This window comes from Balaenoptera ricei, chromosome 7 (genome assembly GCF_028023285.1).
Source record: "Balaenoptera ricei isolate mBalRic1 chromosome 7, mBalRic1.hap2, whole genome shotgun sequence".
Taxonomy (NCBI): Eukaryota; Metazoa; Chordata; class Mammalia; order Artiodactyla; family Balaenopteridae; genus Balaenoptera; species Balaenoptera ricei.
This window is the reverse complement of record NC_082645.1, coordinates 73,789,065-73,850,012: the sequence shown is the minus strand read 5'-3', so window position 1 is coordinate 73,850,012 and position 60,948 is coordinate 73,789,065. Positions and strand designations below refer to the sequence as shown.

At 37.2% G+C, this 60,948-nt stretch overlaps 1 protein-coding gene across 1 annotated transcript; it reads right to left on the bottom strand.

Moving 5' to 3' along the window:
- Positions 1-2,452: 2,452 nt before the first annotated feature.
- On the bottom strand, positions 2,453-23,825 carry ZC3H15 (zinc finger CCCH-type containing 15). Its single transcript, XM_059927294.1, has 10 exons — positions 23,617-23,825; positions 15,187-15,288; positions 10,803-10,914; positions 9,994-10,146; positions 9,126-9,217; positions 7,757-7,939; positions 6,237-6,383; positions 5,970-6,071; positions 5,086-5,209; positions 2,453-3,260 (listed from the first exon to the last, which is right to left on the bottom strand). Exons 1-10 carry the CDS (start codon positions 23,689-23,691, stop codon positions 3,070-3,072), a joined length of 1,281 nt encoding a protein of 426 aa, XP_059783277.1. The 5' UTR covers positions 23,692-23,825; the 3' UTR covers positions 2,453-3,069.
- Between the last annotated feature and the right edge of the window lie 37,123 nt (positions 23,826-60,948).

Genomic DNA, 60,948 nt, shown 5'->3' with positions numbered 1-60,948 from the left:
CTAATTCAAATATTAAAAATATATGGTACAACAATTACACAATTTGGTATCAGTCCATCCATGGTGGGCCTACAGTAATATGGAATCGTTTGTGCAAAAATAAATTAAAATTCATAATTTAATTATTTTGCATTAGAAATGTTTTGGCAAACAAGGGATCATTATAGGTTGTAACTGTTATTGAGTACAGGATAAAAGAGTGTAGGGGTGATGTAATCTCCTAGATGTTAACGAGAAAATAAAAAGTTCTTATGTTTTGGAAAATGATCTCATTTACAAATTATATGGAAATAGGTGCAAAGCCATAGTTCTCCTCCTGTAGAAGGCTTACATTATAAGTTTCTAAATTCCTAAATCACAAATCTTTAAAAATGAAGCTAAGTCATCACGTAATTAAAATTAGATTACAGAGACCTACTATGTTTACAATGGAAATTATATAAAAGAGCAATGTGTAAGAAAAAACTATTTAAAGTTATGTGTAAATGAGTTTGAAAAACAAGAGCCAATTTCAGATTTATTGTACTAAGACAGGGTAACTGCACTGTAAACAATATTAGGCATACCTCGGAGATATTGCAGGTTCAGCTCCAGACCACCACAGTAAAGTGCATATTGCAATAAAGTGAGTCGCACAAATTTTCTGGCTTCCCAGTACATATAAAAGTTAAGTTTATACTATAGTCTATTAAGTATGCAATAGTATTACATCTATAAAAACAAACATTAAAAAACAGCATTAATTTAAAAATAACACTGTTGGAAAAATGGCGCTGATATACTTGCTTGATGCAGGGATGCCACAGATCTTTGGTAAAAATGCGATATCCGTATTTTATTGTACTTCGCTGAGCAAGTCTATCGGTGCCATTTTCCAACAGCATTTGCTGACTTTGTGTTTCTGTGTCACACTTTGGTAATTCTTGCAACATTGCAAACTTTTCCATTATTATAATATTTGTTTTAGTGATATGTGATAGGTGATCTTTGATATTAATGCAATGACTTCCTGAAGGCTGAGATGATAGTTAGCATTTTTTAGCTATTGCTTTAAATTAAGGAATGTACATTGTTTTTTGGACATAATGCTATTGCACACTTAATAGACTTCAGTATAGTGTAAATATAACTTTTATATGTACCAGGAAATCAAAAAAATTCGTGTACTTGCTTTACGGCAATACTTCGCTGTACTCTGGTGGTCTGAATCAAACCCTCAATATCTCTGAGGTATGCCTGTATATGTTACTTTAGAAGCAAATTTAATTTTGCATTTTGATTTTTTCAGATTTAAATGCTTTTTTGCATTCTCTGAGCATATACTGTTTTTCTAATGAAAGACACTTATAGGCTAGATGAAGGCTGTCCAAAATTTAAAGAATTGTGGGTTTCAAAAATTACTTCCACAATGTAGCATTTTCCTTTTAACTCACTGATTAAAGAAAATTTGGTTTTCAAAATCACATGCTTACTGTAAGGTAGTAATACTTTAAACTGAAAATGTTGCATTATTAAATAAAGCATAAGTAACATTTAAAACTCTTTAATAAAAAGAATGAAACAAATCTTTCATAGAAAGTATGTAAGTATACTTCCACTGTAGATGGGAAACTTGGCTCATGATATTCTACATTTTAAAAATGTCAATTATGGTATAGTACTGAACAGCCAGGAACTCAATTTCTTTACCAACTTTGATGTTATCACTTGACAAGATTTAGTCATGTTTTCTTAGGTTTTACAATTCAGAAGCACTTTAACTCCTCCATGTAGATGAAGAAACTAAGGTTCAGAGACTTAAAAATCATATAATTTATCTGAGGCAGAAATTAATTAGGGCCCAGGTCACCTGACCTTTTAGTGCTATTATCTTAAAATCCATTTATATTTGCAAATAACAAAAGTACTGTATTAATATTTGAAAATATACTTACATAAAAATGATAAAAAGGTATAACTAGTATTAAATATGTGACTGGCAAATTATGTCCATTTTAAATGTATCACCCTAATTTTTCAGGGGATCTCAATGTCAAAGGCCCCCAGCCCAGTTTTCTTGTGAATTTGTTTACACTCTCTCAAACAGAGTAATCAAACTTTATCAGGTACTATTATAACACCATGGATCTCCACAATGATGCTTTAGTAGTATTTGGTTCAACTGTAGGTGATACCTAATTAGGTTGATGATCCTCAATTCAGTAATTACCCTTTCATATAACATCACCTATGGTCTTTTTCTGAGGCTAACTATTGGTGTTAACTAAGCTCATAGTAGGGCTATCCGCACTCTACACAGTCCTATAATCAGTATTAAGAGACCCCTTTAGGTGTCTGTGCCTTCTGTGATAGTTAACTCCAACAGATATTTAGTTAAAATTCTCAAGCTAGAAATGGTAAGAAAACTTTCACAGAAAAAACCTTAAAAAAAAAAAAAAGGCCCATACTTGGATTTTAATGTATCACGGTCTTTATTTACAACTTCATTGGCAAAAAAGAAAAGGAATAGTTTAAAACAGTCTAACACAGGGCACTGCAGCTGATCCTGGCAGATTAATGAAGTTTCATTTTAAATGTCCATCTAATTGTCCAAAGATATACAATACTGAATCTGCATATGCAGTTTCCTTTATGAAGTACAGGCTCATATCTCAGGCAGTCTTTTAAACATATAAATACAAAGGAAATAAAACCACTCATTAAAAACTGCATTAAATGAAGGGTAATTTAAATTTATGTTGTCCTTGTAATAACGCATGCCCAATGAAAATCAAAAGCTGGAAAAGCAGTTACACTTCCTACTTGAGTGGACAGTTACAACAATCAATCATTTTCTGCAATGACCATTATATTTTTAATTTATCATGAACTACTCTGAACTTACTATGAGATGTAGCCAAAGTCAGAAGACAAGATGTAGGGAGAATATTCCTTTTTTGGAGAGTAAGCCCTCCAGAATCAGCATGGGAAACAAACATCCTGTTGAAGAATTCTAGGTGGAAAAAAATTAATGTAGTCAATTTCAACTCATGCTGAGCTGGCTTAATTTTTTCATTGACTTCTTTGGTGTCATTCTTCTAAATCAAGTGTGTTTAATTCTTCTTCTAGTTCATCCAAATCTTCCCCAGTAAAAAGATTTTCATCAACAGGAACAGCATCGATGACTCCATTTTCCTGTCCCTCCCCTTCGTTGTCCTCTTCCAAATCACTTCTTTCACCATTTTCAGCCCTACCTCCGGAAGCTTCACTTAATTTGTTTTCTAAAAATAAAAACTGAAATCAGTAAGGCCTAGAAAAAGAAAACACTAGTCCATTAGCGACGGACAGTCACAGACTGATATACTTCTTTTCCTTTTTCCATGAAAGCCTTCCCTAAGATTACTCCAACAAGAACTGCTATTTTTCTGAGCTTACTTGTATCAATTATCTATACCTACTATAAAATATGTCTTTCACTGTAGACATCTGACTGCTTAACGGTTCATACATTTGAGGGCAAGATTTATCTTATACAACCTTGTGTTCTCTACATGACCCAACAATTAGGTTTTTAAACAGTCAACTTCCACATATTTTGTTTGAATAAATGATTATGGAATCAAAAAAAAAACATTTATGATATAAGCAGCTACTTCGCTTTTGGTTTTACAAATAGTAGTTAAGTCACACTAGTCGTAATGCTGTAAATGAGTGTGAATGCAGAAATATATCATCTTGTCATCAAACTGTGGGGAAAAAAAAAACCCTGGGGCTATGGAGCTACTTTTCCTTTCAGGCTATAATTATATGACTGAGAAAACAAAAATGCTGCCTTTTCTTGTTCAATGACATCAATATTGAACACATAGAATTTTTAATAGCCTAATTTAAAGTTATTTCAAACATCTCTGATGACAAGTTCTTGGGAATTATAACCTCTGAGGTACTTGCAATTGTGCCTATTGTCACCAAAGCCCTACTTCTCAAAGGAGCAAATCAGTCAGCAGATTGGCATTAAGACAATAGTCTGACAGCATTCTCAAATCTCAGGAGAACAGGCCAGTTTTTCAAGTTATAACTTTTATTCCTTCATTGTAAAAGCAAGGTTTAGCTTTTTTCCCCTCAACTTTTGCCTTGATCAGTAGTCTACCTTTTTCTCTCACAGCAACCATGCCAAACTTTTACTTTTTTCTTCAAATCCTCACTCAAGGTACAATTAGATATAAATTGTATCAGCAATCCTTATTTCCAAATACACCTAGCCAGCCTCTCCTCCATTCTCACTCTTAACTGAACTCATTATTTATACTTCCAGATCTTGCTTCTGTACCTAATATTGTTTCATTTTTAATTTTCATTCTTTCCCAGATCCTTTTTCTCTGGCCAACAGATATACTTAGATTTCCCATATCCTAAAAGGCCCTTCTCATGACCATGTCTCCCCCTCAAAGTTCTTAAGAGTGAGTTATCTGTAGTCATTTTTTTTCTCCTCATTCCTCATACCATTGCAGTCCCAATGAAAACTGTGTACCCTATTCCTACAACTCCTTCCCTAATCACAATTAAGGAATTATTTCTAATTCTCATCCTATTTAATCTTCCTGAAATTCTTCTTAATTTTTCTCTGTCCTTCTCAGTGTCTTTCCCAAGCTTTTTCTCTTTTGACTACTCTAAAACATTGATATTTTCTGCAGTCTGTTCTAGAATGTTTTCATCGTATGTATTGTGCCTGGGTGTGTTCATTCACTCTCAGCTACCAATGCAGATGACTTTCAAACCTTTTCCTCCTGGTAATGTCTACACAGTATCCTAGACAACGCCACTTTTGATAACCAAAATATCTCATACTCATGAGGTCCTGAACTGAACTCATTAGCTACATCTCCAAACTCATTTTGGCCCCTTCTAGTTTGTTAATGGCTTCAATATCCAACCAGCCACCCATTTCCACAGCCTCCACTGTTTACTACTTTTATATACGGCCAAATCACATGTTTATATGTTACCAGTCTGATACCTGCAAGCATCTAAGTTTGCCAAGCCTGGCCTAACCCCCTTTAGACAGTTTCTGAATTCTTAGAATTACACAAAAGTCAGCATACTTACCATCCTTTTCTGAAGTATATGTGCTGAATCTTTCAAGACTGGCTACAGTAATACCTGTCTCATCTACATCTCTTGGGATGTACAGGCTTAAATCTATGTCATTTACGCTCACTGAATCATCAACCTTTAAAAACACATAGAAAAGAAAGTGTTACTAATAAGAATAGTTTTCATAAATTACTTGCCCTTTACCTGACATTTATCTTAATGAAATAAAATTATTAATAATGCCAAATGAAAACAAATGACTATTGCCAAAATTCACTTCTTTTTCTAAACTTCTTGAAAAAAGAATAGCAATGCCATACTTGAAGCTTCTTCCTCTGACATCATATTTTTACATATAGAGTATATTTCCATCTTTCAACTCAAAGGCAGAAGTCAGAATTTTATGATAACCATATGAAAAATGAAAAGCTATTTGCTAATACTAAGTCTCTGTATCACCAAATAATTCTGCTGCTGTCTCCTGCTCCCTTCTCTGTACTTTTTAGTGTCTGTCTCATGATTCTTTTTTTTTAGTATAAAATATTAAACAAAAACCTTTTTTCTTTTAGAGGGAAAATAAAACATATTTTACAGCTAATACACAGAAGCATTTAACTATATATTAGGCACTGCCCTAAGTTCTATAAAGAACTGTAAATAAACATAAACTTATAAACTCATTTAATTCTCACAAGTACTCTGTGATGTAGGGATTATCATTATGTCCGTATTACAGATGGGGGTGGAGGCCTAGCATGTAACTAATTTCCCAGGTTAGAGTCAGGATTTGAACCAAGGCCCCAAAGTTGGTACTCTTAACTATACTGCTCTACTGTCACTCTCTACTGTTTCTCTCAATCAACATGAGAAGATGAGGTGACAAAGCTTCCTCTTACCTCATCACCACCCGTTCCCTGTGTATAACGGGTATCATCTGCTTCCTCATCATCATCATCAACCAGTTCAGGACGAAATTCAAACACCTCACGACCACTGATCTATTCAAATACACACATGTATCAACTCAGGACAAAATTCAAACATTTCTTGGTCACTGATTTTAGACATACACATAATTAAATAAGGATAAAATCTTGCATAATACAGAAATTATAAAATGAAAGAAAGAATAGAGAATCTATTTGGGTGAGTTTGGGACATACCACTAATGCTTTCCCTGCTTTGAAGTCTGCTTTCCTTCTTTCCATATCTTGCTCAAGTTTATCAATCTTTTCTTGTCTTTTTCTTTTCTTCCATGCAAGAAAAGATTCTAGAGTGATTTTGGTAACATTTGGACCTAGGGCAGAACGCTGCAAAGATAAAAAAGTTAATTTTCTCCCCCTAAAGTCATCTATGATACTATGATCTAATAGTTTTCTCTTACTTCAATTAAGCCCTTGCTTATGACTGTTATGAAGACATTAAATTTAGAATAAACTGATTTATTTTCACTTTACATGGCAAGGAGCAAAATGCATGTCCAGAGATACAAACATTTCTAAACATTATAAAATATATTATCCTGAGCTAGATGTCTTTTCAAAATTGAAGATGAGTAAAACTTGTCATGAGAAATAGTTTTAAAATAAGTCAATTGCTGAAAACAATAAATATGAAAAGCACCATGACAATATCCAAGTTTCATTTGTGATCCTCAAGAGATGAGAAAAAAAACTAAGCAAAAGGCACCATCTGCTTTCCTCAGGGCCAATAATCAAATAATAAATATACAGAAAAATAATACTTGCTGAACATCTGCCAGGTATTCAATGTTAAGTACTTCATACACATATGCTAACACATCCATCTCCACAAATAAGCAAACAGAGGGTGATGGAAAATTTACCAAAGGTTATTAGCTAATATGTGGCAGAACTAGGATACAAATAGTCATCTCAAATATATCTGACTCCAAAGTCTACATTTTCTATCACAGTATATTGCCTATGTGAGACACCAAACAGTATGTCCTTTTAAGAAATGTATATAATCTCAACATTAGACATGTACACAACACATTTAGATTACCCAAGACAAGGCAAAATGGATACAGTTTGAAGCATACAACCCTAAATCTAGTATTTCCAATAATCTCAACATGCTTCATGTCAAGGCCAGGAGCCTTATCTGCTAACTCAGTAACCCTATCTGCTGGCTCAAAGAATAAAACTCTTGTGCTGAGCCAGAGATGAGCAGCTGAAGAGTCTCTGAGTCCAGGAATGATGATAAAACATATAGTTGAAAAACTGTAGTGGAGTTGTCTGCTTCCACACGTGTTAAAAACTACTAAATAATTAGTAAAATGGCAAAAAAATAAAGACACCAAAGAAAATATCTAAAACGTCAAGTTCAATCACTCTGAATACCGACTAAGCATTTTCACAAACTGATATACCAGTATATCAATCTTATGGAAACAGTTTATTTGATAAGCCAGCAGCTAGTACTTAAAAAATTATTTCATAATTCTAAAATTAATGTCATGCTTGGCTAATGATCATGGCTAGGCTTACATTTTAGACGTATAAGAATAATCAAATAAAAAGTAAGGCAGCTTCGAGAAAAATTCATAATATTTCTTTCCCTTTCATAACAACATGCTATTGCCCCCAAGTGGTAAATATTAGAATTTCACAATAAATACTGCTTTAGTGTTTTATGGTAGGAAAAAGATACTAGTTACCTCTCTTTCAATTAGATCTTCTAATGAAATTTCATCTTCTTTCTCTTCTTTCTTTTTATCTTTTTTCAAGACGAACCCAGGAGGAAGTGCATGACGATACATGCAAATATCACCCCCTCCAGGGCATACCCAAAACCAGCCATATTTGTTGTTTTCAATAGCTTCAAGGAAATGCTTGCACACCTATAGAGACAATATTATTCACAAGCAGTGGCTCAGTGTGGTCCATTTCCAAGGTAAATGCTTAGGTATATGGAACAAGTACACTCAATTCACATCTTTTTTAGGCTAACCACTTACGTACAGAGCACCTTGCGTGCAGAAATGTAAATATAAATTAATTAAAATACTTAATACAATGGTAAATTCCCTTTAGAGAGGATCTGTATAAAATTTCTATTTTTGACATTGCTCTAAACTGAATTATACAAAAAGGATTTGCTGCCATTTAGGCTTTGTAAATGTAATCCAAAAGTCTGGTTTTCAAATATGAGAAAATAAAAATGGTTACAAAAAAATAAAACCAATAACTTTGTTTTGATTTGATCTTTCCTAAAAACTAATCACATGCAGTAAAGATACTAACACTATTTGAATTATCTGAAATTATAGGCAATTTCTTACATCTAAGAAAGGAGCAAGGCACAGAAGAAACACAAAGGATAGTGACCCTTTAAAACATGAATGGGTGCAAGATGCAACTGTACTGAAGCCTTAGGTAACACGCTTTACAAACAAGAAGGGAAAATTAACTAATAAGCATCATTTTTTTCCTGAAAAAATACAACAGAAGTAAGTAAAAACAATATTTAGAATTTTTCTAACACGGCAAGGTTTTTCATGGTAACTATACTACAGAATAAATATGTGGATATGAATGTAGGGTCTGAGAAATAATAAGGCACCAATTTTTAAAAGTACATTTCCTAGAATACTAGAACCATTATCTAACAAAAATTCATTTTGCAATTCATATGCAACAATATTTTCACCCTTGTGATTTATTAATGTCTCCCTACCATTAAAACAGAGTATGTTATGAATTAAGCGGGTTAATTTAATAGTTCTACCTCCATTCATTTTGCACAAAAAAATAAAGAAATCTACATGTTTCAGAAAGTAAAACCACCTCAGAAAACGGCATTTGAAGGACTTCAGCCACATGGTTTTCAAGTCACTTTTAAACAAGAAACAAATTTGTATAACTTACACCTGTAAATTCCAAAAACAAAGCTTGATTCACCTAATCTTTATGAAAAGAGGCAATAACTTAAAGAATAATCCAGTAGAAAACAGCAGCAAATACCTTGCCACTTAATTCTCCCTAATGATAAATACCACAGCAACTCAATTCAAGAAAAGGACATACTATTTGAGTTTTTGGTTTTTTCTTTTCCGCCTCACCGTGCTTCTTGTTCACTACTTCTTCCAGTTTTTTCTCATCCCAATTATCCATAGTATCTAAATAAAAAGAGATATGGAGACTAAATACTGTAATTTTTTTTTTTTTTTTTTTAAATTTATTATTTATTTATTATTTTTTTATTTTTGGCTGTGTTGGGTCTTCGCTTCTGTGCGAGGGCTTCCTCCAGTTGCGGCAAGTGGGGGCCACTCTTCATCGCGGCGCGCGGGCCTCTCACTATCGCGGCCTCTCCTGCCGCGGAGCACAGGCTCCAGACGCGCAGGCTCAGCAGTTGTGGCTCACGGGCCCAGTTGCTCCGCGGCACGTGGGATCCTCCCAGACCAGGGCTCGAACCCGTGTCCCCTGCATTGGCAGGCAGACTCTCAACCACTGCGCCACCAGGGAAGCCCTAAATACTGTAATTTTATCTACTGTCCCCAAAACACACTGCATGTATCCTTACACAGGAAAGCTCTATTTTAAGACTCACGACCAAACACATTTCCTTTAAAACACCAAAGGTAGGAATAACACTGTTGTGAGATTATCCACTAAAATCTAAGTACTTTAGGCAAATGAGAAAGTAGTACTGGAAGAAAGGGTAAGAGACAAATACAAAATAAGCCACTGGTTTTTAAACATCTTCATTTACTTAATCAAAGGGCATAATATGGTAAATTCAGATTTTATGAAAAACAACAACAAACAACTATTCTTTGGGACAAACACAGTCCTACTAAGACTGAAACAGTCTTCAAGCTATTAAATATCTTAGTGACAAAAAACCAAAAGTAATATACATTTACTTTTAAGAGAATATCTTTAAAAAAAATACCTTTTTCAAGCTCTTCATCTCTTGCATCAATGTAAACACTTCGCTTTTCACATTTTCTCTCCAGAGTCAAGTCATGAGAGAACTTACACTTATCTCCTTTAGTACACTGTCCTTGCTTGAAGAATGCACATACCACAGATTTGGGATCTGCACCTATGTCAAATAGCATATGGTATTTGTACCATAATCTGCCAGATCACAAAGTAGAGCTTCTATCTGAGATATAATTACTTTTGGTTAACTTGTTATTTTCTATTACTGGTGTCAGAGGAAATGCCATATATAAGTGAACAGTAAGACATTTTTTCTAAGTTCTTTCTAAAGCATTTTATATCTATTTTTGTTTCCTTTATTCTTACCAAAAAGAAAGAGAGCAGGAGTGGGAAACCAAGCAAACACATAGGTTATTCTATCGTCACTTGTCTAGTTGGAGTCAATGAGGCAGGAGGCAAAAGAGAAATATAAATGCAGGTATACTGCCAACAGTTTGGGATTTATAGTTTTTACAACCATAGGTTTGCTTTGCCCACTACCAAAGACTGGATATTATAAATCAACTAGTAGACTGCCCCAAATCCTTAATTTTCCCTTAAGTGAGGGGCTAATGGCTGGACTTAACAGTTGTGCGACACAGCTATGCAGATGTATAAAGGAACCATAAGAAAGTCATTGACAAAGATAACTTTGACAAAGGGAGTATTATTTTCATAGCATACACAACTGGCTTATAATCTGAAGAAAACATATTAAGAGTGTTAAAATATGAATTACATTTGATAAAAATAACGTTTCTGAAATTTAAAGTTTACCTTTACTTATTTTTTGAGCAGCAACTACAGGTTTGAACAACTCATTTAGCTCTTGCAATTCTTTCTTCTTGTCATCTTTCTTCAACTTCTTTTCAGCTTCACTTTGTGCTACCTATAATATTCACAGGTATAAAATGTAAATTTGATTTCATATAATGAAATTGTTTTTACTATATAGTAATATACAATATCACTGACATAAAGACAACTGCATATTACATGTATATAGTTCTTACTTCTTAATATCAGTGTTACAATGGCCTTCCAGTATATATTAAATGGTGTGGTTAAACCATTAAATGAAATTGCTAAATTTTGTAGCAGCTGACTTTTATAAAAAAAACCTATAAATGGTACCATGCCAAGTTAAAAGCATATTCAAAAGCTTATAGCAATAGTATTTATTAAGCATATGCTACATGCCCAGCATTTTTAGCAAATGGTTCTCACCTGGGAATTTCTTCTGTGACAACAACCCAGAAACAAGTAGGTGCATTTTGAAGATTAGAGATACAAACATCCTGAAATGCACAGTCCCACACAATAAAGAATTGTACCAACCCAAATACCTATAAGTACCCTTGTGGAAAAACACTGGGCTAGGTCAATGGGGGAGATCAAACAAAACAAAACAAACATGACATATGACATAATTCCAGGCACACAATTTACATACCTAATATGATTAGAGGATTCATCCAAACATTTATATGTCAGGTCCTATGTTAGATGACAGGGAATACAAAGATGAAAAGACAAAGATGCTTATTTAAAGAAGCTCGGAATCTAGTGGGAAGACAGACATGTCAACAACTATAATATAATACATGGTGCTCTGGGAACAAAGAATGCCAATATGCCTAAGAAAATTAGACTGAGCTAATATTTTACGGATGAATTCTTTTGATGGGCAAGAAATGCAGAGAGTGCCAGTCAATGCAAAGATATGAAAAAGGTATGAGAGACATCAATGAGAAACTTGGACCGTATCAACAGGTGACAGGATAAGACTCAAGAGTTTAAAGTAAGCCAGTGATACAATCAGATTGTATTTTACAAAGATCACGACAACTTTGTGAAGCGTGGACTAGAAGGAGCCCAAGAATGAAGGCAACGAAAATGAGGAGGCTAATAAAACTGCTGTAAGCAAGAAAGCACAAGGGCTTTAATTTAAATAGGCATTAGTAGCAAGGATGGAGGAAAGGGGAAGGAGCGCTCTTAAGGAGGTAGAACTGTTAGGACTAAGTGACTGGACATGAAGTACAAGGGAGAGGGAGGAGTCTAGGATTATCACTTGCATGGTTAGTGCTGCTAAACAAGACAGGGAATATAGGAGGAACAGGTTTCTGGGCAGGAGGTGGGGATGAGCTCAGTTTTAGACATACTGACTATGAGATGCTTACAGGGCATCTACGTGGAGCTATTTAGAAGGCAGCTGGACATGATCTTGATTCCCGGAGAGAACGTCTGCTTTGAGGTAAAGATTTTAGAAATAGCTGCTTACAAATAAGTAAACTTTGGGTGTGTATGAGACTACGCAAGGACAGCATAAAAAAGTGGTAAGAGCAGAGAACAGTTCCCTGAAGAATACCAATATTAAACAAGCCAACAGAACCTAAAAAGCCTGTTAAAGGAACAAAGAAACATCAAAGAAACAGAAATCCAGGACAAAGATGTACTAAAGGACAAGGAAATTTTAGGGAAAGATTGGCCAAATACCATAATAGGGTTAAAGGCATTCTAAATCCTGACTTTGACCATGTGGGTCGGATGTGTTTAAACAGAAAAACGGGAAAAGTTTTCTAAAAAGAAAAAATTTAAGTCACTTTATTTTTAATAAAAAGTATTCTTTGCTCATTAGGCCCAACTCAGACATTTGTGGGACCCCAAGCAAGAGTTCAGTGGATGCCTACAAATCATTTTTGTAAATGTTTATAAATTAGAAATCAAACTAATGTTAAATCAAGTATGGTTTGTACCCCTACTTGACAAACATACCTTGTGACCTGGAAGGACAGTTTCAAATTTAAAACGCTTAGGTTCCATGGAGTTCCACACTGGAGCATGGCAGTAAAGTGAGAGTCAACCCCTGGCTCCTCCTCTTCCCACCCTGAGTTTCATCCCACCACATTTGTGCAGGGAGAAAGAAGGTGCAGAGCAGAACATGGAATGGATCAAGGCTCTGTCCACACTCCTAGCACATATCCTCCCTTTGACTACTTCAGGCATATTGGCAGTGTAGTATACCCTAAGATGGACTTGGGGTAACTGACCTTTGCAGGCCCTGAGCTGGTGTGGGGAGAGGTACATCTGGAGGAGACACAGAGTAGGGTCATCCTCGGCATCACAGGGTTTAGGGTGAGGCATCTCTTGCTTGGCTCCAACAGCAAGACTGCTGCTCATTTCCAATGTTAAGTATGGTGGTTAGATACCTCAAGTTCACAGATAAAAGGTCAGGTACCCAAGAAATTATCAAAAATATATTACTAAATGTACTATCAAGCCTAACAACCACAACACATTTTATGGCTTTCTCAGGTCTATAAAATTTGAATACCAGTCAACATACTTCCCACTAGAAGAGAAAACAGGGGGAGGGGGAACATGTTTGAAATGAATTCTTATATTATGCCAGATGATTTACATTATCTTCTCTTTTAGTTAAACCATAGAAACCCTACAAGGGTAAATGCCCTTACACTATACTACAAATTAAAGACCAGTGTCACTAAATAATTTAAGATCATGTAACAAATAAGATAGGGGGATGCATACTCAAGTTGATCTGATTCCAAGGCCTGAGCATGCATTTTTATGAAACCAAGCTATTAAGTCAGCAGTGTGGAAGATCAAGCTTTTGGCTTTAGAGTCAAACTGTGTAAGAGAAAAAAAAGTGTTGGAGGCACTAATTTGTAGACAGCATCAGTGATAGAGGTTAACCATCTCACAAATATATATTCTGGTATTTTCAGATGGAAAAAAAAAATGTTTCCAAAAGTTGAGGAAAAGGAGATAGGGTGGTGAAAAAAGTACTTTTTAAAATAAAGGTCCATGTCTATAAAATCCTAAACTCAATAAAGTGAAAGATCTACATAAAATGAAGAATTGAGAATACAGAGATTTGAAGAAAATGGAGCTAAATTTTTCTGAATGATAAAATGGTAAAACTGATAAATGATTAAATAATTTCAAAATTCATATGGAAAAATAAACGCCTAAGAACAGCCAGGAAAAACAGAAAAGGAGTAACATCTTGGAGGGGAAGGACTTGCCTTAATAGCTAACAGAATATGTTACTAGGCCACTATAATCAAAATCAATGTGATACTGGTTTAGGGAAAGACAATAAACAGAAAAGAAAAGAGAATCCAGAAATAGATCTGAACATATATGAGACTTTAACATATGTCAATATGGGTATTTCAATTCAGTGAGATGAACGATGCTGGTATAAGTGGCTATTCATTTGAAAAGAAATAAACTTAGTATCATACAAAATAAATTTATATGATAAAATTACAGACTGTGCAAATAAAATAATTAGAAAAAATTGAGGAAAAACACACATAATCTCGTGGCGGGGAGACCTTTTAACCATATAAAAGAAAAACTAGACATATCTGACAATACAAAAACTAAAAACTGTTGTACAACAAAATGTAACAAAAACATCACAAATTATCTATAATGTAGACAGAAGGTGTCTCTCATAAATTGACAATAAAAAGACAAATAACCAAAAAAGCAAAGGATCTGAATAGACAAGTCAGAGAAGTACAAACCAAAATAGCCAACAAGCTTATGAAAAGGTACTCAAACTCACTAGGAGTAAGGGAAAGAAAGTAAAAATGAGGTATCACTTTATACATAATCAGATTGGAAAACATTAAAAAGAGCTTTAGTACCTATAACTCACGTACTGCAAATGAAAATCTGAAGTATTACAATCTCTATGGAGAATGATAGGCAAATTTATTAAAAATTAGAAATCCATTTCCCTTTATTTAGAAATGTGTCACCAGACAATTTATGCTACAGAAATAAAAGCACAAATGCATGTAAAAACACATGTATAAGGATATTTCTTGTACAACTGTTTTTAATGTCAGAAAGCTGGAAACAAAATGATTACTTATAGTGAAATGGATGGATACTGTACATCCGCATCACAGAACAGTATGCAGCCATTAGAATAAATTAGAACTATATCAAAATGGTTTGGAGGAATATCTAAAAGGTATTGCTGAGTAACAAAGGCAAGATGCAGGAAAGTTTATAGAGTAGGATTCCATTTTGAAACACAATTACAATATCAAACATTTTTATCTGCAACGATGCTGTACTACATCCGTATGAAGAAAATGAAGAAATTTAAGTTATTTACCTGACGTGGATTTTGTTGACCAAATTTAACTTGATGAGTGACAGCCTTGATAAACTTCTGTTGCTTTGCTCCTTTCTTATTCTTTAGACCAAAAGTTTTGTCCTAAATGAGAAAAATTATTGAGATATCTTAGCAATTTATATTAATTTCTTATCTTTTTTCAGTCATGTCTAAAAATCATTCTTTCATTTACGTATTGGTAAGAAAATTATTCTTTCTTTATGCTATACACAGACATGCAAAACACTACAACAGCAAGTCTAGGCAACATATGACCTCAAAACATCACCCAGGATTCTTTAGGATTCAATACATACTTATAACTATCATCAATAAACTTGTTAGCCTATAATGCTTTTTCTCAGTTGTGTTTTTAGAATATCAGTATTACAGGATGTGCAGAGTTGTTACACTAGGATAATTAGTTCAACAGTCAAATAAGTTTAGGAAAATGCTTATTTAACAGGGTTTTTAATTCTCAAGCACAAGATATGTGAGAGCCTTTACTAGAGGGGATACAGTAGGCAGCAATCCCAAATCTTATTTTACCTCAGAAAGCATTTTTCTCAGAGTATCCTGAGGGATTATGCACTACTGAACACATTTTACGGAATACTGCGTAAGAAGATACATTACGTTCTGGATTGGTTTTTTGGGGTAATAGAGCTATCCTCTCAAAACAATTAAATTTATAGAAATCAAACTACTAAAGTATATACATTACTAGCTGTTGCTAAAAAGGAAATATTAAATTGAAGTATTCCTAACTAAAAAGCAACAATCTAAATTTGGAATATTATTAAATAGTAATTTGGGCAAGTTATTAATACAATAGCAGCTATCAGTTATGGAATGCTCATTATGTGCAAGGCACTAACGGTGGTCTTTGACTACTTATTCATATTTAGTAAGTATACAGCATAAAAACATTTAGAAAGCACTGCACAACTGTGTGTGTGTTTGGGGGCTACAGTGGGTTGAATAGGGTCCCCCCCTCAAATTCATGTCTACCCCGACCTCAGAATGTGACTTTATTTGGAAATAGGTCTTTGTAGCTGTAATAAATTAAGATGAAGTCACACTGGATTACAGTGGGCCCTAAATCCAATGACTGGTATCTCTATAAGAAGAGGAAAGGACACACACATAGAGAGAGAAGGCAGTGTGAAGAAAGAGGCAGAGAGATTAGAGTGATACAACTTCCAGCCAAGGAATGCCAAGGACTGCCAGAAGCCACCAGAAACCAGGAAAAGGCAAGAAAAGATTCTTCCCTAGAGTCTTCAGAGGGAGCACTGCCCTGCCTGCACCTGATTTCAGATTTCTAGCCTCCACATCTGTGAAAGAATAAATTTCTGTTGTTTCAAGTCACCTGGTTTGTGGTAATTTGTTATGGCAGCCCTAAGAAACTAACACAAGAAGCTAGACTGAGTGAGCTTCACTCTAAGGTAAATGGGTGAAAAGGCTGTCAGGAAACCACCAAACACTGGTATCTGAAGTCTTTTTTCCTGTCTTTTCTGTTTCTCTGGAGAAGAATCTTCTAGCTAGGAGAGCAACAACCCTGGCTAAAGGACTGGAGAAGAGAGCAGGTGGGAGAAGGTGTCTCTTAGTTTACTACACAGACTCCTTAGTGGCCCTTTTCAGGCTCACATTTTAACCATGCTTCCCACATCCTTTGTGTCCAGTTACAGAAGCAAAGAGGCCTCCTGATTTACCCCCTCCACCTCCCTTTCTTGCAAGGGGAATAGATAAGAGCTATCAGCTACTTCTATACTTTTAACACCCAGTTTTCAGTCACTCGCCTTCTGCATTACCTAGTACCTCCCACTGTTGAGCTTTTTGCAGACTTCTGCAGAGCAAACCCACTTGCTTCTCAATCACGCACTCTTAGGTGGGCACTCAGGCCCAACTGCTCTGCTTTACTAAGCCAGTTAACCAACTCATCCATCCACTATCAATCTTCGTATGCTGAGGTTCAAAAGTGCAACACCATCTACATATGTCTCATCAGAGAACAGCGTATCTGGGGTTCAACTCATGCCCCACATGTAACTACAGAGGAGAAGCAAACTGTGAATAAACAAGGCCAAACAGCAAGGTAGATACTGATATATGAAGACTTAGGAAAGAAAAAAGTCCTCTAAGGGGATGTGGCCAGCTAGAGAAGAAAGTACTCATGACAACAGCTTCTGGTAGAGGTATATAAGCTCCAGATTCCAGGAGAAGAACAGTTTTTCAGGTTTAATTACACTGCTTTAGCACATACTTAACCAGTCTAAAGAGAATGAATGAGTTGTGTCTTGGAATTCTCTAATTAGGTTAGAACTTGGAAATAGTTATTTTTTTCCAGAGATAAGGGACACTTATTTACCTAGTATTCACTAAACATAAACTCCTGAATATATACTTTATTGAATCCTCTTAACAACCATATGATATACTATTATCTCATTCTGTAAATGTGGATACTGAAACTCAGAAATGTTCAACAATTCTTTTGAAGTAACATTGCTAATAACGGGCAGGCTGTACAATGTAATGATTTAAGAGTATAAGCTCTGGAGTCAGACTGGCCAAATTCTAATCCCAAACAGAACTGGGCAAATTACCTTCTTTGTCAGTTTTCTTATTTGTAAAGTGGGTCTCACTCTAACCTCTTAGGATTACTACAAAGAGGTGGAACACAGTGGTTAACATCAAGGACTCTGGAGCCAGAATCCTGACTCTGCCACTTGCCGGCCTAATAACCTTGGGCAAGTTATTTAACCTGTTTCTGTTTCCTCAACTGCAAAAAGGTACTTATCTCAGTGAGAGAATTAAAGGAGCTGTGTAAATTTATCACTTGTAGATGGCTTGTTTCTTTTCCTTCCTTTCCCCAAAACACTGAGAACTGTGTCTGGCCCAGGTATATTTGACTCCAAGCAAAGTCCTTGTTCTTTCCACCATGAAAAACTACTTCCCAGAGAAACTAGTTAGGTTATTGGGTCGGTTGGTACACAAAGTTTTCTGAATATTACACTGTGGACCTGGGATACTAACAGTACCTCTTGAAAATAGGATAGTTTGAAATTCGGAATACTTCCAAAAGGCTTCCTTTCCCTTTTTCTTGAGTTCAGGACAGACCTTACCTAAAGATTAACCTGGATTTAGCGTCGGGGGATATGAGATGGGAAGACTGGAGGTTATACTCAACCACAAATCATGGTTAAAATAAACCTAGGGAAACAGTGGTCCTCATTAGATTAATAAGGTCCCAAAGGTTAAGTGATAAGGAAGAAACAGTGTGTGTTTCAGACTTGGGAAATTAAATACAAAGGAGTTTAGAGAACAGGCAGTAATTCTAAGAAAAGGACGACTCCCAGAGGTTCCAAAAGCCTTAACACTCAGTGAACTCCAGACTTCACTTAAAACTGACACTTTCTCCCCCTTCCACTTCCACTTCTTCCAAGCAAGAAGTAATCCTGCTTCTTTTACAGGACAGCCTCCACTCCTTAAATAAGATGTCTGAATAAAGGAAGGGGGCAGGAGTGCAGGTCAATAATGAATAGTACTCCAAGATAACTGGAGTCCTCCTTTTTGGACACTAGTATAAACAAAGGCCAGCACTGTTTTACCTCATTAGTTTCTTCCCCAAATGCACTCCAGTATATTTTTGTTGTCTATCCATGCAATGGATATTCTGCAGCTGGTTAATACAGCTTCAAGTAATCAACAGTTGACCTTAGCTGAAGTTTTTCACTGGCAACGAGAATCATTTCTTTCTCCATCCTTTACATACCTGGATCCTATCCCTATAGGTCTCCATTACTACTTCCTTGCTGCTACAAGGCCTTAGCTGGACATCCTTTATTTGCTTGCCCTAAACTCAGATTATCCCCCCCTTTCCATTAACAAACCTTCCATTTCCCAAAGCTGACTTCAGTTTATTAAATTTTATCCAAAGAAAGCAAATAGTGCATGCCATTTGAGACAACAGTGTGACTGTTTAACAGAACCATAACCCTTTTTGATATACTCATTTCAGAAAGAAAATACTTATAAATGCAAATGAATTCATGAAATCTTGGGGAGTTTAAATAGAGAAAGTAAAAAAATGAAGGCACCATAAGGAAATTATTTCAAGTGATAGAAAGTAAGCACTGCATAAACAGTACAGTTCAGTCTATTTCCCCTAACTAGTTCTTTTTATATTAATAAATTAACAACTGCCATTAATTGAACATATACCATATGTGAGGTACTTTACATGTCATCTCATTTAACCCACTGTTCTGTAATATAAGAATTAGCTCCATTTTGCTAATGAGAAACTGCGGTTCAGATAGGTCATGTAACGTGTCTAAAACTACAGAATTTGAAATATATATATATATTTATTTATTCATTCATTTATTTATTTATGGCTGTGTTGGGTCTTTGTTGCCGCGCACGGACTTTCTCTAGTTGTGGCGAGCAGGGGCTACTCTTTGGTGTGATGCGCAGGTTTCTCACCGCGGTGGCTTCTCTTGTTGCAGAGCACGGGCTCTAGGCACGCGGGCTTCAGTAGTTGTGGCACGCAGGCTCAGCAGTTGTGGCTCGTGGGCTCTAAAGCACAGGCTCAGTAGTTGTGGCGCACGGGCTTAGTTACTCCGTGGCATGTGGGATCTTCCCGGACGAGGGCTCGAACCCATGTCCCCTGCACTGGCAGGCAGATTCTTAACCACTGCCACACCAGAGAAGCCTCCGAAATTTGAAATTTTAATGTGAAATATGGGATTCAAATGCAGGTCTATCTCGCCCCAAGCCACTGCTTCTTTCATTAAATTACGCTGTCTCTCATGCCTCTTTTTACTTCCTTTACTTAGAGTTCTCAAAAGCTACGTGTTGCTGTTGTTCTTCTATAGTGAGTGCCTATGGTGGTGGCAGTGGAAGCAACAGAGGTACAGAAGATGGGACAGGCAAGTAGTGCAACCACTTATTTTAAAATCTCTTCAAAAGTACTGCTTAAAAAGCTTATGTTCTACTTAACTGTCAATTTTTGGTGAACTTAGAATTTCGGGTCATAGTCCTATAAAAACCTTCCAAAATTAACCAGACTCTTAAATAAGTATTAGCCTTTTACAGGTCAAAATATAGACTATTTTGAAAAAGAAATATTTTTTTCCACAAATATTATGGTCATAGAGATAAACAACCAGTAAGAACCAGGTTCCAACTACGTTCATTATAAGTCTGTTGCAGAATATATTTTACATCACTAAAAACAGAACTACCATATGACCCAGCAATTCCACTCCTGGGTATATATCCAAACCCCCCCCCCAAACACTAATTTGAAAAGATGCATGCACCCCAATGTTCATAGCAGCGTTGTTTACAATTGCCAAGATATGGAAGCAATCTAAGTGTCCATCAACAGATGAATGGATAAGGAAGATATGGTACATACACACACACACACACACACACACACACACACACACACACACACAATGGAATACTACTCAGCCATAAAAAAGAATGAAATTTTGCCATCTGCAGCAACATGGGTGGACTTGGAGGGCATTATACTAAGTTAAATGAGTCAGATGGAGAAAGACAAACACTGTATGATATCACTTATATGTGGACTATAAAAAACACAACAAACTAGTGAATATAACACAAAACAGACTACTAGATACCAGTGGAGGGGGGAATAGACAGGTGGAGAAGTGGGAGGTACAAACTATTGGGTGTATATAGGCTCAAGGATGTACTGTACAACACAGGGAATACAGTCAATGTTTTGTAATAACTATAAATGGAAAGTAACCTTTAGAAGTTGTATATAAAACTTAAATTAAAAAACATGTAGAATTCTTAAAAATATATATTTTACTTCATCTTAATTTTTAAAGGCTTTGGTAATAAAAATCCTTTCTAGTATTCAAAATTGTGCAAATTATACAAAAATTGATAAAGTGCTGTTCTGGATGAAATCTGATTGAGGAGCTGGGAGCTAAGCCTGCTGTAACTCTCCTCAACCCCTTGCAAGAGCCACTGTGACATGCTAGGGCTTTAGGTAAGTTTAAAAAAAAAAAAAAGTCACTTATGATATTTAACAAAATAGAATATACTGTTTCCTAACCATGATGAATAACACAATATTCTCTATAAATCTAGTTTCACAAAAAATGATATAACTTAACCTACAATTTACAATATTGTCGTTCCTCTCTGGTGGTAGCAAAGATCTATGCAACACACTACCATTTAAAAACAAAAAACAGGGCTTCCTTGGTGGCGCAGTGGTTGGGAGTCTGCCTGCCAGTGCAGGGGACACGGGTTCGAGCCCTGGTCTGGGAGGATCCCACATGCCGCGGAGCAACTGGGCCCGTGAGCCACAACTGCTGAGCCTGCGCGTCTGGAGCCTGTGCTCCGCAGCAACAAGAGAGGCCGCGATAGTGAGAGGCCCGCGCACCGCGATGAAGAGTGGCCCCCACTTGCCGCAACTGAAGGCCCTCGCACAGAAACGAAGGCCCAACACAGCCAAAAATAAATAAATAAATTAATTAATTAAAAACAAAAAACAAAAAAACCCCTACTCATCATATATGTTAAATGTGAGGGAAAAATGCTTAATTTCACCATTCTGTTAGAATACTTTTGGCTAAAGAATACAGCTATTTTGCAATTTTCTTTGGTGAAGTCTTCATTAACGAAACTAAAGTCCTCTTTACCTTAAAAATAACCTTGTAACAAGATTAATGAATCCATAATATAACTACCATTTTTAGTTGATGGGATACTATAAGTAACTTTCATTTACAATTCCTTAAAACAAAAATAAATATTTATTTAAAAATAGAAACACTCATATATAGTTAAAACTTGATAATGTGTAAAGTATACTTACATTGTCATGTAACATTTAATTTCATGTCTATACGGGAGTTTTACTTGGCATCATGGTCTAACATGTTAATACAACCTCAGTAAAGGAAGTTAACAGGTAAAATGTCATCCCTAAAATGCTCCTGGTTTATTTACACAGCACCGAATGCCATCAGATCTCCATCCCCAGAGATCTACCTAAGTGCCAGGAGTCCAGATTGTTCAAAAAGGTATAGCAGACACAGGTGTGAAGGTGACAAACATTCTGTTTTCAAATCTCCGGTTATGCTACTCATGACAGTTCTAAATAGCACAAACTGGCAATAAGAATACAGGTTCTGCTTCAGTGTTGGAACTTGGCCAAGGCTACTAGAATTCTAAATAAGCATGTTAGTTAAATTCAACCAGCAGACTAAAAATTTTGTGAAATTTGACAAAGTTCTGATTAGATTTATACAATGAAACTCTGGAGGCTTTCAATGCTATTTTTCAAGGCTATAAATACTAAATATTAAAAATAATAATCATTTATAAATAAACATCTCATTTCAAAACACGCAACACGCATTTTGGTCGTGTTCTAATAAAAAGTTAACTATTCCACAAAAGGCTCTCCATTAATTATTCAGATATACCTTATGCAGGAAAAACGGTCATGGTTTTTCCAATTACTTCTAACGCACACGAGGAACTGTTTAATTATGAGAAGGATTAATAACAGGAATTGAGGGAAGAAATATCTTGTTGGGGACTACACTGTACGTTTATGGAATCTCAAATACGGTTCACTCTCTTAAGGAAACTCATTGATACAGTCGTTGGACTACAAACATAAAATATTTGAGAACGTCAACAGCGTTCCTCTCCCATTAAAGGGCAACAGGCTCAGTGCACTAAATGAATATAGATAATATATAACAAATCCAGATACGGCACTGTACACAGCTAGTGACATGAGACCTAATCTCTCTTAAAACGTCATTGGATTTAATGTAACTCAGAATCTATGTGACAAGCGCCATGTACAAGACGGTGGGCTACGACATGAAAGAAACCTCCTCTCTTTATGTAACTTGAGACAGTTTAGAGATGGATCGAGAAGGCCACGAAGAAGTAATCTGTTGCCTTGAAAGAAGTAACCACTATTCCTAAGTGACGGGTAAAGAAACAAGGAACACAAAGGCTCGTAATGAGTCGGCCTCCCAGAAAGAGTCTGGTCCGGGGCAGTTCAGCGTAGTTTTTAAAACACAAGCCTAAAAACATCTTCAATTTCGGTGACTAGCGAAGGACACAACCTTGTGTGGGCACTGGGGTGGGGGTCGTTTCGCACGCGACCCGGTGAAGGCTGCCGTGTGGGCGGAGAAGCAAAGGCTGGGTACGGGGGCGCCAGCGGCGTCACTACAGCGATGAGAGGCAGTGAGCGTCATCAGGGCGCTGGAGAAGGGGCTGTGGGCACACAGAACCAAAGGAAGGGGCACGTGGCCCCGGAAGACGCGAACAGGAGCCGGGGAGCGTGGAACCGGGAGACTGCTTTCCTGAGGACTCGCGGCGTGAGTGGGGGAGGGGGTGGGTACTCACTTCGATAATCTTCTCCTTCTTTTTCTGCTCCGCCTTTTTGCTGCCCCCGGCCTGAGCCTGTTTCTTGGGGGGCATTGCGGAGATAGGTGGCACCGGCCAGACTTAAGCGTAGCTGGACTCCCTCAGGGACTCTGGCCCCGCGATAGGAGGAGGAAGACACGCGCAGCCGTCGCCGCCGCACCACACGGAAAGCTAGTCGCTCACTCGCCGCCGAAACGCGGCCTTTGCGACAGTTCGGTGCTGCGGAGCATTGTGGGTAGCGAGGAGCGCGGAAGCGGAGGTGCGCGTGCGCTTCTGCAGCGGCCGGCCAGGATGGGGCGGGGACGGGACGTGGGAAAATGACCAGGCGTCACACGTGATGTCGCTTACGCGCCTAGCGTTTTCTTGGTTGCGGCAGGCCTCATAGTGGTTGGGGCGAGCGGGTTGGAGCCCACTGCGCTTGAGTTCTCCCTGCGCATTCTGTTCCGCTGAGGATGTGCTACTCATGCCCATCTTCGCCTCGGGTGGAGGCTTTTTCTGCCTGCTGGATTAGTGGTCGCCTGTAGCATCCCCAGCCTGGGTGATCACCGAGCAGCCGCAGCAACTCGGGGATGCTTGGAGGTTCAGGGTACCCAGTTACCTTCTTCTCGTGCCCAGGTGGGGCAGGGCCGGCCGGCCGGCGAGTGCAGCGTGCTTCAGGTTACTGTGAAGGTTTACGAAGAAGTGGAAACTTTCTACATAAGATAATGCCAAAGAATCCCGTGTGTGTGTGTGAGATGTATTTTACTTCATCTGGGATCCTATCCCTGGTTGATGGGTGGACTCCCCTGTCTTTTACTTATTTATTTACTTTCTTGTTTATCTTTTATTATTTTTTGTAGTTGTTCTTGTCAGAAGACGGAAGGACCCCACCTGCTTCTCTATTCAGTATTATAATCTTTCTGATTCTTTGAGAATCTTCTCCTTTAAGACTTCCCGTGGGGGTGGAATGTATTTGCCTTGTTTCTCTTTTTAGTGCTCCCAACGATAGCATTGGGACCTTTGATTTTTGAAGAATTTTATCGGTAATCATTCTTATAAAACTGATGAATTGTAAGTAACAAATATGGGGGCATTATAAAGAATCTAGAAACTAAATTATAGTAGTGGCCCCAGGTTCATAGGTCTTAACTCCCTTCTACCTCTGACCATTACTTTTGTTTCTGCCCCGCAGTTGTGATCCAGGCAGAGAAAAAAGATCCTGCCTTGCCTTAAGTGGAAAATATACATTTTAAAATATAGTACCTCCTCTGATAGCCCTCGTCCCTCATAGTCATTTATTCATAGATTAGAAATAAGTCTAACTCATTGAATTCACTGTTTTCTGAAATAATTGCTTGTTTGTGGTATCCAGTAGCAAATGAAAGTAGGATTAGGAATTCAGTACTTTTACTCCTTTATAATTCAAACTAAACTTCCACAAAACAAAGTTTAAAGGTGTAGTCCAGGGGTTACAAATTCAAATGCCCCAGAAAGCAGGGATATAAGCATGGGTGTCAAGATGAATGAAATACACTAGGGCAGCAGTCCCCAGCCCTTTTGGCACCAGGGACCGGTTTCGTGGAAGACAATTTTTCCACGGACTGGGGTGGGGTGGTGGGGTAGGCGGATGGTTCAGGCGGTAATGCGAGCAATGTAGAGGGATGGGGAACAGCAGATGAAGCTTCACGTGCTTGCCCGCCGCTCACCTCCTGCTGTGCGCCCCGGTTCCTCACAGGCCGCCGGTCCGAGGCCTCGGGTTTGGGGACCCCTGCACTAAGGAATAGTGTGGACCAACGTTAAACCTGAGGTAAATGTCCACCATAAAAGAGCTCAAAAAATAAAAAAGTTAAAAAAAATGTTGGTCTTGGCTGATTGATTTGGTAGACAGGCTGTGGATTTATTGCCTTGGATGTAATCTGTTCCCTTAACTTTACGTCTTTAGAAGACATCAGAATATATTACTTGGACCTGAGTCTCTAGGCGGTAGGAGATTTGGTACTGAAGAAGAAATTATTTTTTTGCTACCCAGCAGCCAAAGGTGCTTCCTGACTATAGTTAACAATATGATAATATAGTATTATGAATCAATTATACTTCAATTTTTAAAAAGATGCATAATAAATTTTAGAATAATTAGTAAAAAACTCAATACTGTGTTGTATACTTGAAAGTTGTTGAGAGTAGATCTTAAAAGTTTGCTCACACATGCATACACACACACACACACACACACACAGTAACTTAGGTGATGGGTGTGTTAACTAACTTGATTGTGGTAATAGTTTCACAACATATACATATGTCAAATCACCATGTTGTACACCTTAAGCTTACACAATATTATGTGTTATAATTATATCTCAATAAATCTGGGGCGGGGGGAAGAGAAAAGAATAGAGATCCAAGAACTTAAACAAACAAAACCAAAGGTCCTTCCTATGTGTGTGTGCGTGTGTGTGTGTGTGTGTGTGTGTGTGAGAGAGAGAGAGAGAGAGAGAGGGATTACCCATTATGTTAAAATTCCCACTTTAGAAACTAAAGGGGCAAGTTCCTCCCTTTCCCTTATCCCACAGAACCAGATTCTAGCTACATAATTTAGGGTTGGGCAGGCAGATTCTTCCTGCCACCTCCCCCCACCCCCATGCCTAGGTTTTTTATCTCAAAGGAATGAGACAAGACTCAGGAAGAGTTCTGGAGTCTTTCAGGGCATTAGAAGAATACACTTTATTACAAATCCAGGTGGTAGGTCAGTGGCAGTATCTGCTTTACACTTTAATTACATTCTTTGCTATTATCTCTTGCTCTTCAGGTTTTCCCAGCCTGATTCTCCAGGCTTCTCAAGATTCTGGATATCCTAAGTTTACCAGATTCCTTAGATTCTGTGGGCAACATTTCCAATATATATATATATTACTTAAATTGGGCTTGATTTTAGTTGTTTGCACCTAAAGACTCTGTTACAGGATGATTTGTGCCTGCCCCAACCCTTCCAAATTCATATGTTGAAGCACTGATCTCTAGTGCCTCAGAATGTGACTGTGTTTGCAGATAAGGCCTTTAAAGAGGTGATTAAGTTAAAATGAGCCTTTTAGGTTGGGCTCTAATAGTGATACAATCTAACTGGTGTCCTTATAAGAGGAATTTTCACACAGAAACATTAGGTATGCATGTGCACAAAGGAAATACCACATGAAGACACAGCAAGAAAGTAGCCATCTGCAAGCCAAGGTGAGAGGCCTCAGAAGAAACCAAATCGGCTGACATTTTGATCTTGGACTTCTAGCCTACAAAACCATAAGAATATAAACTTCTGTTGTTTAAGCCACCAAGTCTGTGATATTTTGTTATCACAGCATACTAATACACTAACTGATAAAGGACCAAACTATGCTGTGGGTGTTGTTACTGTGAGCAGAGGCAAGACTACTAGTTTATGTAAATAAATTCTTGTCATTAAGACAAGACTAATTTGACTGGCCATGTAAGTTGCTGATTTATTTTATGGATTGAGGCAGTACATATTAGAAAGTAATTTTGATTTAAATATTGAGGGCTTCAAAATGCTTCTGACACGTCGGTAGTTTTCTTAAGACATTTTTTCCTCTCCAAAATAATAAACTATTACAAAAGATTTGCCATTGTTTCAGTAGCGCATGTAAAATCTCTTTTAACTTGTCAGTTTGAGTTTCAATTCTATGAACCTTCACTTCAGCCTACGCTGATGTAAAGTTTTCTTAAATGGGTGACTTACATGGGTGACTTATCTGTTTCTATTTGAAATATTTCTTGGTGCCATTATGATAAAATTATTATGGCATTTGTCAAGAAATCAAGATGTACAGTTTCCAAATATTTTTTTGCTTCATTGAAGCTAAAACCATTTCTTACAATTCCCATAAATCACAGCATTTCCCTAGTAATAGCTTTCTGATGGTTTCCCATATCCTTTTGAATTTAATACAAGGGATTCCACTCTTTCCTCCACCCAATTATGCTTTTTATCTTCTATTATTTCAGTTTATACTCCCCATTTTAGGCCAACTTTTCCTATCTCTCACCTCCACACCCTACCTATTACTCTCTACAGCCTTAGAGCTTTTCATAAATACAGTAGTCCCCCCTTATCCATCGGGGGTATGTATATTCCAATACCCCCAATGTATGCCTGAAACTGCAGATGGTACCAAACCCTATATATATTATGTTTTCTTTTCCTGTACAGTGCTAACGGGCAGGTAGCATATATAGTATGGGTACGCTGGACAAAGGGATGATTCATGTTCTGGACGGGCTGTAGTGGGATAGTATAAGATTTCATCATGACACTCAGAACAGCTACTCAGAATGGCACACAATTTAAAACTTACAAATACAGTAAGTCCCCTACATATGACCTTTCAAGTTGCGAACTTTCAAAGAAGCGAACGTGCGTTCCCGTGTCCAGTCACATAAGTTAGTTCATGTGTCTGCATCCTCTGCAAGTGGTTGTGCTTTTGTGTACTTTACTGTACAGTACTGTATAGAGTACAGGAGTACAATATCTTTATTTCAAGCCCAGGATGTCTGGAAGCAAGCGTAAAAGCAGCGGTGATGTAGCTGGTACTGCTAAGAAGCGCCAGGAATTGGAGGCCCAGAGAAAGGATGAAGAGAGACAGGAGGAAGAAGAAGTAACTGAAGAACTGATGAGATTCACGACACGGGAAATGACAAGGGGATTTTCTTTATCTGAGGAGGCACTGTTAGTTTTTGAGGCACAGGACCTGAATGTAGAATGGTACATGAAGTTTGCAGCAGCCATTCAGAATGCAATCCAGTGCTACCGTGTCATCTATGACAAGAAAAAAAGAGCTACTACCCAGACATCACTGGATTGTTTTTTCAAGAGGGTAGATAGAATTGAATCCAGCAAGGAACCAAAACCTGTGCCATCCACGTCAGGTGTGAGTGAAATTGCAGCTTGCCCTCCATCTCCTATTGCTGACCATCCTTCAGCTCTACCATCTCCCACCTCCTCTCCCTCCTCCAGTCAGTAACTCTTCTTGCCTGTTCACTCGATGCCAGCCCCTGTATGCTAGCTGTTGTACTGTACTACTGTACTTTTCAAGGTACTGTACTTTAAGATTAAAAATGTTTTCTTTACTTTTTGTGTTTGTTTTTCTTTGTATTATTTGTGTGAAAAGTATTATAAACCTATTACAGTACAGTTCTATATAGCTGATTGTGTTAGTTGGGTACCTAGGCTAACTTTGTTGGACTTAAAAACAAATTGGACTAACGAATGCGCTCTTGGAGCGGAACTCATTCGTATGTAGGAGACTTACTGTAGTTCATTTCTGGAATTTTCCATTTAATATTTTTGGACCAAAGATGACCACAGGTAACTAAAACCATGGAAAGCAAAACTGTGGATAAATGGGGATCACTATAGTTTTATGTATATAACCCCAAACAAAAACTGTTATCTACCTTCCATCTATCATAAATAGAAACTTTGGTGAGTCATCTTTGATTCCTTCTTTTACCTCCAAATCCAGTCAAGTCCTGTTGATTCTCTTAAATGTTTTTCAAATTATGCCCTTCCTACCTCACTACTTTATTTCAGGGCCACATCTCTTGCTTGGGCTATTGCAAGAAACTTTTTCTCTCAATTTCAAAATTTCTCCATCACATTTGTTCTTTAAAAATGGGCAGGCTGCTAGCATTTTTAGTTAGCAAGTCATAAAACAAATGAACAAAGAGGAAACCAGCAGGAATGGATGGATAAAATATTTCATGTGACTAAAAGTGTTTTTTAGACATTCCAAATAATGTGGAGCTATTTATGTAAAATATAGTCTTATTTTCTGTTAGAAACATTAGATCTAGGTTTTTGGTGAAATTAAAGGTAACATTTTTTTGGTTATTACCCAAATAACACAACTTTCAGATGTCTGCTTCCTGAACACATTTCACAATAACTGATTTAATTAATCAAACACCATGTCACCTTCATAGCTGGATTTAGTGCCCGTTATCCCAGAATCTTAAAAATCTTTAAAGTGGTAAGTTTGTTCCTAGAGAGAACTGTCAAGTTAAATGCTTAATTTTTCTGTTATGAAAGCTAATTTTTTTACTTTTCTATGATATAATGTTTAAAAGATCAGATTTTACAGTCAGAAATGTATAGGTTAAATATCATCCCTTCCACTTCCATAGGGGACTTTAGGGAAATTGCTGAACACCTCTAAGCTTCAGTTTCTTTATATACACAAGAGAAATAATCATACTGTTCGTAGCTCACAGGGCTATTGGAAGGATGAAATGACATAATGCATGTGAATCATTCAGAGTGCCTAACACCTGTTAAGCACATAATTAGTTTATATTACTATAACTCCAGTTCATAGTGTAAAGAAGTAAAGAATTCATTGTTGACTTAATTTCTGGGGGAACTCACACCAAGAAATGTTAAGATTGTAAAACTGGGAGATTGGGTGACTGTGTGTGGGAGCTGAGGAGGTAGAAGTCAGGAAATAGGAGAGGACTTCCAGGTGTCAAGCATGGGCAAATGATCACTGATGGTGCTAGACAGGTTACATAGGCAATGCGTGGAGTATGTGGGCAGGGCAGGGAGTAATGTATCCAGTTTTGGCTCTGTTGAATTTAGAGTGCTAGTGGGACATCCATGTGGAGAAATCCAATGGAATATGGATATTTGACTTGGAAATTCTGGAGAGACTTTGGAACATATGGATGTCAATGGGAATGAAGGATTTTGAGGAGAATTTTACAGAGCAAAAAAAGAGTAGGAATATAAGGGAAAAACATTTAAAAGGCAAATATAGAAGAAGCAGCTCAGGAAGCAAAGTGAGAAGAGACAACTATGACAGGATGCTTAGGGAGAAGAACCTTTCAAGTCGGAGGTTGTCACCAGGGTAGTTTTGACTCTGGAGTTGGCTTTAAAATGTGGCTACTCATTCAGAAGTAGGGTGAATCATACTGGACATCCGATTTAAGACACAGAAGTCTGAAATTAGTAGATATTTCAAACTATCTTGGCCTATATTTCTTTTCTTGTATATATGGATACTGCCGTCTGCTAATAACATGCATTTTTGTGATTAAGGTACCATATTTTGGGTATGGTCGCCCTTGTTCCCTCTTTAGGGTATATTCTTCTCCCAGATCTCCACATGGTTGGCTTGTTTGCACCCAGAGGTGTCAGCTCAAATGCTCTTTCCTCGGAATGGCCAGCCCTGACCATTATAGCTAAAGGGCCTCCCTCCCCTACTCCCAGTTAATCTCTATCTCATCACTCTCTTCATTTCTTTAATAGCATTTATCACAAGCTGTAATTACTTTGTTATTTTGTTTCTTTATTTCTTAATTGGGTGTCTCTTGCCCCAGCATATGAGCTTCATGGGAGTAGGGATCCTGGGTCTCATGTGTACTGCTCCATTGATGGCACCTAACACAACCTGTCTCTTAGAAGGATCTCAATACATGTGTCAAAAAATAAGTGATGGAGGCGGAGTCAAGATGGCAGTGTGGGAAGATGTCCAGTTAGCGTCTCCCCACAACTAGGGCACCTGCTGGCCACTGGTCAGGGACCCTGACGCCCAACGAGACAGGAGGAACCCCCAAGTGAACCGGTAGGACGTGGGGGGACTGAGGGAGGGGGAGAAGTGGAGGCCAGACAGGATCGGCGGCCCTGAGGCCGGGGAGATCAGGAGAAGCAGGCGGGAGGGACCCTCTGGGGAGAGCAGGAGAGGAGCAGAGGGCAATCTCTTGGCCCACTCGGGCTGGGGAGCCTGCTGAGCTCCCAGGCTGGTACCCCCCCCCCCAAGACCCCACCCCACATTGGTTCTGGGGGCATAGGAGGGAGGGCAGCGACAATAGGAGAGACAGGTGGGAAGGGCCCTCCAGGACCAGAGGAGCAGGAGAGGAGAGGAGGGCGTTTGCCCCTCCAACTCGAGCCCAGGAAGCCTGCTGGGCTCCCAGGTGAGGTGCCCTGCCCTCTGAGACCAGGGGCGGGGGGAATGCCTGGGCCCCTTCTGATCCTTGAGCCTAAACCCCACCGCCCACAGCCCCCAGGGTCTTTTCCAGCTCTGTGGGTCCTAAGTATAGGCCCCACCCACCATCCAAACCTCGCCCTTGCTTAGGCCCCACCCTCCCTCCACAGCCAAGGCCTTTCCCCCCCTTTTTTTTTCTTTCTTTTTTTTTCCTTTTCCCTCCTCTTTTTTACTACTGTGGTACTGATGTACCTTCTGGTTGTTGATTCATCTATATTTTTACTTTTATATTCTTTCTGACATATCTGTTAGTTTCCTAATCTAATTTTATTTTTTACTTTGTTATTGTTCTCTTTTTTTTTTTTTGCCACCCCATGTGGCTTGCGGGATCTTGGTTCATGAGCCAGAGGTTGGGCAGAAGCTCCTGTGGTGGGAGCTCTGAGTCCAAACCACTGAACTAACAGAGATCCTCAGACCCCAGGGAATACTCATTGGAGTGAGGTCTCACGGAGTTCCTCATCTCAGCACCAAGACCCAGCTCTACCCAACAGCCTACAAACTCCAGTGTTGGAAGCCTCAGGCCAAACAACCAGTAAGACAGGAACACAATCCCACTCATTAAAAAAAAAAAAAAAAAAGAGACAGCAAAAAAAATATGTCACAGATGAAGGAGCAAGGTAAAAACCTACAAGACCAAATAAATGAAGAAGAAATAGGCAATCCCCCTGAAAAAGAATTCAGAGTAATGATAGTAAAGATGATCCAGAATCTTGGAAATAGAATGGAGGCATGGATTGAGAAAATACAAGAAATGTTTAACAAAGGTCCAGAAGAACTAAAGAACAAACAAACAGAGATGAACAGCACAATAACTGAAAAGAAAAATACACGAGAAGGAATCAATAACAGAATAACTGAGGCAGAAGAATGAATAAGTGAGCTGAAAGACAAAATGGTGGAAATAACTGCTGAGGAGCAGAATAAAGAAAAAAGAATGAAAAGAATTGAAGACAATCTCAGAGACCTCTGGGACAACACTAAATGCACCAACATTTAAATTATAGGGGTCCTAGAAGAATAAGAGAAAAAGAAAGGGTCTGAGAAAATATTTGAAGAGATTGTAGTTGAAAACTTCCCTAACATGGGAAAGGAAATAGTCACCTAAGTCCAGGAAGCGCAGAGAGTACCATAAAGGATAAACCCTAGGAAAAACACACCAAGACATATATTAATCAAACTAACAAAAATTAAATTCAAAGAAAAAATATTAAAAGCAGCAATGGAAAAACATAAAAAAGGAAATAACATACAAAGGAATCCCCATAAGGTTATCAGCTGATTTTTCAGCAGAAACTCTGCAGGCCAGAAGGGAGTGGCAGGACATACTTAAAGTGATGAAACAGAAAAACCTACAATCAAGATTACTCTACCCAGGAAGGATCTCATTCAGATTCGATGGAGAAATCAAAAGCTTTTCAGACAAGCAAAAGCTAAGAGAATTTAGCACCACCAAACCAGCTTTACAACAAATGCTAAAGAAACTTCTCTAGGCGGGAAACACAAGAGAAGAAAAAGACCCACAAAAACAAACCCAAAACAATTAAGAAAATGGTAGTAGGAACATACATATTGATAATAACTTTGAATGTAAATGGATTAAATGCTCCAACCAAAAGACACAGACTGGCTGAATGGATACAAAAACAAGACCCATATATATGCTGTCTACAAGAGACCCACTTCAGACCAGGGACACATACAGACTGAAGGTGAAGGGATGGAAAAAAGATATTCCATGCAAATGGAAATCAAAAGAAAGCTGGAGTAGCAATACTCATATCAGAAAGAACAGACTTTAAAATAAAGACTGTTATAAGAGATAAGGAGGAACAGTACGTAATGATCAAAGGATCAATCCAAGAAGAAGATATAACAATTATAAATGTTTATGTACCCAACATAGGAGCACCTCAGTACGTAAGGCAAATGCTAACAACCATGAAAGGAGAAATCAACAGTAACACAATAATAGTAGGGGACTTTAATAAGCCACTTACACCAATGGACAGATCATCCAAACCGAAAATAAATAAGGAAACACAAGCTTTAAATGACATAATAGACCAGATAGATTTAATTGATATTTATAGAACAGTCCACCCAAAAGTGGCAGAATACACTTTCTTCTCAAGTGCACATGGAACATTCTCCAGGATAGATCATATCTTGGGTCACAAATCAAGCCTTGGAAAATTTAAGCATCTTTTCTGACCACAGCGCTATGAGATTGGAAATCAATTACAGGAAAGAAACTGTAAAAAACACAATTACATGGAGGCTAAACAGTGGGCTAATAAATAACGCAGAGATCACTGAAGAAATCAAAGAATAAATTAAAAAATTCATAGAAACAAATGACAATGAAACACGATGACCCAAAACCTATGGGACACAGCAAAAGCAGTTCTAAGAGGGAAGTTTATAGCAATTCAATCTCACCTCAAGAAACAAGAAAACTCTCAAATAAACATCTAACCCTACACTTAAAACAACTAGAAAAAGAAGAGCAAAGAAAACCCAAAGTCAGTAGAAGGAAAGAAATCATAAAGGTCACAGCAGAAATAAATCAAATAGAAACGAAGAAAACAATAGCAAAGATCAATAAAACTAAAAGCTGGTTCTTTGAGAAGATAAACAAAATTGATATACCCTTAACCAGACTCATCAAGAAAAAAAGGGAGAGGACTCAAATCAATAAAATTAGAAATGAAAAAGGACAAGTTACAATGGACACCGCAGAAATACAAAGCATCCTAAGAGACTACTACAAACAACTCTATGCCAATAAAATGGACAACCACAAAGAAACGGACAAATTCTTGGAAAGGTACAATTTTCCGAGACTGAACTAGGAAGAATTAGAAAATATAAACAGACCTATCACAAGTAATGACATTGAAACCATAATTAAAAATCTTCCAACAAACAAAAGTCCAGGACCAGAAGGCTTCACAGGTGAATTCTATCAAACATTTAGCATACCTAGGAATAAACCAGCCTAAGGAGGTGAAAGACTTGTACTCAGAAAACTATAAAACACTGATGAAAGAAATCAGAGATGACATAAACAGATGGGGAAATATACCATGTTCTTGGATTGGAAGAATCAACATTGTGAAAATGACTATACTACTCAAAGCAATCTACAGATTCAATGCAATCCCTATCAAACTACCAGTGATATTCTTCACAGAATTAGAACAAAAAGTTTTACAACTCGTATGGAAACACAAAAGACCCCAAATAGCCAAAGCAATCATGAGAAAGAAAAACAGAGTTGGAGGAAACAGGCTCCCTGACTTCAAACAATACCACAAAGCTACAGTAATCAAGACAGTGTGGTACTGGCACAAAAAAAGAAATATAGATCAATGGTACAGGATAGAATGCCAAGAGATAAACCCATACACAGATGGTCACCTAATTTATGACAAAGGAGGCAAGAACATACAATGGAGAAAAGACAGCCTCTTCAATAAGTGGTGCTGGGAAAACTGGACAGCTACATGTAAAAGAATGAAATTAGAACATTACCTAACACCATACACAAAAATAAACTCCAAATGGATTAAAGATCTAAATGTAAGTCCAGACACTATAAAACTCTTAGAGAAAAATATAGGAAAAACACTCTTTGACATAAACCACAGCAGGGTCTTTTTTGACCCACCTCCTAGAGTAACGGAAATAAAAACAAAAATAAACAAATGGGACTTAATTAAACTTAAAAGCTTTTGCACAGCAAAGGAAACCATAAACAAGACAAAAAGACAACCCTCAGAATGGGAGAAAATATTTGCAAGTGAAACAACAGACAAAGGATTAATCCCCAAAATATACAAACAGCTCATGGAGCTCAATATCAAAAAAACAAACAATCCAATTAAAAAATGGGCAGAAGACCTAAATAGACATTTCACCAAGGAAGACATACAGATGGCCAAGAGGCACGTGAAAAGATGCTCAACATCACTAATTATTAGAGAAATGCACATCAAAACAACAATTGAGGTATCACCTCGTGCTGGTCAGAATGGCTATTATCAAAAAAATCTCAAAACAGTAAATGCTGGAAAGGGTGTGGTGAAAAGGGAACCCTCCTGCACTGTTGGTGGGAATGTAAATTGATACAACCACTATTGAAAACAGTATGGAGGTTCCTTAGAAAACTAAAAATAGAACTACCATATGACCCAGCAATCCCACTACTGGGCATATACCCTGAGAAAACCATAATTCAAAAAGAGACATGTACCACAATGTTCATTGCAGCACTGTTTACAATAGCCAGGACATGGAACCAACCTAAATGTCCATCAACAGATGAATGGATAAAGAAGATGTGGTACATATATACAATGGAATATTACTCAGCCATAAAAAGAAACGAAATTGAGTTATTTGTAGTGAGGTGGATGGACCTAGAGTGTCATACGGAGTGAAGTTAAGTCAAAAAGAAAAAAAAAATACCGTATTCTGACGCATATATATGGAACCTAAAAAAAAGAAAAAGATACTGGTTAACCTAGTTGCAGGGCAGGAATAAAGATGTAGACATAGAGAATGGACTTGAGGACATGGGGTGGGAGGGGGAAGCTGGGGCGAAGTGAGAGTAGCATCGACATATATACACTACTGAATGTAAAATAGTTAGCTAGTGGGAAGCAGCAGCATAGCACAGGTAGATTGGCTCGGTGCTTTGTGATGATCTAGAGGGGTGGGATAGGGATGGTGGGAACGAGGCTCAAGAGGGAGGGTATATGGGGACATATGTAGGCATATGGCTGATTCACTTTGTTGTACAACAGAAACTAACACAGTATTGTGAAGCAAATATACTCCAATAAAGATCTATTAAAAAAAAAATAAGCGATGGCCAGGAACTAAGGTGAGAGACAAGAGTTCTTTCCCATTTGCTCTGCAAGAGTGTATTTAGCTTTGGTATTTATCTCATCTATTGAAGGTGAGCTTAATAAAAGTCTCTGTGCCAAGATGTTATGAGGATCCAGATCCATCTGGGGAATTTCCCAGTAATAATGGGGATGCTATATGTCACTAAATGCCAAGATTCCACAAGAACAGGAAAAAATTAATAGATGAGACCTCTGAGGATATACATCTTTAATTAGATGTACAGACCCATTTATAGGCTTCCCTTCTTTCAGTTCTCCTGATGACATCTCTGCTGCTTATTATGGAATGTGGGTTTGTAATGGTGTGGTGGGGGTTGTGGTGAATGGGGAACAGGCAATGTGGAGAAGGATATAAACGTTGGTAAAATATTTACTTGTGCTCTGGGCTTTAAATGATATTTTGCCTTCTTTGATGATGCACGTTTGCAACATAAAATCAGAAAAGATTCCAAAAATTCTCCAAGAGACAGGTAAGCCTCTTCCTGTAATAGGTTTTTCTGGAATTCCTAGAGGGGACAAGTAGTGTCACTAGTAATCATATTTTCTGCATTAAAAGTGGGAAGCACTCTGATAAATTTATGCATGTTCTTATGCGGACATAAAGATAGAACATTGGAAACTGAAACAGTTCTAAAAACATCCACGACATATAGGTGACAAAGATATGCCATCAGGGGTCTTCCCTGGTGGTCCAATGGCTAAGACTCTGCGCTCCCAATGCAGGGGGCCCAGGTTCAATCCCTGGTGAGGGAACTAGATCCCATATGCCACAACTAAAAGATCCCACGTGCTGCAACTAAGACTCGGCGCAGCCATATAAATAAAATAAATTTTTATTTTAATTTTTTAATTTTTTAATTTTTATTTTTTATTTTATTAAAATAAAATTTTATTTTTATTTTTATTTTTCTTTTATAAAATAAAAAAGATATACCAACAGTATATGCAAGATGATGTGAAGCCATAGTAGATGAAAATGACTTCTCACCTAGGGAAGTCAGAGGGAGAAGATTGGAAGAGATCCTGTTTGAACTTGAAATATAAGAATTTACCAAGCAGCGTGGAGATAGTGGGTATGCCAGGCAGAGAAAAAGAGCATGTGCAAATATATGAATGTATGAAAGTACATGACATTTTTGGGGAACGACAATGATTTGGGGAAGATGTGTTGAGACAGTGACAAGAGATGAAGCTAAAAACATATTAGGATCGGATTTTAAAGGGCCTTATATATCATTTTAAATGACTTGGGCTTTAAACTGAAGTTATTAGTGAGCCATTCAAGGTTTTTATAGAGATATATGATCTCAGATACATATTTTAGCCAAGATAAATCCGACAAAAGATAAATTAGAAAAAGGAGAGACTAGACCTAAAGATCAATTATTAGGCTAGTGCAGTAGTCTTAGAGAGAGATGATGACAACCTGTACAAAGATGCTGATGATGGAGAGAGGAAATAAACTGAGAGTTATTTAGGGGGCATAAACAAGAAGGATAAATCTATAACAAAGATATAAGAGGTGAGGAGAGGTAGGAATTGAGGATGACTTCATGCTTTCTATCTTGGGTAACTGCACTGAAGATATTGAAGAAAGAGCCAAATTGGAAGCAAAGAGAGACGAGGACAAGTATTTGGTTTTGGTTAGGCTAAGCTGGCTTTCTAGGTGATGTGTGATAGGCCGTTGAAAATACAAATATAGGTTTTGGAAGAGAGATGAGGACTAAAATAATGAATCTCAAATAATGATTTGAGATTCAATATAGATGGGTATATTCAACAATATAGAGGGCACTTGGAACCATGGGAGTAGTTGAGATCACCCAGGGTGAGTGAGTAAAGTGAGATGGTGAAAAGACTGGTAAGATCTCTTAGTAACAATTCAAGAAATGAAATGAAGTAGTCTGTGGTAATTAAGAAATATACCACAAATTGATATACTTCAAGAGGTAGAGCCTAATTCCTCTCTTCTTCAGTGTTGGGATGAACTTATTGGCTAACTTCCAACAGTAGACAGTTTCAGAGAGGAGGTCATAAAAGGTACTGCAGCTTTTCTGTTTGTCTGTTTGTCTGTCTTTCTTTGCTTGATCTGGGGGATGTTATCTGTCATGCTGTGAAGACACTTAGGCAGCCCGTGGAGAGACCCATATCGTGAGGAACTAAGGCTTCTAGCAAACAGCTGGTGAGGAACTGAGACATATGTAAAAAGTTAGGAACTGGGGCCTTCTGCCAACAGCCATGTGAGTGAAACTTCATGGAAATGGATCCTCTATCCCCATTTGAGCCTTTAGATAATTGCAGCCCCAGTCAATGCCTTGACTGCAACCTCATCAGAGACCCTGAGCCAGAATGTCCCTGTCTCCCCACCCCAAGCTGCTCCTGAATTCCTGACCATCAGATACTTTGAGATAAGTAAAGTTTGTTGTTTTGATGCACTAAGTTTTAGGGTAGTTTTTTACATAGTAATACATAACTAATACAAAGACATTGAAGGAAAAAAGACAAGAAGTTATCAGAGAGGTAGAAGGGAAACAAGGAGAAAGAGTAGTGTTGAAAAAGCCAAGAGAAGAAAGTTTTTAGGAGGAGGAGTTGTGTCAAATGTTATAGGTAAGCACTTTTTGACCCTGTATTTATTCATCTTATTAATCATTTCCCTTATTTTGCCTATGTGTGCCGAGTCTTTTCTTTTCTCTACATGCTTTTTTTTTTTTTTTTTCCTGAAGAGATCCTATTCTCTCTCATGGCTTTATGTAATTACTGCCTGTAGGTCAAAAATGATTACATGCAGAATCCTAGGTTTGGTTTCTGGAAGTAGCAGCTTGAACTAAATCAGTGCCATGTGCCAGAGAGTCTTAATGTGCTCAAACTTTATGATCTAGTTCAAGGCTTTACTCAGTAAAGCCTTCTCAAATAGAGTTATTTTCTTTTTCATAGTCCCACATGATTTTTTCTTCAATCTCTGCTATAGATATTATATACTATTGTTTACCTCATTATCTCCCTCACCAGACTGATTTTCTCGAGTGTAGGGGGCCCATGTGAGATAGTCACATCTGCCTCTCCTTGGTACAGTAACTGACACAAAGACATTTAGTATTTATTCACTAAATGAATAAATGAATGTTGAGCAAATGTTGACCATGTGTATTTGTTCTCAGTGGCAGCATAATAAATTACCCCAGAATTCAGTGGCTTAACCCAAAAAACATCTATCATCTCACACTTTCTGTTTGTCAGAAATCTGGGCTTGGCTTACTGGGTCCTCAAACTGCAATCAAGGGGTGACCAGGGCTGTGATCTTATCTGAAGTCTCAACTAGGGAAGGAGCTACTTCCTGCTCACTCAAGTGGTTGATATCCTTGCAGGCTGTTCAACTGAGTGCCTGAGTTTCTCATGGACTGTGGGCTGGAGATGTCCCTCAGATCCTGACAAGACTGGCCTCTCCATCAGACAGTAACAACATGAAAGCTGGCTTCTATCAGAGTGAGCCAGGGAGAGAGGAAGAAAGGGCAAGCAAGTTGGATGCCAAAGTCTTGTTGTAACCTAATCTTGGAAGTGACAGTTTGCCATTTTTGCTGCATTCTATTCGTAAAGCAAACCACGAAGTCCAGCCCACAGTTGGGGGCTGGGGTGGATTACACAAAGTTATGAATACCAGGGCGGGGGTCCTGAGATCATCAAGGGGCATCTTAGAAAGCACCTATCACACAATCTGTATTGATTAAGAGCAATAATTTCGCAGATAAATATGTGGACTGACTCATATTCCCCTCTACTTAATGAGCATGTACTTTTGATTTTACACATTAACCAAGATTAATAATGCTAAGATTTTAGTGTTATCCTTTGACTTGTGCCTGGTATTCTTTATAACACAGTTGCCAGATACTGCAGTGGTAATATGGTAATGGAGAAAGAAGAGACACTAGCAAAGAGGTGGGACTGAAATTTTAAAATTTGTCCGGTTTTTTTTTTAGCATCCTCTCATTTTTTTAAAAATAAAAACAAAGCCCCAAACAAAAAGGTGTCTAAAACCAAAGTGCTTAGAATACTACTTAGTACATTATTACAGTAAATGTTATTGCTATTATTATTTCTATTTTTCTATTTTTCCAGTGATTTCTCCTGATTCTACTTTTCTCCTATTAGTACCACCAATCTTGGACTTGTCTTTTACACCACTTCTGCCATATTTCCCCAAAGCTAAGGCATTATTGACATATTTACTTTTCCAATGCCTTTTAAATTATCTTTCCTTTTTTCTATTGCAACTTTTACTACCCTGTGTTCAAATTCTCCTTACATTATTGTTGAATGATTGCAAATGCCTTCCTACTGGTTTTCCTCTTCTAATCTTTTCTACACAAACTTGATTTTTTGCATCCTGCTTAGTCTGGAGGTCTGTTTCTAGGTTAGGACTAGTACATAAAGTTGCAGTTATTTGGTACTGAGTTGCCCATTTCTGCCAGGAGATAAGTGGGAGATGTGTGCCAGTTCCTTAGTTCCCAGTACTTCAGTGCTGTGGATCAGAGGTTCTCAAAGCAAGGTACGTAAACACTGGGTTGGGGGAGGGAGCCTCCAATCCTTTTCGGGGGGTCCATGAGGTCAAAATTATTTTCATAATGAAGTTGAGACTTTATTTGCCTTTCACATGTGTTAACATTTGCACTGATGGTGCATAACAAGGCAGTGGCACCCAACAGTATTAGCAGTCTTTGTGTTCTTTGTTGCCACTTACAGAAAAAAAGCAAGTTTCACTTTAGAATGTCCTTGATACAGTAGTGTAAACTATGAATTTTATTAAAACTTGACCCTTAAATACATCTTTGCAGCATTCTGTGTGGCAAAAATCAGAATTATTTATAAAGCTCTTCTGATGCATACTGAAACACAATGGCTGTCTCAAAGAAGAGCATTTGTGCAATTGTTTGGGTTGGAAGCTGAACCAGTTGCTTTTCTTATGGAACAGAATTTTTACTTGAAAGAGTGACTGATAAACTATGGTTATTTAGACTTGGGTATTTTGCAAATATTTTCTTGAAAAACAACTGAGTGAGACTATCACTTCAAGGAAAATTAATTGTTGCCAATGGTAAAATTCAGCCTTTCAAGCAAAAGAATTTTGAAAAACTTGTACTTGTCATTATGGGCTTGCCAGCTTCATACTCTCTAAAGATTTTTCTGATGACATGGGTGGTGATATTAACAAATGTGATTAAAAAAAATAATTTTATAATAAACATTTGGAAAATCTATATAACTCATTGAACTGATATTTTTCAAAAGACCAATGCATGAGTTAACAGAATTATATGTGGGTAAAAGATCCATTCATAGTGCAAGATGGGTCATTTTATGTAACAGAGTATGAAAATTTATTGATATAATTCTGGATTCCTCATCTCAAAAGGAATTTGTATTACCTGATAGAAAGTAGATACTGCTTGCAAAGAGCTTGCTTTCTTAGTTTTTATTTTATAGAGAGACCCGAGCTTCTGAAGAATATTTAGGGCAAAGAAGAGAGTTAAATTCCTTTGAGGGAGGGCTTCCCTGGTGGCGCAGTGGTTGAGAATCTGCCTGCCAATGCAGGAGACACAGGTTCGAGCCCTGGTCTGGGAGGATCCCACATGCCGCGGAGCAACTGGCCCCATGAGCCACAACTACTGAGCCTGTGCGTCTGGAGCCTGTGCTCCGCAACAAGAGAGGCCGCGACAGTGAGAGGCCCACGCACCACAATGAAGAGTAGCCCCTACTCGCCGCAACTAGAGAAAGCCCTCGCACAGCAACGAAGACCCAACACAGCCATAAATAAATAAATAAATAATAATTTTAAAAAATTAAAAATTCCTTTGAGGGAAATGAATGAGGAAAGAGAAATTCCCCAACACTGGGCCTGGAGGTTTATGAACTTCAAAAATAGTGGTGATCCACACTCTATTCCCTGGCAGTACCTTCAGGAACTGGCAAGACATCTGAGTTGATCTGCTGTGTGGTGGAGAGACTGGACCGGGAAATGGGACTCCCAGCTTTGACAGAGATTCCAGTGCTCAGGTTTGACATAGAATGAACAGAGCCATCTGCCTTCAGGAACCAAGAGGCCTTGAAAAATAAGATACCAAAGGGAAATATGATAAATCTGAGAGGATATCTGTGAACTCTAAAGGACCTAGGTTGAATTTTTTTGCTGGTCTGTGGAATGGGAACTTGGAGTTGGAATTAATTTGATTTTAAAGAAATAATGGAGTTTAACATTTCCTGCACACTTTTTGGAGTTGAAAATACAGTATATACCTATTATATCAGTTAGAATTCTGCAAAGAACTTGTGTGTGTTTGTGTGTGTATGAGTGTGCACGTGCACATATATGTGTATTTATTTATTATAAGGAATTAGCTCATGTGAGTTTGGGAGCTAGCATCCTGAAATTTGTAGGGCAGGCCGGCAGGCCGGAAATTCAGGCAAGAGTCAATGTCGCAATCTTGTTACCATATTGAGGTGGCATTCCTTCTTTTCTGGGAAACTTTAGTTTTGCTCCATAAATCTTTTATCTTTACATTTACCTGTATATTTGCTTTTGTCATCATAGATAAAATAAAAAGGATATCAAAATGTCCAGGAAAAAGTAGAGAGAATAAAAATATCAAGTACTTTTTTAGTGCCAATTACAGTTCTAGTGTAAATTAAAATACTTTAAAAACAGATTAATTCTGAGAAATATGCTTCCACAAACACACTTTTTTCTTCTCTGATTTTATAGAAAGCTGTGTGACCATTTCATGTGCAATACATCTGACTTATTCCCATTCCTCTGTTCCCCTAATATTTTTAGAAAATCCTAATAATATTTGGTATTTGAAAAGGCTTCCATCAATTCTTATATATGAGAAGATACACAATTATATTTGGAATGAAGTTGGAAGTAAAAATTATATGAATTAATTGGTATTACAAAGGGACATAAATAGATTGTTTATGGTGCTTTCTTTCTACAGCCCTCCCATGGTCCTTTTGGTCTTCATAATAAGGCAAAAATAAAAGTTTATAAAAATAAAATGAGCTTGGTTCCAAGATAATAGTTAACCTTGGACTTGAATGATTCTATTGATTTGGTTTTATGAACCTGAGGCAGGATTGCATTTAAGGATTGGGTGTACTTTAGTTTAAAATTAGTGCTTCTTAAATTGTTGGCAAATAGACTGCAATTGCCAATAAACTTGGCTGAGACAGGCTCAAGCAATAGCTAAGTACATACAGAGATAATAACTGAGATAAATATAGAGTCACAAGATGTTCATTTAAAAAAAACTTTCTATACTATAATTATCAAAGTAAATCTCACCAATAATGAGAAGTGACGCTAACCAAAACACCTCAAGGGTACTCATGACCTTCAGTGTGGAAAACTGGAGCATAGTTTTAATCTTTTTTTCCTATATCCTCCTTTTCACCTCTTCTCATTTTCTTCTTCTTTTACAATCTACACATCAGCTTCACCTATAAGGAAGTGTCATTTTAAGCAATTTAAAAAATACTTGTTAAAGAAGTTCTGGCTCTGAAATCTTAGATAATGACAATTATCTAGTCACTGTGGGAACTGGAAGGGGAGGAAACAGTTGCAGTCTCATGCCTATTCCTCCCTCTCCTTTCCCATCCCCCATTGGTTCAGCCAACTCAAACATCAGCTTATTGCTTTAGCAGAGGGACGGGAAGGTTACTATTAGTGATAACACAAGTTCGTCCTAAATGTTTCATTTAAGCTAAGTTAGATAGTGTATTTTATTTTGTTTTGTTGTCTTTTAGAGATTAACGATGCCAGGTTGAATAATGCATGGCCCCTGTCCTTAGTAATGGTGGATATAGACATGAAGTAGTTACTATACAACTTCGTAAATTCTGTAACAGAAGTCTGCAAAGTATTCTGAAACCATAGTGCCAAGAACAATGAACTTTATATTAGGGTGACAAGAAATGTAATGGGATGTAAAAGTAGGTCTTATAGTATTCTGGAAATGTGTTGACATAGTAAAAATTAATTTAAGAAAAAAGGCCTCTTCCAAAAATCAGAAGTGAAAATACAAGGATAGTGAGAAAATAGACCCCACTGGCCTAATGCCAGTAGGCATTAGGGAGAAATAACAAGGGGACAGGTAGCTCCCTGTATTATTATAATATGCAAATAGGAGGAGGCATGGGTCTAATGTAATCCCAGGGGGTAGTGGTCAAAGGGAGGAGGAGTTTTTGTTTTTTTGTATAAATATGTGCATCCAAGCCTGTGCACCTGAAAACTCTTTGGGTACTGCAAACCTACAGTAGCCTCACTCACTGACTCTGATGAAATCAGTGCAGATAATAAATCACAAAATGGCCACATAATCTTGTTGGCCACACTTGTTCTCCCAGTTGGACTCACTGAATAGAAGAAACATTTGACTGGGAAAAAAAAATCAAAAGCTACGCAGGAAGTCAGCAGAAGGTAATGGGAAAGGTTCTCAAGAGAAGTGACCTTTTCCAGGCATGGAAGTAATGGAAAATTTATTCTAGGAAAAGCAAAATTTATGTGCAAAGGCTCACGAGCATAGAAAAATTATTGAGTTTGATGAATAGTAGGTTGATCGGAGGAGCTAATGACAGCTGCCACCTTTAGAATCATTGGCAAGGCCACAGGGCACAGCTCTTCAAGTGCCACTACTCTGTGAGCTAATCTTCGACTTGAAGAACTTGGGTCAGGACTATGCTATAAATATCGGGAATTCAAAGCAGCAGAGCAAAAGGTCTCTGATACTAGATGAACTTCTAGATTGTCAGGAGTTCTGTTTAGAGGCCCCAGCTTAGGTTAGGATTGGTTTCACCTCTCCATGTACCTGAATTTCCCTTTACTAGCACCCATTTGTCTCTTCACCATTAGAGGTCTAGTGACCTTAAGTGCCAAAACAGCACTAAATGATGAAGAAAAAGGAATGCATCACTGCTTTAAATTTAAAAGAGCTCTGGGCTGGAGCTACCATGATTTATACAGCAGCACAGCTCTAATGAGAGGTTTATATTAGCCTTTATATTATTTCCTTGTATTTATTTCTGTTTCCATTGTGCTTACCATGAAAAAGTGCTTGCTACAATGAAGTTACAGTAAAGTGTATGCTATAATAAAGTTACGGTTTTCATTGCTGATTTTGACTTCTTATGATGAATATGTCAGGTGAAAAAAACCCAAAAAACATGAACTATAGTAATATAACACAAACAAGTAAAGTAAAAAACTCAAAGGCATAGTGTATTAGTTTTCTATTGCTGCATAATAAATTATCACAAACTTTGTAGTTTAAAACAACACACAGTTATATCTTGCAGTTTCCATGGGTCAGGAGTCTGGGCACAGCTTAGCTGGGTCCTCTGTCTCACAGTCTCAGAAGGCTGCAATAAAGCTGTCAGATGGAGCTACAACTCATCTGAGGCTTGAGTTCTCTTTCAAGCTTGCCAAGGCTGCTGGCAGAATTCGGTTTCTGCCATGTGACTCTTTCCACAACATGGCAGTTTGCTTCTAGCCCAACAGGAAGGTGTTTGCTGCTGCTTTGAGCCTCTTTTAAGGGCTCGTCTGATTAGTTCAGGCCCCCACCCAACACAATCTCCTTTTGATTAACTCAAAGTCAACTAATTAGGCACCTTCATTACATCTGAAAAATTCCTTCACCTTTGCCATATAGTGTAACCTAATCAAGAGAATGATATCTCACCATATTTGCAGGCCCTGCCTACACTCAAGGGGAGGGGATTATACAAGGGTGTAGATCATTGGGAGTCATCTTAAAATTCTGCCTACCACGTACATCAATTTTAAATTATGGATATATTTCCTATTTTCACAAATGAGCTGAGAAACTCTGTAATACCTATATAATATCTAAGGCTTAGATGTTATCACAGCACTATCTAGTAGAAATATAATGCAAGCCACAAATGTGAGCCACATATGAAACTTTAAAATTTTCAGTAGCAACATAAGAAAAAGTAAATAGAAACGAGTGAAATTAATTTTAATGTTTTGTTTAATCAGTATATCCAGAATATTATCATTTCAACATGTAATCAATATAGAACATTATAGGTGAGATATGATATATTTTAAAAATATTGTCTTTGAACACCAAGTCTCAGTTTGGGTTAGTAACATTTCAAGTGCTCAATGGCCACAAGTGGCTAGTGGCTGTCGTATTGGAAGCAAACTACTATTACTTGCCTTTTCAACAATATCCACCAGGTGTCACAATGAGTTTACAACTCTAAGCCAGCGACGCCAGCAATTTCTTCTCTTGGTAACAATTGTTCACATATATACGGAATCTGAAAAAAAAAAAATGGTCCTGAAGAACCTAGGGGCAGGACAGGAATAAAGACGCAGACGTAGAGAATGGACTTGAGGACACGGGGAGGGGGAAGGGTAAGCTGGGAAGAAGTGAGAGGGTGGCATTGACATATATCCACTACCACATGTAAAATAGATGGCTAATGGGAAGCAGCTGCATAACACAGGGAGATCAGCTCCGTGCTTTGTGACAGCCTAGAGGGGTGGGATAGGGAGGGTAGGAGGGAGAGGCAAAAGGGAGGGGATATGGGGATATATGTATACGTATAGCTGATTCACTTTGTTATACAGCAGAAACTAACACAACAATGTAAAGCAATTATACTTCAATAAAGATGTTAAAAAAAAAGATTGGTGGATTGTATCAATGTTAATATCTTAGTTGTGAAATTATACTACAGTTTTACATAATGTCACCATTACAGGAAACTGGTTACAGTGTACACGGAATGGATCTCTCTGTATTTCTTATAATGCATGTGAATCTACAATTATCTCAAAAATTTAAATTAACAAAACAAAATCTACGGAATAGTTGAAAAATAAACAAATGTTAAGGCAGAAAAAAAACCCAAACAATTGTTAGTTCTCTTTGTATTCATGTATTTTTGACTTTCCATGTACTTGTAATATCCCTTGAATTTTTTGCCTAGATAATTAAGAAATCAAACAATGTGGATTTTACTACTTAAACAAATGAGTCAGAATTCAAAATGATGTGTATATCAGACCCATTATTCTTTAGTTTTTCTGTAATCTCATCCTTAGATGGTCTGCCTGGTGAGAGGGTAAATAATTAATAATTACATGCACGTGCAATACTCAACAACATAATAACAATTATTTTAAAATTAGATCATTTCAAATACCTGAGCAATTTTCACAACCCCAGACACAATTAAATGGTGTTCTTTTTACCTTCTCAAATTGTTAATAGAACACATTAAGAATAGAAAACCAGGACTTCCCTGGTGGCGCAGTGGTTGAGAATCTGCCTGCCAATGCAGGGGACACGGGTTCGAGCCCTGATCCGGGAAGATTCCACATGCTGCGGAGCAACTAAGCCCATGCGCCACGACTACTGAGCCTGTGCTCTAGAGCCCGTGAGCCACAACTACTGAGCCCGCGTGCCACAACTACTGAAGCCCGTGCGCCTAGAGCCCGTGCTCGGCAACAAGAGAAGCCACGACAATGAGAAGCCCGCGCACTGCAACGAAGCGTAGCCCCCGCTCACCACAACTAGAGAAAGCCCGTGTGCAGCAACGAAGACCCAACACAGCCATAAATAAATAAATAAATAAATAAATTAAAAAAAAAAAAAAAAGAATAGAAAACCAAAGTTTTTTTTAGGTGACAAAATGTTCTTTAATTTTCATAGCATTACTGCAATTTACTAATTGCCAATAATAACTTCTACTTCTCACATACACAGTACGCCTCAGTGGGATTATGATGTTTGAGCTTATTAACACTTATTACTTTAAAAAGCAGCATCATTTAAAAATGTTCATTGACTTATTTGCAGGTTGTTTTAGGATTCCTTTTAAAATGAGTGATAAACTGCTTTTGTTTTAATATTCTGTGGTTTTAATTTTCACAGTCTTGTACTTTATTTCCTAGGTAAAACTAAATATACATATTTAGAGATTGAGGCATCTCAAATACCTTCTCCTTAACTTTTAGAAAATCACTAATCTATAAAATATTTTAAAAAATACAAACAGATGTCATACAGAAGCACTCATGAGTAGTGAGAAGATTAAAATGTGAGTTTTTATCACTAACTTCCATAAAGTGAGTAAAATTTACATGTACTCTAGTTTTATACCAATAATTATGCCTTCTTTTTGTCCTATTAGTCCCAACTATATGATGTCCATAAAATAAAAATAAACTTGATTCTAATGAAAAACAATAATGATTTATCTCTTGAGGATTCACATTGTCAACTAGCTTCAGAGGAAATGAATCAGCCTTGGCACCTTATTAACGAATATATTAAGGAGAGAAATGAACAGTGTTGTAGCCATAACTATATAAGATAGAAAAATTACCATGTGGAAGTACACAAGTAATATTTTTTTAAAAATACATAAAGCTTAAAGTTGGGATAATGTATACAGTACTTTTTTGTGTGTGTGTGCCTCCCGTTGGGATAAACCTCTTTTAACACATCTAGGAAAATTTAACCACATATATAAATATTTTAGAAACCAGATTTTTTTTTTTTTGATTTATTTTTGGCTGTGTTGGGTCTTCGTTTCTGTGCAAGGGCTTTCTCTATAGTTGCGGCAAGCGGGGGCCCTTCTTCATCGCGGTACGCAGGCCTCTCACTATCGAGGCCTCTTTTGTTGTGGAGCACAGGCTGCAGACGCGCAGGCTCAGTAGTTGTGGCTCACGGGCCCAGTTGCTCCGCGGCATGTGGGATCTTCCCAGATCAGGGCTCGAACCCGTGTCCCCTGCATTGGCAGGCGGATTCTCAACCACTGCGCCACCAGGGAAGCCCCAGAAACCAGATTTTTAATGAAATAATCGAGTATATGCAAATAACATTTTTTGCTGCTCAGCTCTTTACAATTTTTCTTATTTCCTTCTTGAAGAAATATTAGCAATATAAGGCCTAATTTGTTTGTTGTTTTTGAAAGCATAAGGCTCACATAGTCCAGGAGATGGCAGCCAACACCTTTTGTAAAATAAATGAATTATGTTGATACTTTATTATGGTAATTTTAATGTGATTTCTTGGTTTTAATAACATCAGCATTGAAGGGATCACTAAAAGAATAAAACTGTTGAAATTCTAAATGTAGATATCTCATTGTGTAAGTGTGCTTTAAAGAGATTCCTCAGAGTATTTTACAAGGCAAACTGAATACATTTCTCTCTCCTCTTTCCGCCTGCCCTCAGAGCATTGGTTTCTGCCACAATATTGACCTAGAATTACCTATAGAGCAGTAGGATTAAAGAATAAATTGTAATATTAATGAATACTTCAGAGGTATTCAAATTAAACACATAAAATATTAATAATATCATTTAGAAAGTATGTCAGAACCAATAACTGAGGTTTTTTTTTTGAATACCATACTTTTCTGGTTAAATTCATAATTCATAATTCATAAAGCAAGAAAAGAAGGCCAATACAGTGAGGATTTTGCATTTGCATTTGTTTTAAGGGGCTATTTTAACCTATGAATACATTACTTTGTATGATATTAAAGCTGTTTTATTATGTGAGCCTACAGGGTAAGGAAAGGCATTACTCTGTCCCTTGTCCACACATCTAGTGCCCCAATTTTTATGGCTACTACCTGAGGGACAAGTCCACAAATCATGCAGCTCTGATAGCCAACAGAACTTGCATTTACAAGTCCCACAAGACTACAGCAAAGAAAAAAGCAGTTTTTATTTTTACTTATTTATTTTTTGGGCTGCACTCATAGCATGTGGGATCCTAGTTCCCCGAACAGGGATCAAACCTGCACGCCCTGGGCTGGAAGCACAGAGCCTTAACCACTGGACCACCAGGGAAGTCCCCAAACAGCAGTTTTTAAATGGGTGAAGAAGCACCCCCTTCCAACGCAGGCTATAAACCTGGGCTCAGCTCTGGGGGAGCATGCCAAAATGCCCATCTCGCAGTTTCGCCCTGGAAGGAGTTTAACTGCATACTTTCCCTGGTGCTGCTTGAGAGTCTGGCTTCTACCCAGCCTGCATCTAGGTGCTGACTTCCATCCTCTCCTTTGGGACACTGCTGGGTCTTGGCACACCCTTAACTACTAGGAACCATTAAGAAAAAAGATGGCAACTTGGACAATTACAAAGGTTTGAGAGGCAAACGGGAGCTCAGACCAGGCTGATTGATGAGACTCAACTCCTATAGAAGTCTGTCAAGATTGGGAGAGGTGGCTGTTTTATCTAATGTGCAGAAACCAACACAGAGAGTCAAGGAAAATGAAGAAACAACGGAATATGTTTCAAACAAAGAAGAAGACAAATATCCTGAAATCAATTTCAACAAAATGGAGAGAAATGATTTATCCAGTAGCTCAAAATAATGGTCATAAAGATGCTCACTGAGGTCAGGACAGCAGTGCATGAACAAAGCAAGAATTTCAACAAACAGAAATGTGAAAAAGTACCAGACAAAATAAATAGGTAGATTAATTAATTAATTAATTAATTAAAAGTACCAAACAGGGACTTCCCTGGTGGTGCAGTGGTTAAGAATCCACTTGCCAACGCAGGGGACACGGGTTCAAGCCCTGGTCTGGGAAGATCCCACATGCTGCGAAGCAAATAATCCCATGTGCCACAACTATTGAGCCTGCACTCTAGAACCCATGAGCCACAACTACTGAGCCTGCGTGCCTAGAGCCCATGCTCCACAACAAGAGAAGCCACCACAATGAGAAGCCCACGCACCGCAATGAAGAGTAGCCCCCGCTCAACACAACTAGAGAAAGCTTGCATGCAGCAACGAAGACCCAATGCAGCCAAAAATAAATAAATAAATAAATAAATTTATATTAAAAAAAGTGCCAAACAGAAATCATGAAGCTGAAGAATACAATAACTGAATTGAAAAATTCAGTAGAGGAGTTCAACAAAAGGCTAAATAAAGTAGAAGAAAGGATCAGCAAACTTGAAGACAGGGCAGTGGAGTTCATTCTACCAGAGGAACAAAAAAGAAAAAAAGAATAAAAAAAGAGTGAAGATAGCTTATGAGACTTATGGGGCACCAATATATACCTCATAGGGGCCCAAGAAGCAAAAGAGAAAGAGGTGCAGAAAGATTATTCAAAAAAATAATGGCTGAAAATTTCCCTAACTTGGGGAAAGAAATACATGTCCATATCCAGGAAGCCCAGAAAATTCCAAAAATGGTATATCTAAAGAGACCCACACTGAGACACATTATAATTGAAAGCAGCGAGAGAAAAGCAACTTGTTACATACAAGGAACCCCTATAAGACAGTCAGCAGATTTTTTAGCAGAAACCTTGTAGGTCAGATAGGAATGGGATAATGCAGTCAAAGTGCTGAAATAAAAAAAAAACTGCTAACCAAGAATTCTTTACCTGGCAAAGTTGTCCTTTAGAACTGAAGGAGGGATAAAGAGTATCCAGACAAACAAAAGCTGAATAAGTTCATCATCACTGGATTAGCCTTACAAGAAATGTTAAAGAGAGTTCTTCAAGCGGAAATGAAAGGACACTAATTTAGTAACATGAAAACATATGAAAGTATAAAACTCATTAGTAAAGGTAAATATATAGTTAAATTCTGAATACTCTAATATTGTACTAGTGGAAGGTAAATCACTCATGAATCAGGTATAAAGGTTAAAAAACTAAAGTATTAAATATAACTATAAGTACAATAATTTGTTAACAGATACACAAGATAACAAGATGTGAATTGTGACATCAAAAACATAAAATAGAGCAGGAGTATGCAAATAAAATGGACAACCATGAAGAAATGGACAAATTCTTGGAAAGGTATAATTTTCCAAGACTGAACCAGGAAGAATTAGAAAATATAAACAGACCTATCACAAGTAATGAAATTGAAACCATAATTAAAAATCTGCCAACAAAAGAAAGTCCAGGACCAGATGGCTTCACAGGTGAATTCTATCAAACATTTAGAGAAGAGCTAACACCAATCCTTCTCAAACTCTTCCAAAAAACTGCAGAGGGAGAAACACTCCCAAATTCGTTCTATGAAGCCACCATCACCCTGATACCAAAACCAGAAAAAGATATCACAGAAAAAGAAAATTATAGACCAGTATCACTGATGAACATATATGCAAAAATCCTGAACACAATATGAGCAAACAGAATCCAACAGCACATTAAAAGGATCATACACCATGATCAAGTGGGATTTATCCCAGGAATGCAAGGATTCTTCGATATATGTAAATCAATCAATGTGATACACCACATTAACAAATTAAGGAATAAAAGCCATATGATCATCTCAATAGATGCAGAAAAAACTTTTGGCACAATTCAACACCAATTTATGATAAAAACTCTCCAGAAAATGGGCATAGAGGGAACAAACCTCAACACAATAAAGGCCATATATGACAAACCCACAGCAAGCATCATACTCAATGGTGAAAAACTGAAAGCATTTCCACTAAGATAAGGAACAAGACAAGGATGTCCACTCTCACCACTCTTATTCAACATAGTTTTGGAAGTCCTAGCCACAGCAATCAGAGAAGAAAAAAAATAAAAGGAATCCAAATTGGAAAAGAAGAAGTAAATCTGTCAGTGTTTGCAGATGACATGATACTATACATAGAAAATCTTAAAGATGCCACCAGAAAACTACTAGAACTAATCAATGAATTTGGTAAGGTTGCAGGATACAAAATTAATGCACAGAAATCTCTGGCATTCCTATACACCAACAATGAAAATTCAGAAAGAGAAATTAAGGAAACACTCCCATTTACCACTGCAACAAAAAGAAAAAAGTACCTAACATACCTAGGAATAAACCAGCCTAAGGAGGCAAAAGACTTGTACTCAGAAAACTATAAAACACTGATGAAAGAAATCAGTGACATAAACAGATGGAGAAATATACCATGTTCTTGGATTGGAAGAATCAACATTGTGAAAATGAGTATACTACCCAAAGCAATCTACAGATTCAATGCAATCCCTATCAAACTACCAATGGCACTATTCACAGAATTAGAACAAAAATTTTACAATTCATATGGTAACACAAAAGACCCCGAAGAGCCAAAGCAATCGTGAGAAAGAAAAATGGAGTTGGAGGAATCAGGCTCCCCAACTTCAAACTACACCACAAAGCTACAGTAATCAAGACAGTGTGGTACTGGCACAAAAACAGAAATATAGATCAATGGTACAGGATAGAACGTCAAGAGATAAACCCATACACATATGGTCACCTAGTTTATGACAAAGGAAGCAAGAACATACAATGGAGAAAGACAGCCTCTCCAATAAGTGGTGCTGGGAAAACTGGACAGCTACATGTGAAAGAATGAAATTAGAACACTACCTAACACCATACACAAAAATAAACTCCAAATGGATTAAAGACTTAAATATAAGACTAGACACTATAAAACTCTTAGAGGAAAACATAGGAAAAACACTCTTTGACATAAACCACCACAAGATCTTTTTTGACCCACCTCCTAGAGTAATGGAAATAAAAACAAAAATAAACAAATGGGACTTAATTAAACTTAAAAGCTTTTGCACAGCAAAAGAAACCATAAACAAGACAAAAAGACAACCCTCAAAATGGGAGAAAATATTTGCAAATGAAACAACAGACAAAGGATTAATCCCCAAAATATACAAACAGCTCATGGAGCTCAATATCAAAAAAACAAACAATCCAGTTAAAACATGGGTGGAAGACCTAAATAGACATTTCACCAAGGAAGACATACAGATGGCCAAGAGGCACATGAAAAGATACTCAACATCACTAATTATTAGAGAAATGCAAATCAAAACTACAATGAGGTATCACTTCATGCTGGTCAGAATAGCCGTTATCAAAAAATCTAGAAACAGTGAATGCTGGAAAGAGTGTGGTGAAAAGGGAACCTTCCTGCACTGTTGGTGGGGATGTAAATTGATACAACCACTATGGAAAACAGTATGGAGGTTCCTTAAAAAACTAAAAATAGAACTACCATATGACCCAGCAATCCCACTACTGGGCATATACCCTGAGAAAACCATAATTCAAAAGAGACATGTACCACAAAGTTCATTGCAGCACTATTTACAATAGCCAGGACATGGAACCAACCTAAATGTCCATTGACAGATGAATGGTTAAAGAAGATATGGCACATATATACAATGGAATATTACTCAGCCATAAAAAGAAACGAAACTGAGTTATTTGTAGTGAGGTGGATGGACGTAGCTTCTGTCATACAGAGTGAAGTAAGTCAGAAAGAGAAAAACAAATACTGTATGCTAACGCATATACATGGAATCTAAAAAAAGAAGGAAAAAAAAGGTACTGGTTAACCTAATTGCAGGGCAGAAATAAAGAGGTAGACATAGAAAATGGACTTGAGGACATGGGGTGGGAGGACGAAGCTGGGGTGAAGTGAGAGTAGCATCGACACATATATACTACCGAATCTAAAATAGTAGGCTGGTGGGAAGCAGCAGCATAGCACAGAGAGATCGCTTCGGTGCTTTGCGATGACCTAGAGGGGTGGGATGGGGAGGATCGGAGGGAGATTCAAGAGCTAGGGGATATGGGGACATGTGTATGCATATGGCTGATTTGCTTTGTCATGCAACAGAAACTAACACAGTATTGTGAAGCGATTATACTCCAATAAAGATCTATTTTTAAAAAATGTAGAGCTTGTGTATATGTTTGAAGTTAAGTTGTTATTTTAAAATAGGCTGTTAAAATATACCACATATCTGATAAGAGATTAATATCTAAAATATATAAAGAACTTATACAACTCAACAGTAAAAAATACAAATAACCCAATTAAAAAATGGGCAAAGAACCCAAATAGACATTTTTCCAAAGAAGGTATACAAATGGCCAACTGATATGAAAAGGTGCTCAACATCACTAATCGTCAGGAAAATGCAAATCAAACCACAACGAGATATCACCTCACATCTGTTAGAATGGCTATCATCAAAAAGATCACAGATAACAGATTACGGCAAGAATGTAGGGAAAAGGGAACACTTATACACTGCTGGTGGAACTGTAAACTGGTACAGCCACTATGGAAAACAGTGTGGAGCTTCCTTAAAAAATTAAAAGTAGAACTACCATATGATCCAGCAATCCTACTTCTGGGTATCTATCCAAAGTAAGCAAAATTACTATGTTGAAGAGATATCTGTACTCCCACATTTATTGCAGCATGATTTTCAATAACTAAGACATGGGAACAACCTAATTGTCTATTGATAGATGCATGGATAAAGAAGATGTGGTATAATTTTACATATATAATACATATTATATATATAAAATTCAGCTTTAATAAAGAAGGAAATCCTGCCATTGCGACAACATAGATGAACCTGGAGGGCATTATGCTAAGTGTAATAAACCAGGTAGTATAAGTCAAATACTGTATGATATCACTTATATGTGGAATCTAAAAAAAAAAGTTGAATTCATAGAAATAGAGAGAATGGTGGTTGTCAAGTGGGAAAATAGGGAGATGCTTCTTAAAAGGTACAAACTTTATAATTGAAAAATGTGCTAAGAAAGTAGAACTTAAGTGTTCTAACCAAAAAAAAAAAAAAAGTGAGATGATAGATGTGTTAATTCAATGATGGGAATCCTTTCACAATGTATACTGCAATTTTGTCAGTTATACATCAATATAGCTTAAAGAAGATTTCACTCATAACACTCCTCCCTTCCCCCTTTTTCTCCTTTAATATTAAAGCATTTTAGTTTTATACTTTTAAATATATTATTGTGCTTTATCAATGATTTTAGAGAGGTAACATTGATAATAGTATAATTAAAATGTTTTTAAAAGTGTTTATTATCTATATTATATTACCTGCCATATGTTAAATTCATGTAATCATTTCATTTGATCTTCATAACAACTGCAGGAGACATTTTTAACTTAATTTTACAGATGAGGAAACAGGATCAGAGATGATAAGTAACTTTCTTAAAATCACACAAATAATAAGTGGTAGAGCATTATCTAAAGCCCCTGAGTGTAATATCAGAGTTATTTTGAATATATCATTCTTTATCACAACCATCTCTGGAAGTACAAGAAATCAAATTCTGTAAGAGCAGATTTTCTGACAAATTCTTGCCACATTTTGCTTACAATCTCACCTCTCAAAAGGTCAAAAGAGACTAAGGGGTATTGCTAGTCTGTGATTAATTCTAAATAAGAAAGTATTGATGATGTGGAACTGATGTGCAGCTTGAGAGAAAAGTCTGTGTGACACTGAACATAGTCAAGTATATACAGTGGATTCTAGGAAAGAAAATTTCAAAAACTTCAGAAAAAAAGATAGGCATGAGACTATGGTTGGAGATTTAAGTGGAAATGTGGTTCTAGATGGTTGGGGAAGTATGAAATTAAATGCAGAATGTACCATGTACTCTACTGATAATGAATAGGGAGCTGCAGTGGAAGAAACCAGTGTGAACAAGATGCTGAACACAGAGTTTACAGACCACATACAGAAGATGGGAAGAAAATAAATACAAAAAGAGTGGTATGGGCCTATAACAGTGGTAGTAAATTGGGTAACTAAAGTTCATGAGTTAACTTTTTGAAATATGCTACAAATAACTAAAAAATGGAATTAAAACCTATTTTGAGACAGGAAGAAAGAGCGGGAGAATGAAGTAGAGACAGGTTTGCTGTTTGGAGCAGTTAGTGCAGATGTTAGGAAAAAGCCCAACTACTCAATGTATATTTTACTCCTATTTTACCTATTAAGAGGGAATGGGCTTCAAAATATGACACAATCATAATTAAGAATAATTGAAGTCCAATATCAGGTGAGAAGAAATTAAAAGTATCATCACTTCAATGAATTCATCTCTTTGGGTTGGGTGAATTACATTTTTTTACAAATACATAAATAGTACCATTAATGTATGTGATCAAAGAACCATCAGAAACTTTGTAGGAATGCTGAAAAACTTGAGAAATAAAAAAAGCCTAGGTATAATCAACTTTGATTTTTAAGATAAACAACTATAGACAGACAAAGTTGATTTCCAGGAAGGGAAAAAGTGAATACTAGAAATTATAATCCGATAAATGAATTCTGAGAAAAATGTTGAAGGAAGTGTTAATCAAATCATGAAGAGAAAACATATTTGTGCCAAAATGAATTCAAGCCAAATTAGTCTTTCTTCTGCCCCTGCCACTTGCTTTTCCATGTTGAGAAAGATATTCCATGATACAAAGTGCATAGTGAGGTATACAAAAGAATCCTGAAAGCGTTGAAACTAGTCTCTCCAATACTGAAAAAACAGAAGTAACATGATAACTGCAAGGTTTTGATTGTGTATAAACATATGACAACAATAATCATCTTCAAGTTTAATTTGAATATAGCCTAATGATCACACATTCTTTTCATGGAGTCTTTTCAGAGGAGAGCAAATATTTAAAATAACAACCACTTAATGATATTTGTTTTTGTCTTATGTTGATTTATTTACTCAACATACCTTTAATAAATTCACTTCTTAGGTGTCAGACTATGCTACATGCTCAGAATACAAAGATGAATAGAGCCACAAACCTTGAAGGTTCAATACCTAGTGGTGGGGATAAAAACGTAATTATGGCAATATTATAAATATTATAATAATATAATTAATATACTATATTAACAAAATACTTGTATAGTAAGTATTATAATAGAACTGTAAGTGACCATGGGAATACAGAAGAGGCAATAATTAACTTTACCTTGATAACTTGAGAATTTTAGAAAAAATTTCAAAAAGTTCAGAAAAAAATGATAGTCATGAAAGTATGTGGGAACATTTATATTGAGTCTTGAAATGTAAATGGTAAAAGGAAAATTGTAATTGCAGGAAAAAGGACTAGGCTATGAAAAGTCACAGCTTGAGATAGAATTGTGTCCTCAGGCACCTACAAGTGGCTTAGTATTGCTGGAAAATAATGTGCATGTAAAGGAGAAAGTGTGATGGGAATTGTGGTAGGAGAGTGGGTACCAACTAGTAATGAACATCTGACATTAAGCATGTTAACAAGTTGCTGGGCTGGAGAAATAATGATGGAAAGATAGGATTACTGCCTTTGAGGGCAAGCTAGTAGAAAGCCCTTGCATACTAAGGATCTTATTTTATAAGAAATAAGGAGCCATTGAAGAATATTAAGTAGAGGAAAAACATCATTTGGTTTCTTTTATAGAAACATCACTCTGACTGCAGAGAAGAGGTTGGACTAGAGGAGGTCAAGAAGGGAGGTAGGGAAACTAATAAACTTTTATAAGAGATGAGTTAAACTAAAGCAGTGGAAGGTGAAGGGGAGGGATGAATTCAGTTTGGAAAATCCACTGGTTTTATTAACTAATTGGAAATGATGTATGATGGAGAGGAAAGAGTCTAAGATAACCAGTAGGTTCTTGGATTAAGTTACTAGTCAGATGGTGATGCCACTAACCAGGTAGGGTACATAAAAGAGAATCCTATATTTGGAATAAAATAATAAATTTATTTTGAAAATGTTGAATTTCAGATAGTTTTGGGAAATTCAGAAGGAGATGTTCAATACTGGGAAATACAGGTCTGGAGCTGAATATAGACTTGGGGATCATCACCATGTAAATCCCTAGAAGCCCTGTAGAATAGTATAAAAATCAAAGTTAGAGTCAAGGTGTGGGTGTGTCCATCTGTTTGGTGGTAATATTCTAAAGTCTAATATAAATGTTTTAAATATGTATATTGCATTTTGGATCTGTGTCTCTTTTTCTTTAATATGGAGCTACCTATTTTATTTTATTTTTAACTTATTTATTTTGTTTATTTTTGGCTGCGTTGGGTCTTCGTTGCTGTGTGTGGGCTTTCTCTAGTTGCGGCGAGCAAGGGTTACTCTTCGTTGCGGTGCGCGGGCTTCTCACTGCGGTGGCTTCTCTTGCTGTGGAGCACGGGCTCTAGGCACATAGGCTTCGGTATTTGTGGCGCACGGGCTTAGTTGCTCCGCCGCATATGGGATCTTCCTGGACCAGGGCTCAAACCCGTGTCCCCTGCATTAGCAGGTGGATTCTTAGCCACTGCACCACCAGGGAAGGCCCGAGCTACCTATTTTAAATAGTAAGAAAGTCAATTTGAAAAAGTATCTGAATGTGAATAATATAATCTTGTTTTAAGACATTTTATAACTGTAAATTGAAAAATGAACTCTAAAACAAAAAATATGTGGGTAAAGGTTATATAACTTTTTTTCTTAATTTGATTAAAGGGCATGTTAGTGTAGCTTGTGAAGTCTTAATATTTAAGTAGTATGTAAAATATGTGCATATTGTAAAAATATTTCTAAGAGCAGTACTTCAAAAATTTTTCACATATTTAGAATTTTATATAACAAATAAGCTCATGTTGTTAAATAGTATAACTGATAGATACTTACATTTATTTCCTTTTTAAAGACTCCTGTTTCTTTATAGGCTGGCTTAAATAAATGCCTTTTCTGCAGTTTCCATACAACCCTGAATGTAATTTTATCATAGAACTTATATTACTACCTTGAAATGTTCTCTTTACATGTCTATCACCAAACATTCTCCTCTGACCCAACCACCACCCTGGACTGTGAGATATTCTAGAACAGTAACTTTCAAATCTTTTTGCTGTCAACCATAGTAAGAAATACATTTTATGTGTTATGCATAAAACTGAAATTAAATTTCACAAAACAATATTTATATTTACTATGGGAACTGTACTCTGCTATTTTCAATTCAATTTTTTAAAAACATTGGTACAACTCAATATATTCATTTAACAAATCTCTAATTGGTCTCAAGCTGTGGTTTGAAAAAAATTACTCCAAGGCATGTCTTCCTGATGCTCATATCTCTGGTGTTTAGCATAGGCTCTGGCACTACTGATTGAATGTAGACCCATGGAATTATTTTAGATTGCACCTCTATGTAAATTCTAATATAGGAAAAAAATACTACTTCCACTGTGCCCAGCATAGGATTTTCTAAATTCATATTTTAAGAGGTAGCATATGCCACGAGCCATGAATTGTGTTAAAAATAAAAAGCTGTAAAGCCTTACTGCATTGCATTTTTGTGATTCCGCTAATACCAGTGTGATCTATCCACGTGCACCCAGGGGTAGCATACTGACAAATTCTCAATTAATACAAGCATTTCTGAGCTTCTAGCAGGCAGCTCTAGTGTATTAAAAGCTTTATCTCTTTCAACATGAAAAGAGCATAAAAGCTAAATGATTAGCGTATATA

Coding starts and splice junctions, on each gene's coding strand:
- ZC3H15 (XM_059927294.1), bottom strand. CDS start 23,691: ATGCCCCCCAAGAAACAGGCTCAGGCCGGGGGCAGCAAAAAGGCGGAG. Junction 15,289..23,616: donor AGAAGGAGAAGATTATCGAA/GTGAGTACCCAC, acceptor TTTCTCATTTAG/GACAAAACTTTTGGTCTAAA. Junction 6,384..7,756: donor AAGATCTAATTGAAAGAGAG/GTAACTAGTATC, acceptor TTATCTTTGCAG/CGTTCTGCCCTAGGTCCAAA.